The sequence below is a fragment of the Tachysurus fulvidraco genome, chromosome 3 (assembly GCF_022655615.1).
Source record: "Tachysurus fulvidraco isolate hzauxx_2018 chromosome 3, HZAU_PFXX_2.0, whole genome shotgun sequence".
NCBI lineage: Eukaryota > Metazoa > Chordata > Actinopteri > Siluriformes > Bagridae > Tachysurus > Tachysurus fulvidraco.
In genome coordinates, this window is record NC_062520.1 from 12419175 (window position 1) to 12480345 (window position 61171).

The following is a 61171-nucleotide window of genomic DNA, read 5'->3' on the forward strand; positions in this document are numbered from 1 at the left end:
TAGACCTCGCAGAGCTGAAACAAATTCACCTGTGAGCCCGGTGAGCAGCTCCGTCGAAAACAGCGAGACAGTGGCTGGATCACTTTGTGGCGAAGTCTTCTGTAATGAATCGTCATGAGACGGAGGATCCATGTGCATGCTTTAATAAGAGACTCGTGGTACAACATGCGTGGGTCAGACCCGGCAAACACAACAACGTAGGAAGCAAAATCAGAATCAGTAATACAGGGAAAAAAGGTCAGGGCAGGCAGCAGACAAACATAAATCAAAGTCAGAAACCGGAAGAACACAGGACATGAACGCTCAGACCGTTAGCAGAGGCAAATCGAGACCTCGCACTGGAGTAGAGTTCAAGTTTAAGTTTTATAGGAAATGGGTAATTGGCTGCAGGTGGCGGTGTAATCAGGACCAGAGTGGGGATTATGGGAGGTGTAGTCTGGAAGCCGTTAGTACTCAGGTGAAGGTTCCCTTTGGTGGCAATCGGGGGACGAGGCAGGTGCTTCAGTCATGACAGTATTGGTGCACCATCCTGTCTTTATTTTTGTTTTGTGATCTGATCCCCTGGTTCACAATATCGTTCTGTTATCTTCTTACTTTATTTTGGATTACCCAGATACAGTATCATTGCTCACAGATCACTTGACTTCTACCTGTTTCTTGCCATTGATAGGTTAATTCATATTTTGCATTTGTCTGGCTGCCACTTTAATAAAACCCCTGCTGAAATTGTATCTGTCTTACCCCTTCATTCAAGACAGAGTACTTTGCTTCTAACATGGATAAAGCAGTAAGACAAAAGTGCCAGGTTCCATTCCAGTGTTTGACTCAATCCATTACCCCAAATTATGTTCATGGACACCCTGGCTCATTTTGACTGCACTAAATTCACTCCAGAAGGGTTCCTGCTACGATGCAATTTTTTTTAGAAAGCATGATGGACCCCAAGCCTGAAAAGTCAGAGTGGCTCTGATTCATGTTTTCCTGGCTCACTGGAACTATGGGCTGAAATCCTGCTTGCCAAGGGACCCAAACCTAGACAAAAAACAGCTGTTCATATGAACCCTCCTGAGAATGTTTTGCCGGGAAAAGAACCGGTGTGTAAAATCAAAAGTAAAATCATTACTAAACTTTGCAGGAGACAAAGAAATAAATCTCCTTCACAGTTAAAGTGAGACAAATAGGAACCAGTTCTGCTGTATCAAAAACAGGTAAATAAAGCAGTTGAACAAAAATGTTTAAAAATGCTCAAATGAGCTCCTAGTCTAGATTATTTCTAGATAATCTTTCCAGATTATTGTTGTCAACTCTCAACCATTTATTACAAGGTTATTCTAAAAATTACCTAGATAGTAGCCTATGGGATAAGTCAAGTGTGATTGCCTCTATTCTTAATTTTATTCGAAGCTATGTCATTATTGCCCCAACAATATTTGTGGTCATAAGCCACTGCCAGTCTCAAATGCAGAAACTCCAAACAGAAGAAGCTACATTACTGTGTGTATCATGGAGATCTAGAGGGTGAGAGAGGCCACATCAGTAGTACATATGGTCCATGTAATCAGTCATATTTCGAGAATTTATATACATCAGCATCTGGGGTTTCCTGCTCTGACAAGAGTGTCAAAAACAGTTCTTGTGGAGTGTTTATACTTTGGTCTCATTTTTATTCAGGCCAAGTGTTATTTGTCAGTTTAAGTGGATACGGATTTCTATGTTTTACACAAATTTCCTCTGAAGTGAAATCAATAGAACAGCATGCGCACAGGGTTTCGAACCCCACTTATCTTCAAGCTTGTGATTGCAGCATAGTCTACAGTGTGCAATATAAGAACACTGTAGCTTGAATCTTCTAAAAGTGTTTGAGTGTTTGAAATTAAAAAAAAGAGATAACAGTAAAAGAAGGAAGAGGGGGGTCAAATAACACCCACGCCATCCCCCATCACATACCCATATTATCTTAATTGTACTAGACAGGCAGCTCCAACCTAAACGTAAATCAAAGTGATCAATGTATTTTTTTAATTAGAAACCCATGCAGATAGACAGGAATTTGTAATTACTTATGCTAATATTGTAATGATACAGCAGGCGAGTGACGCGAGGGGTGGTGTTGACAAAGGTGCTGTATGCAGTGCATGGCAGAGCTGGATGGAGAGAATGAAAGCAGTATCACTGAGGGTGCACTCTAATTAAAAGCAAAATTAATCCCAACGACATGGAGGACTAACTACACACAGCCATTCTTTTAGTGCACCCCCAGTGGAGAGCAGGAGCTGCTGAGTGGTAATTATCATTATCTGCAGCTTGTTTTATTAACATGTCCTCAGTGAATGGAGAAGTTACACTCATCTGCAACACTGGCTGATTCCCCATTTGATAGGTGTGCATGAAAAACATTTATGTTGTATGAAGTGCAAACATCCATGCAAAGTCTCCCAACATGACTGTCAACAGGATATGAATCTATTAAGCAGTATAAGATAAGGGTAGATACAGGGATATGAAGAGAGGAAGTGGGGATTTGAGAATTAGCTAAGATGATTCAGAGGCACCAGCTGAGAAAGGAAAGGTGAAAAAAAGCTCGGAAATGAAAATGGATGCACAATAGTAAATAGAAGTGAAAGGCATCATGCCCAGAAAAATGACATAGTAGGTTCAATCTGAGCCAAAAAACATGACAATAAACAGCACATTGTGAGTCCACAAAATGTAATTGTTTGTTACTTCTTGTTCTATTCATATTTTTATGCCTTGGGTCAGTAATCTGTTCATCTGTCTTTGATTAGGATTAGGATTTCTATGTACATGTCATTATTCTAGCATTACTGCCCCATCTTAACTGGGGGCAGTATTCATAAAAAGGGTAAATATGGAAACAATACTTCCTAATATAATTACAATTTAATCTTCAAATTTTACATTTAATCTTGAATCTGACAAAGCTATGTAAATACATGCAATACAGGTTTCACATTGAACAGCCTTATTGTACAAAATGGAAAAAGAAAAAAAACATGAAAAAAAATAGTTTGGTGTGAAACTATAAAGTAATCAGTTGATCAGTAATAACTATTTGCTTGAAAAATATGTAAAATCATACAGTACAGAAATTTCATGTGTATTATTATTCTTTTTTTATTTTATTCCACTTCATTTAAAGTTAGTTATTTTTAGTTATTGTACAATATCTCAGCCATTTCGCACATACTGTACAATATTTCAGTCATTTGCTGTTTTTGTTTTATGTAGCACCCTGATCCTGGAGAAACGTTGTCTCATTTCACTATGTACTGCAACAGCTATATATGGTTGAAATGACAATAAAAGCTTCTTGACTTGACTTGAATTGACTTTTAGAATGGATATTTAGCATTATCAATAATTGTGAATAAATGGAAAAAATAAATGAAATAAAATAAAATATAAAATATCAGTGAAATGTTCTTTACAGATTATTTGCAATGATACAAATGTGTTTATAATATAAAATGTTTTACTTATTGCACTTGAGAGAAATATGATGTGTATAACACTATGTATTGCTTTAACATAAACTGGAAAAAATAAAACTCGCACAAAAAATATAGAATTTGTAAAACACATTTGTAACCACTGGGATTAAAAGGATTCAGCTTGTCACGACTATCATGTATTCAGCCAGTGTGATTGTTAATTTTTTTTTTATTCAACTTTGTCTGTGACCAACTCTGTCTTATTAGAATCGAATTTCTGTTTGTATTCACTTTTACTTGGGTTCTTAGCATATACACCAAATGTTTGCTACACTGATTAGAGTCACTATGTGTTCATTCATTACCACAGAATGGAAAATGTCAGCAATACAATTTCATACCCAGTGCAGTGATGTGTCACAGGTGTAGCAACCTGAGCCCTGCTAACGCAACCCTAGGGATCACTTAAACAGGTTGGAGATTTACATCCTGAACAAACACAACTCTGGCATCTGCACTTCTACTCAACAAACCGAGCAGGTTCCTTGTAAACAGTGCATGTTTATATTATATTATGCCCCTTGCAGTGATAGCTGACAATTAATCAGGTGCAAATAACAAACTAAACTAATGAGAATGAAATTGTGGTACATGCATGTTATTTCAGATAGCTGATAATATTTCCAATTCAAACAATACACACTTCACAATTAATGAAGAACCACATCAAGCAATTGTTGTTCCTTTGTCTTTATGATTTCTGTATAGAAAGGCATCTTAGAGTTTTGTGGATTTAAACCGAGTTCTGATTTTTTTATTGAGTTTCTCATTTTCTGTTCCAAAGGCTTTGTCTCAGTACCTTCTTCATAAGGGATCATTCATCTTTTATGATCATGTTGGCAGTCACTGTTATTCACTTAAAATTTAACTCCAGCAAAAATAAAATAAAAAGTCCCAAGTAAAAGCAAGTAAAAACTCTTTATTAACTTAAATACATGACTATATAAAAGACCATGTGCTATCTGTCTTTAAACAGGTTAGCAGTTACTAATTCATTATTAATTATACTGTAAATAATTGGGGGCAGTCGTGGCCTAATGGTTAGATAGTCTGACTCGTAACCCGAAGGTTGTGGGTTCGAGTCTTGGCTGGCCACAACTGAGGTGCCCTTAAGCAAGGCACCGAATCACCCCAACTGCTCCGCACTGGCTGCGCACTGCTCCGTGTGTGTGTTCGCGGTGTGTGTGTGCACTTTGGATGGGTTATGTGCAGAGAACAAATTCCGAGTATGGGTCACCATACTTAGCTGTATGTCATGTCACTATAATTGCTTGAACAAACCTTCAAGATAGGTGAAGGATTTTCTCAGACAAATCATGAAGGCCTATATTTTCCCCAAATAGAAATCCTAGGAGCTTTACATATTTTTATATCTTTGAACATTACAGCATTTGGGAATGTGGTGTAATTTTTCAAGAGCAGGCAAAGGTTTTGAATGAATATATAATAAAGATATGCAGTTAGGCATACTTTGAGATATATTATCAATCCAGCTTCTCATTTTTTTTTTATGAAGGAAAGTGATGTTTTTGTAATGACATTAGAATAGATCATAAATAAATAAATAAACATTCAGATTTCATATAGATATTTATTTATCAAAAAAAATGGCTGACAGAACTTGCAGGAAATATATTGTCATGGTTGTGCTAAATATAGCACAGGACTATCATTCCCATTGCCGCTACACGTTTTAGCCTCAAGAGCATGAGTATTTAAGTCACGTTTGTATAGCATAGTTTGTTTAGCATCTGTATTCATTCCATGCTCATGTGCATTTCATGCTTGTCTAGTCTAGTTTGTGTTTGTTACATAGTCCTAGTCATCTGTAGTCCTAGTCAGTCTCCAACCAATCTGTGACATATTTTTCTCTCTGTCACTACATTTTATGTACTGTATATAATTTACTGGCAATGAACACAAGTCTTTAATACAACATTATAAATTCACAATCATTTAAATTCAAATAAGGCAGTAAAAATAGATATAATGGGCTAATGCAGAGAACAACATGAGAAAACATGATGAAATTGAAAGAATAAAAGAAATAACATAGTGCGAGCTGCAGCTACAAATAGAAAGTACATATTTTCCCCCTTGGCATGGCTTCTCGCTAAAAATTACAAGATTCCCATTATATTCTGCCATCTAGGCATGTACTTTTTCCCCAAAACATAATATATGCCAAATTTGCACTGTGTTTTTGTTATTGGAACTGAATGCTCATGGATCACTATATGCTAATGATGTCTAATCACACTAAAAGCAAACGTGTTGTTTATTGGATTGAAAAAATGTGATTTCTGTTACGTCTGTTTATTAACAAATCATTACATATGGCAGAAATAGCGGTCCAGTGCTGGAGAGCTTAACCTAATCTGCTTCATGCAGCTCCAACAGTGAAAAACATTTCACACGTTTACAGTTTTATATAAGTACAGTGTGTAGGAGTTGGTGCAGTTACTTGGTCTTTAGTGATGTAGAAATGATTGTTTAAGAAATAAGTATTAAAAGACAAGCCCAGCAAATATTCTGGAAGCTCTAACCTTGTGTGAAGTGAAATATTGAAAGCACTGATGTTGCTGACTGATATGTGAAATGGTTAGTTTAATACAGTAATTTTATTATGTGCCCTGTGCAAAAAAACTTGTGAGTGAAAATGCAGTATGACATTTCAATGCACATTTTATGGCACATCTCACAGCTGATGTGGATTGAAACGCTCATGTGCTAGGTGCTCCATAAAAGCTTTCAGTGCTTTAGTGAATTGTCCTTTAGTAGCCACAACTGTGATGCTGGTTCTTATTTGTTACAAATAATGGCCAAATTATTCAAGTGAGGTGACAATGGGTGAAATGGGACATGACTTCATAAGGAATTGATAAGTCAGGAAAATACAGTCTTATCCCTGTGTCTGTAGTAGGGGGGGGGGTCTTGGAAAGAGCTAACACACACACACACACACACACACACACACACACACACACACACACACACACACACACACATACACACACACACATTTCTGGAACAAAATACCACTGTGTCTGCAGATTTGTGATATCACACCCTCATCTGAAGGAATCCGCCAATACCAGTAGCACCAGAGCATGAAGGCAAATAAACTGCCTTCACCCGACCCACACAAAATAGTAATTGCCAATTTATATTTGTACTAGCACAAAACTAGAGCCCAAAGTCGTATAAGTTTTTCAGCACACAATATAAACCATCCAGAATGTGCCAAATATAATGTATTTATTTCAGGTACAATAGTTGATTAAAGCTTTACTATTTAAATCAACAATCATGTAGCATGAGATAAGAATCGTTGTTTAGTTCTACGCTCCTAACATAGTTTTATCTTAATCAGGATACTTGGGCTAGGGGTAATACACCAACCTAAAACAAGGATAAATTGTCCTCTTAAGCCAGAAGCAGAGAGCAAAGGAGACGGCGAGAGAAATAGGCAAGGCAGTTTCTCTGCCGTCAGAGTTCTGTTCACCCCTACCTCCACCCCAGCCCCCAACAACTACCACTACCCTCCCTTTTCTATTCTGCTTGTGTGAAATGAGCAAGGGTCTTATCTCTTAGAAACACACCAGCCAGAGGAGACACAGGAAGCGAGAAAGGATAGAAGGAGCGGGAAATAGACAGTGAGGGAGGAGGGACGGCAGAAAGTGAGGGAGAGGCAGTATGTTTGAGAGCATTGAGCCACGTGGACTGCACACTAATCGCAGTAGTGCTTGGTATGCTATGAGCTTCACATTTGTTTCAAGCAGCAGCAAACATTAATCTAGTTTAACACCAGAGTAAGCTTGCCATACAAGTGCTCATCTCACTGTGCACACCTCAGTGCACTCCAGCATAAACCAATGTCCTAACACATCACCAGAACAAGATTGTTGATTCTCAGTGGCTACTAAAGGACAATTCACGAAAGCACTGAAAGCTTTTATGAAGCACCTATCCCATGAGTGTTTCAATCCACATCAGCTGTGAGATGTGCCATAAAAATGTGCATCCAAATGTCATACTGCATTTTTCACTCACAGGCTTTTTTTTTTTTTTTTTTTTTGCTTGTTTGTTTCCAGGGGAAAAAAATGAAGGAAAAGTTCTGTTCATCTGTGTAATAAAAAAGTGACTAAGAATTACATGTGCTGTCTGAATTCACAGTTGCTGGTGAGAGATCACATGAAGGGCAATGCAATAAAGGTGTGTAAGTGTGAAAAGAGAATCAAGTGAGGTGTAAGGGTTTCACTGTGAAACGTGGCTTTATTACTGCAAATATTTTCTGCTTCAGTCACTGCCGTCCACTGATATCTGTCTACCATATCTGTACTGAGAAAATTGCTTCTTTTCTTTCCTGACAAACATGATTGCCTTCAGATAACAGGGCTATCAAAGGTGTGTGTTGCTAAGGGAACAAAAATGAGGAACCTAAGTGTCATTGCTAAAAGCTGAAAAATAGGACAATCAAATCACAAAATCAGTATTAGCACAACTGTTGGTACCATTATTGTGAACAACTGAGCACCTACATTGTGTGTGTGTACGTTAGAGAGATAGATAGATAGAGAGAGAGAGAGAGAGAGAGAGAGAGAGAGAGAGAGAGAGAGAGAGAGAGAGAGAGAGAGAGAGAGAGAGAGAGAGAGAGAGATTGTATGTACACATGTAGTATTAATGCTGTACTCCATTAGGAGAATACGGCAGATTGTACATCAGCTGTGTGCACAGTTTATTATGTGTAATTGTAGATCTTCATTTCAGTGATTTCTCATCCATCTTTATCCTTGTGTGAGGTGGTATATTAAAAGCATATTTGTGGGAAAGAATGTACACAATTCATTCATTATGTATTATTCTAAGCACACAAATTAGATACAACACACAGCACACAAATTAGATACAATGATCAATTATTTAGAACATAATTATATATTATTTACATTATATGATTTATTATATATTGGTTAGGTGTAAAAGATCAGTATATTTAAACCATAATGTAGTGTTGATATTTAAAAAGAAATCTGAAATAAATATGCATCACTTGACACATCAATCACAAGAATGTGACCTGGTGAACCAAAAATACATCTCCATAAAATTATTCAGATTAGAATTTGCCTTAATTTGAAATTCATAATTGCTCACACATGCCTGTAATTAAGGTTCAATTATCCTCTGCTCTTTTGAATGCAGGTACAATTGATGCAGATGTTGCCAGTCACTGCTTTAGCCAGCAGGCTTCACCCCAATTTGTTTCTACAGGTGTGCATATAAAGGTAGATCAGCTTCATCACCATCAGCATTATCCCAGTGAATCTAAGACTGATACTGGAAAGATTTACAAAATGTATTTATAAAGATGATAGATAGTACATGATTAGATTGTAACATGTCCTGTGTAAATTGTAATCCTCCGACACACTCAATTAGAAGACAATGGCAGCTTACTTACATGAATAATTCATAATAAATATACAAATAAAAATCATTTATTGTATATAGTTTGAAATATCTTATGCACTACATGAGAACAGAAAAAAAATTATCATATATGTGTGACGTGAAGGCTGTAAAGTGGAATTTTAGATTATGGTTCAACCTGATTTTTCAAGTGACAAACATCACTCATTTATCAGTGTAGTCTTAAATTAACAGTGAAACCTTGCAATCATAGAAACATGTGAATTCGTTTAGTCTATGATGAAATTGCTGACAAATACTCTCAAATAAAAGCACTAAAATCAGAAGATATAATAACAGACCTGTACTGCCCTCTAGTGGTCATGACACAGAACATTTACACAAAGTTCTGTGTCAGGTTGCAGCCAGGTTGTCATAAGTGTACTGTATCTTTCATGTTCATATTTTATGACATTTATAATCAACAATAAACAACTGAAAACAAATAACTACAAAAAAGAAATAGCATTTTAAGAGTTTTAACTAATATCAAAGGTTTTTAAGATTAGCTAAAAAGCTCCCTCACGTTTGTTAGGATACTTTTAAATTGATGATGCCTCATGTCATATAAAACTAACAATTTTTTTTCTACACATCATGTCTATGTCTTGTGTAAGACAGGAAGAGCAGCAAAGAGGATTTAAGAGGATTTTTTCCACTGCTGCATAGTCCAGTCACAGCCAGAAGGATTAAATATAATTTTCTGTTCCACTACATATTAAATTGTATGCTTAGTGAATTTTAAAATCCAGTTGGGTGGCAGAGTAGACAGTGCGGTCCGTCTTTTTAGGGTTTAGCAAAAATGACTCATTTTTCATTCCTCCTTTTATATGCCCTTCTTAAAACATATAACACCAGGTAGATGAACAGAAGGTAGAACAGAAACTCTTCTTCAGGCTTCGAGCTTTGAGTTCATATAAAAGGTTAATGGATATCACAAATGTTTGTTTTTTATGACTGCGTGTCTAAACATTAAAATATATAACTGTCATTGTAATTTCTTTAAAATTGCAATTTCTTCACTCTTATGGCTCCTTGTATGTTTTCTTCTTAGTAAAAGGCTCATAGCTTCATAAACATAATGTATACGGTTCATACTGTCATTGACTCTACATAGCACTCTCTGTTCCCAGTTGTTCATTCAGCTAACAGGCTTAACCCCAATTTGTTAAAACAGATGCAAGTATAAATTACTTTTATGGCATTTGGCAGAAAACCCTATCCAGTGAACTTACACTGAGACTTACACTTAGAGACTAAGAGTACTATCAAACTACAAACCTAAAAATTATCTAAAAACACACACAAGACAAAACATTATTTTTTATAAATAACAAAGTGCTAATTGAAGTATTTCATGAAGCGGTAGGTCTTTAATCATCGTTTGAAGGCAGCCACTGACTCGGCTGTTAGGATATTTAACCTACACACCAGAACGGAGAAGAGCATTGATGCATGCCTTCTTTGTACCCTGAGAGGTAGTGGGACCACTCAAGCAGTTCTAGAGGGCATGGTGCACTGAGTGGGTAAATGCTTGAAGGTAGGAGAGTGCTGGTCCATTTTAGATTTTGTAGGCAAGCAACAGCATTTTAAATCTGATGTAGGCAGCTACAGGAAACCAGCGGATTGTGTGAGAAGTTGGGAAGGTTAAAAGAAGTCATGCAGCTGCATTCAGGATTAGTTGCATAGGTCGAATGGTATGCAGAGGAAGATCTGCCAGGAGCAAGTAGTCTAGTCTCAAAATGACAAGAGGCTGAACAAACACTTGATAGCCCTTGTTGATAGAAATGGACAAATACTTTCTTGTAATTAAGAAATCAACATGATCATATCAGATTAGCAATGTGAGAAGAGGATAATTCATTGGTATCAGAGTATCAGTGCACCATGCCAGAAGAAGAAGAACAGAGGAAGATCTGAGTCTTGTGGAACACCAGTGAGGATGTAATTAGATGTTTTTTTTTGTCACACAAATGAAGATGGGTTTTCTTCTGGGCCCGGTTCCTCTCAAATTTTCTACCGCATATCTTCTAAGGGAGTTTTTCCTTGACACGGGCTTGCTCATTGGGGATAGATGTTAGAGATAAATAGTTTTATGCTTCTGTAAAGCTGCTTTGAGACAATGTCAATTGTTAAAAGTGCTATACAAATAATTTGATTGAATTATATTTCTTATGACCATTCATCCAATAGGAAGTCATGCTATGAAACACATTACAAGATTATGAGGACTGACAAGAGAGTTGTTGAAAGGTCCAGGAGAATGAGGACTGATGACAGTTTGGTTGATCTATCAGCATGACACGTCTCAGTAACAGCCACATGGGCAGTTTCTGTGAAATGTGTTGGATATGAACCAGACTGATTTGGATCTTGGAAGTTATTCCAGGAGAGGTGTAGGAAAGTTTATTGTAGATGGTGTGTTCAGGTATTTTAGAAAGAATACAAATATAAAAGTGATATTTGTCAGTAGTTGGTGATGTCTGAAAGAGCTGGATTGACTTTTTCAGGATGGAAATAACGCTTGCTGTCTCTAATGCAGCTTCTAAATGACCAGAGGTCATAGAGTCATTAATGAGAGTAACAATGAAGGGTAAGAAATTTTGTGAGCTGTTCTGGTGCATTGTATAATAATTTAAACAGAAGAGTGTGGTATGTGACATGATCCATTTAGAGTTGTGAATTTCTCCAATCCATAATTAATTCTATTAATCTGATTAACTCCTAGATTTACAAGATAAAGGGCACAGGAAATCCATAGATAGGGAAAGTGAAGAGAGGAAGTATCATTGGCATACTTCAGCAGAATAAAGGAAAAGGAATCAGATGATAGAATCGGATGATAGAGTATATGAAACTACAAAAGGAAGAGGAGATTGGAGAAGTTGGAGGGAGTGGGAGAGGGAGAGGTGTACTGTAGCTGATATTAGGTAGGATAGGGAGTGTGATTGTTACAGAAAAAGGCAGAAGAAAGACCAGGTCCAAAACATTTCCTCCCTTGTGTGTGGGAAGGCAGCTGTTGAATGTCAGGGAGAAGGAATGCAGAAGAAAATCTCCTAGGGAACCAGGATGGAGATAGATGTCAATCATGAGAAGGTTTAAAGAATGAGAATTCAAGATATAACAAAGAAAATGGTGTAAAGGATCATCTCCAAGACAAAACATAAAATTTATCACCACCATTGCCAGTTAATTACTGTATGGAATGTGAGAGAAACCATAGGTAGAGTGCAAAGCAGCCAGTGTAGCAGAGTTCTGTGGAAAGATCCAGGTCTCTGTTAGTGCCAAGCTTCTGGTACTGTAGTTTGGCCTTTGGAGTGTTTCTGTGTCTGTGAGAGGTTATATCACATGAAGTGTAACAAACACTCTACTAACCAAGAAGAGGTCACAACTACTATCTAAAAAGTGAATTTTACCCTATCTAAATTAATTGTGCTACTATCTGCTATCTGCTATTCTGCTGTTAAAGCCTTTTCATCTTTGATATATTTTAGAAAACCCTGCCCATAATTCGCATATTAAGAGAGACTGGAACTCCTCTCGATTAGCATACTGTAGATGGAACTAATTAGCTAGAGACTTCCATTCAATGCTACAGAATCAATAACACTAAATGCGTTAGAATAGAACCAACAGAGTCATGTAGCACACAAAAATCCTATCTTACCAGTAAAGAATAAATGCAAGATAAATATATAACAGCATCATCAGTGAGATTTTAAAATCTCATTATGTCATTATATCAGATTAAAGAAAAAAAAAGTTTATACTGCAGATAACATGTAATTAAAATAACAAAAAAAAAAAGAAAATAGTTTTCATGGCACTTTACCACAGACCTATACAATTTAATAGAATTAGGAATGATTCAGCAGATATGATAATTAAGAATAACAATGGTTGTTATTTTATTCTCCAGAGACACTCTACTAGAGGTTAAGCACCAGGTGTCATACCTTATCATCCTGAGAGTCGAGTTATCACACACGCCTCTTTTCTACAGACCAGAAGCAAGTAATCAGTGGTGACATTGTCACAAATTGGCCATTTCCCACAAGAGCTGTTTGACAGATGAGAGTGGGAATTTGCGCACACATCACCAGATTACAAAATTTGACTTTAACTAAGTTTGAGATTAATGCTGGATATAGCAGCATATGTTGGCTGGGAAATTGGCACCCGTTAAGCATCAGCATAAGAGTCTTGCTAAGTTGGTCTAACTGCAAGAGTGATCTGCTAGATATTTTTGATGATATGTCCATTTTCATGTTCTCGTCATGTCCCTGGAGAATGCTCTGATAACATCACCTGACAGCAGAAGAAACATTGGTAATTCTCTGTTCATGCTGCTAGACTTTTCTTAATTATACATTTTTGTGCCTGGTGTTTGGAACTCAGCTGCTTGTTCATTCTCTTGTCACCCCATGATTGGATTACTGCAGCTAACAGCTGGCAGGTCTTTCCTGAGCACAGTAAAGTCAATCCAGAACAAAGTTTGAAAACTTGTTTTTGAACTTGCAGGGTTCTCCTACATCACTACATTCATGTGTTCTTGCCACTGGCTTTGTGATCTCAAATTTAGGACACTGCTACCTGCTTATGAAGCCATTGTTGGACCAGGGTTAGATCCCTCAGGACACAAAGAAATCAATCACACACCCAACACTCTTCTCTTTACTGACACCATGCTAGAATGAAGTTCTTCGGGCTATCAAAACAAGTCACTGACTGTCTTCAAACAAAGTAAACATTGTAGAAAGAAACAGAAATAAATGAGTTTTATATGTCCTTGTATTTGTGTAAGCGTTCTCCATGTTCCCCAGTTTCATCCCAACTCCCAAAAACACACAGCTAAATGGACTGGCTACTCAAAATTTTCTGCAGGACTGATTGACTCCAATGGTCTCCACTCTCTGAACAGAAAAACATCACTGGTTCATGACAGTATGGAATCTAAGGGAGCAGTGGAGGAAATTCAAACACCAAAAAGAGGTATCATAGCTTTAGTTTATAGCTCCTCCAGTCCAGTGGGTGATGAGTGCGATTGGTTGCTGCATTTATTTAACCATACTGTTAGCAGCGGCTTATTATAGATTTTGGTGAGGGAGGACAACATTAAAATGTCATAACTTAAGTCAAGAGTCTGTGAAACATGGCTTATGCTAAATTAATAAAAGTGATGTAATGAAACATTAATGAACACTGAAATAAAACTGTCATAGAGCATGTTTGTGTCCCTGTTCCAGCGAGGTGCACACACAACAGAATTAATCATTAATCATTAACCAGGGTTGCCAGGTTTCATTACAATTTCCAGAACAGAATTTAACTTCTGACTTCTTTAATAAATGAACATGTTTCATTTTGGGTTTTGTTTTTCCCTCAGCCTTTCCATAGGTACAGTAACAATGCCATAACGGTGCACACACATTTCAAAAATATAATATTATCCACTGTGGTTCCTTCTTCCAATCTATGCTATACATTGTAGATACACTATTTATTATATGTAACCTTTGTTTGTAGAGATTTAATTTGGCTTATTTGCTATAAAGCAGGGTTGAGGTAGATTATCTGTTCCGTCTGCTGCTCTTCTGCCACTGGATGTTTATAGAGAGAGACCACTCTCTGGTGCTAAATGGAGCAGTGAGCATGCTTTATTAGGAAACTAATACACAGGAACTAACCAGGGAGTGGAAAATGATCAGGATTGGTAATTAGTGTTGATTTATATTAGGAGTGAAATAAGTTGTTTGATAGATTAAGAAGCTAAGAGATGTAGAGTCACATCTTTAAAATAAGTGCACTCTTTGGTGTCTGTACAGAAAGCTGCCAAATATAAGGCAGTCTGTTATTGAATGCTTTAAATCCAGACATGCATAAAATTAAGTATGTGGTGATAAGGTTTGAACAGAATACAGAATGGTCAAAATATTTAAAAAAAAAAATAATAATATATTTCTTTATCAGATTTTTCATCAAAATGTTTGTAAAATGGGTTGGAAATTGTTTTCATGTTTCCAGATAATGAATGTGGTTTAGATTTCCATAGATATTGAACACAGATGGGTTCAACGCCTGTCATGAAGCGTTGGAGTGTTGTGTAGTTTGTTGATTTAAATTTCCTCATGTTAAAGAGAAAATATCTCCTGCAACCAGAACCTAATTAAAGAAGTGAATAGATTTTTTTTTCTGTAGTTGTCTGTGGAACAGAAGAAAATGTTCAGAGATGTCTTTTGTGTTTGCTGGATATTGTATGAACTGACTTGATGGAGCATGAAATTCCCCCTTTATTTGGTGTCCCAGTATATCAAAGATTGCATCAAATCAATATAAAGCGGTGAAAACTCATATCACACTGTTGTTACAGATTATAGCAGATAAGAATGGAGAGCTGCAGTCCATATTTTCCACCCTTAGGCATCTTAGAGAGAATTCAGAGTAATGACTAGTGATGGAAAAAGATGTACATACAGATGTACATGTAAGATGTTATTTCCTCCAGGTACTCCAGTTTCCTCCCCCGGTCCAAAGACATGCATGGTAGGTTGATAAACACACTGCTTGAGTGAGTGATTGCATGAGTGAATGAGTGTGTGAATGTGTGTGTGTCCTGCTATGGGTTGGCACTCCATCCAGGGTGTATCCTGCCTTGATGCCCGATGACGCCTGAGATAGGCACAGGCTCCCCGTGACCAGAGGTAGTTCAGATAATAGTGGTAGTGGTAGAAAATGAATAATTATATAATATTATAAATGAATAATTATATAATATTATATATAATACACAGATGGGGATATATATATCCGTGTATGTTACACACACTACTACAAAAAAGCATATCGCACAATATTGTTATTTGCACTTCCCACACTTTATGGACATAACTGATCAGTCATATATTCTGTACTCATATTTAATACTCATAATGTCTATTGTATCACATCTGGATTCTATAGTCTGTATTATCTTGTATAGTATAGTGTTATTTATGTCTGTACTTTTGAGATTCACAAACAGCTGGAACCAAATTCCTTGTGTGTGTCAACACACTTGGCCAATAAACGTGATTCTGATTCTGATTCTGATATATACACTGCTCAAAAAAATAAAGAGAACACTTAAACAACACAATGTTACTCCAAGTCAATCACACTTCCCACTGAAATCAAACTGACCACTTAGGAAGCAACACTGATTGACAATCAATTCCACATTCTGTTGTGCAAATGGAATAGAGAACAAGTGGAAATTACAGTATAGGCAATTAGCAAGACACCCACAATAAAGGAGTGGTTCTGCAGGTGGTGACCACAGACCACTTTTCAGTTCCTATGCTTTCTGGCTGACGTTTTGGTCACTTTTGAATACTGGCGGTGCTTTCACACTAGTGGTAGCATGAGACGGAGTCTACAACCCACACAAGTGGCTCAGGTAGTGCAGCTCATCCAGGATGGCACATCAATGCGAGCTGTGGCAAGAAGGTTTGCTGTGTCTGTCAGCGTAGTGTCCAGAGCATGGAGGCGCTACCAGGAGACAGGCCAGTACATCAGGAGACGTGGAGGAGGCCGTAGGAGGGCAACAACCCAGCAGCAGGACCGCTGCAAGGAGGAACAGGAGGAGCACTGCCAGAGCCCTGATTCCAGCAGGCCACAAATGTGCATGTGTCTGCTTAAACGGTCAGAAACAGACTCCATGAGGGTGGTATGAGGGCCTTATATACACCGGGCATTTGCCAGAGAACACCAAGATTGGCAAATTCGCCACTGGACATTACATCAAAGTTGGATCAGCCTGTAGTGTGTTTTTCTACTTCAATTTTGAGTGTGACTCCAAATCCAGACCTCCATGGCTTAATAAATTTGATTTTCATTGATAACTTATGTGTGATTTTGTTGTCAGCACATTCACCTATGTAAAGAACAAAGTATTTATTAAGACTATTTCATTCATTCAGATCTAGGATGTGTTGCTTAAGTGTTCCCTTTATTTTTTTTGAGCAGTGTGTGTGTGTGTGTGTGTGTGTGTGTGTGTGTGTGTGTGTGTGTGTGTGTGTGTGTGTGTGTGTGTGTGTGTGTGTGTGTGTGTGTGTGTGTGTGTGTGTGTGTGTGTGTGTGTGTGTGTGTGTGTGTGTGTGTGTGTGTGTGTGTGTGTGTGTGTGTGTGTGTGTGTGTGTGTGTGTGTGTGTGTGTGTGAGCGAGTCTTTTTAATGCCCACTAGATGTCGCCATACTCTATTATTCTAGTCCCGACAATTTGTCTATACACGAAGAAAAGTAAACCGGAAGCGACGACCTCCGGAGCTGAGCATAATTTTGTGTGTTCTTATTTCGGAACCTTTTTTATTCTTAAATAAAGTACATATCTGTTTACTAAGTGATCTAAAGGCCTATTTAAACAAACAATGACCCAGCTCCTGTTCTGAAGGTACAACAGTTCTACATCCTGTAATGTAATGAAGTAAAACCAAAGGAATTTAAATAATGGCCCAAGAAACAGATGGATGTCTGGGGTCAAAGGTCACTGAGCTTCCTCTCCAGGCTACAGATTCGTGTACAAACATTTTGACAAAAGAAGAGCAGGAAAAACTGAAGAATGACCGCGTTTTGGTGTCAGAATTTAAGCAGCAGAAGTTGGAGGTTGATGCTCAAAAAAACTGGGATTTATTTTACAAAAGGAACAGCACACACTTTTATAAAGACAGACACTGGACAACGAGGGAGTTTGAGGAGCTTCAAGCTCACAGACAGGTGAGTTACTGATGCCCAAGTGTTTATATGTGCAATAATCAGTGAGAAACTGCTTCACTGCTTTGTTTTGGCTTTTCAGTTCGAGGCCCAGAAGCTGCTGATGCTGGAGGCTGGATGTGGAGTCGGTAATTGTCTTTTCCCTTTGATGGAAGAGGATCTCAACATCTTTATCTACGCTTGTGACTTTTCTCCTCGAGCCGTACGGTTTGTGAAGGTGACTGAGACTAAGAGTTAGTTATGGATCTCTTTCTTGCAGTTTCTTACAAAAAGTACTAAAAATAAATGGCTGTTTTGCTTCATATAAACCGTGACACCAGAAAAGAGTAAACACAGTAGTGAGACGCTTGTGGAAGACCCAAAGAGTTTGACTCAAGTTAAACAATCACTAACAATGTTCTAAACAGTTAAACGATGTTTTGAAATACTAACAAACTATATGTGAATGTTTGACCAACCACAAATCTGATATTGTAGTAAAAGATCAAATAAATCTGTCTCTAAGCTTAGAATTTGACCGTAATTGACTTAACACAGGAAACGTGTGTGTTTGTGTGAGAGAGAGAAATGTATTTGTAATATGCAGCAATAAGTTCATAAGAAATGCACCACACATTATAAGTAGCCCAGGGTGTCCACAGTATAGACTTTTAAAAGGATTTAACAAGTTGATGTCATTCACGGCGACTTTTGATAACACAACCTCTCTAAACACTGTATATACTTCATATAATTATCTCAGTAACATTTCCATTGGTTATTGTTTAATCCTTCATATAAATCCTGATATAACACTAAAAAAAGTGATAGGAAATTTAATAAGAAAATAGTATCTGTGTGTCCTCCTGCATGTTAACAAATCTTTAGTGAGTTTAGGTTAACACTGTTCATGCTCATATGAAATCTTGTATTTGCTTTCCAGGAAAACTCTCTGTACTGTCCAGAGCGATGTCTGGCATTTCAGTGCGATCTGACTAAAGACGACCTCCGTGCCACCATTTCAGAAAACAGTCTGGATGTTGCCACTCTGATATTTGTCCTGTCAGCTATTCACCCTGACAGAATGCAGCTAGCTGTGGAAAACATTTATCGGGTAAAGTAACCTGAAGAAGTAGATGGTGTGTGATGTTTAGAGCTATTTTCCCACCAAACCTAAAATTCATTGATTATTTTAAGGATGATTAAAAATCAGGGTGTGATTAGTTTTTAACCATGTGATTAGCAGAGGTAAAATTACTGTGAACTTTGACCTAATATAATGACATTATGCGTTGCAGTGTAAACAGTAGATATTAATGCTTACTTTATTAATTATTACTAAAATATTTTAAAGTGTACTTGAGTATGTATGAAAGTGTTATTTTTATTAATCGTGCATTTTTAGGCCGAATAGAAATATAGCACTGTGAAAGGCAAAACAAAAACATGCTGTCATTTCTGTTGGTTTGGCAGGTATTAAAACCCGGAGGAATCGTCTTGTTCAGGGACTACGGCCTCTATGATCATGCCATGCTGAGGTTTAAATCAGGGAGCAAGCTCGGGGAGAATTTCTACGTGAGACAGGATGGCACTCGTTCCTTTTTCTTCTCCAGAGGTTAGTCACTGTCAGTATTTTTTTATGTAAGTTTATTTTTTCTGTAAGTGAGTATGAACTAATGAACTCTTTGTATCTCTTGCAGAATATTTGGCCAATCTGTTTCAGCAGGCAGGATTTCACGCTCTTGTAAACGAATACGTTCTGAGAGAAACTGTGAACAAAAAGGAAGGACTGTGTGTTCCACGAGTATTTCTCCAGAGTAAATTCCGCAAGCCCGAATGACTGTGGTTTTCATTGGTGCTTTGTACATAAATCCATTTAATTCAGTGAATATTAGCCATATTTTTATGCAGTGTATGAGTCAGTCAGTTATAGTAATTGAATTGGTTCACAATGTTCATAAAGTGTCAAATAAATTAAATGTATATATGATCTGTACTTAGATTATATAAACTGTGTGTGTTTCTTTTTTGTCTCAGTTACCCATAACCCTGTCAATACTATCTTTTAACACAAGAGGGCAGCACGACGGCATAAATGAATAAATCAATTAATTAATCAGTAATTTATAAACAAATATTAAACTGTAAGCTTTACCCTTTCATGCATAAGATATTCTGCCTAGGTAGTATTTATTTTAAAGTAATTCTATTTTCCATGAATTAAAATGTCTAAAACAATGTGACTGAAATAATACAAAAATTAAGTCCTTTAAAGTCCAACACTTGTCTAATGTTGTCCACTTTGGAAACGGTCACTTATGGCCACAGTTTTGACCTGTCATATACAACAAGAATGAAAAAAATCGTCTGTCCAGAAACAATAAGTGATTACTGGATTCTGGTAACGAAACCTTTTCACTGTTCTTTTGTTGTTATTTTTTCTTTAGAGAGAGTAAGATAGACAGACAGACAGATGGTCTACACAGCATACAATCATTTAAAATGATGATCTTAAGTGATTGGGGTTTTTTCATCTCACATTTTCCTAAAATATTTGTATTTTTAATTGTGTGTGCTGTGGTGTGTTTGTGTTCTGGTGTGTGTGTAGTGTTGTGTACTATATATTAATTAGCTGGCGCACACACACACACACACTCACATTAATCTGATTCTGGTTTAAATTTACGAGTCTCTAAGCATCCGGTTTTGTCTATTGTTCGGATATTAACACCAGACATGAACCAGGCCAAAGCTACAGGACGTTTTGACAATGATGGCCTTCCACACGGTGCCACTATGGAAAGGGGCGGGTCAGTGGCGCTCTACAATGCGCTCTCAGGACCGCATACTACCGCACTATAGAGTATGTCACAATAGTGCGCTTATTGTACAAGCAGCATACTATCATACTGTGTAGTATAATAGTGCGCGTTTGTAGCCTTGCTTTTCGCCCACGGCTCCGCGTCGCAGGCGCACCGTGTGTTGTGCTCAATATTCACCGCCTCTTATAAACAGGACGGTCTGTTTAACGTTTAGTGTTCGTCACTGGTCCAGTGGAAATGAACAGACTGTAAGCTTTGGCTAGATAGTGCCGGGTTTTTAGGGTTTTTTTTTTTTTACATTTACTAGGAAAGCAGAGACCATTGTTTTTTGACCATTGTTTGAACATTAAGACCAGAAACATCATCGCTCCAGATCATGGATCACAGAGAGAACCACAGCAGGTCTGATGGAGAATGTGAGTCAGCTGAAGAGGAAGAAGTGGATCCTCGGGTCCAGGTAATAAACCCTGTTTTGTCGCAGTGTGTTTGTTTGGATATTTTATTATTAACTGAGATACTTTAGTATCCAGTTTTATGAAGGTAAACAAATACTTGAGTTCTTTGTGCACACAATGTCGTGGCTGCTCCAGTACCAAATGAATTGTGTTTGGTTTTGTTCAGCATCCTGCATGGCGTCAGTGCTTTAGACCAAAATATTCAGGATTTCATTTTAGGTTACAACCAAGTCTACAAAACCTGTAGCTAGAGATCTGTCTGCTGCTTGACATGTGTATCCAGTGCATTTGTACCTTCCATTAGTGACAGCACACAGCATCTGGAGTGAAGCAATAAAAAAGGGCAATGCTTTCAAATACTAATCATTTTATATGCTGTGAATTAGTCTGAATTTTTAATCAGATGTTTTATTTTCTGCTTGTCTGTTTCGTTTTAATTTGACTTCTCCAAATTGGCCATTTTTTTTTATACCAGGGGGAACTTGAGAAGCTGAACCAGTCCACAGATGACATCAACCGATGTGAGACTGAACTGGAGGTACAAAAGTACTGAAATATGTATTGAAATATCTGAAATATATTTTCCTAAATCAAATTGTTCAGTTTAGTTGTGAGTCTGAATATTGAAGCTTCATGAAAAGCTCAGGTAGTAACATGGCTAAAGACCATAATGTTAAGGAAAGTTATAAATCCTGTCTGGTGACACTGTTGTGCTCGTGTGATTGTGGAATCGACAGTGTGGCTTTCATTTAAGGGATCTAAAAATGCTTGATGTTCATTTTAATGTTTACTGTTACACATAATGGTATAAAATTGTTTCGAAATGAATTTTCTCAATAGAGCAGTGTTCATGTACTAGGTTACTATGATGATTGACTTCAAATCCAAAAAAAAAAAAAAATCACTATTTCGATTGGTTGTGCAGGTTAATCGGAGCTGGTAAAAGGAATACTTCAATTTAAATGCACTTGGACCTGCTCAAAACAAAGCCAGCTGCCCGGCTGCAAACATTTAATGAGCTGGTAATTCTTTGTCTGCATCTGTAATGGTTAGCAGTTGTAACCCGTCAATCTGTAATAATGTTTAGGTTTTAATATCAAGCTAAATGTTTTTAATCTCAGGGATGTGCATAGCTTAGTGGTCAAGGTGTTGGATTATTGATTGGAAGGTTGTGATCTCAGGTCCACTAAGCTGACACTGCTGGGCCCTTGAGCAAGTCCCTTAATCATCGATTTCTCAGTTGTATGAATGGAGATAAAAAGTCACTCTTGATAACGGTGTCTGCCAAATGCCATAAATCTAAACGTAAAACTTGTATTGTATTTCTTCCCTTGCATCTGGCTGTGGATCTTCTTAAGTGGTAGATATAATGAACCAAACCTGATGTAGTTATTTTTTTATTTAGAAAAGTAAACAACCAATTATTGCAAGCCATGCAGATTATTTTGTTAAACAGTCCTACCTATAGCAGTCGAAACATAGTCAAATACTGACATTTTTTTAATTATTTGTAATTCTCCAGTATTATGAAGTGGAAAGGGAGAAAGCTGCTTTTAAACATTTTATTTCACTTTCACTGAAAGCTGTCTTGTCTACCTTTATAACCTAATCTCCTTATGGATAAGCATTATTAGTGCTGAACTTTAGAGAACAATAAATTTATGGTAAACGAGTTCACACTTTGATTTTGATTTTCATCCACTTCAGACTTTATCTCATTATCTGAGGTAGAAGTCACATGGGGCATTTTAAATGTGAAACTCATCAGCATCTCTTCACTCGACTGATCTCTGTTTACTCTAACATCGCTTGGGAAATAAACCTTAACCATAACCATAAAAAAGGCACATCACAGCTTATTTAGGAGCTGGTATCTGATTACAAACAACATTCATGTGGCTTATATCTTATATTGATGCAGCATGTAGTTATCTAAAAACTTTATTAAACTGGCCCCAAACCTAACATGATGTTTGGAGGTAGAAAGCCAGGTTAGAAAGCAGCCTAAACGAATACATATTGTTTTGGTCAAACACAGACTTGAGTCACAACCAGATTTTTTTCAGCATGTTTGGGTTTCTATAATTGAACCAAAATTATATGTTAATCACTTTATTAGGAACACCTGTACTGTACATTCATGCTCTTATCTAATCAGCCAATCACGTGGCAGCAGCACAATGCAAAAAAAGTCATGCAGATACATGTCAAGAGTTTCAGTTAATGTTCACATCACCCATCAGAATGAAAAACATCCGTCACTTGCATCATGACATGGTTATTGGTACCTGATGGGCTGGTTTGTTTATTTCAGATACTGCCGATCTCCTGGAAATTTTAATAGATATTTTGCCCATCGGAGGTTTAGGTTACTTTGATATCCCTGCTGTTTGGGTCTTCCAAAAATCTTGACACGCAAGCCCTCACCACAAAATCAGTTCTCAGATCTGTTGTTAAAATAGGTACAATTCCACGTAATCTGTTTGAATTTACTAACATGGTCAAAACAAATGTTTATTTCTTGTGTATCTTTGTATTTAGTGCCAGCAAGCAGTCTTTTCCTTCACTTATTCATTGACTTATTTTATCTCATATCACTTTTTACCACATTCAGGGCAGTTTATTAATTGAAACTAGAAATGTGAATGCCTGTACAAGTGGAATATTAAATATTCCACCATTCCTGTAGTCTTGGTTCTGTTTTATGTTCATGTATGACATTTTGTGCTGTGGTTCCAAGGATGCAAGGCAGAGGTTTCGCTTGGTGCTGGTGGAGGCCACAGTCAAGTTGGATGAGCTGCTGAAGAAGATCGGCAAGGCTGTAGAGGACTCAAAACCATATTGGGAGGCACGGCGTGTGGCCAGGCAGGTGAGTGACTCTCACAATTGGCCGAGCTTAAAGCTCATCAATGCTGAACTCTCCACCTGCTTCTCCTATATAGTGTGGTTAGTGTTATGACTCTCTGAGGAGCACTTATTTGCTTTATAGCGTCTATTCCTCTCTCTCACATATATTTTAATCATTGATTTCCTCTTGTGTTTTCTGTTGTGTAGCAAAGACCTTTCTTTATTTAGTAGATGCTGTTTACTTAGTTTAGGCCAATACATCCATTGTGGAATAAGTTTCTGCAGCAAATGCTTTGTGTTCTTGTTTATATCTAAATGGGATATAAATGATCTTCATCAGTATTAGGATTTTAACCAGCATGACGCACCAAAACACAAATGTTTGTCATGAACACAATTTTGCTGAATGTTGCTAAACAGTGAGGCTGAACAAAAAACAACTTGTTATTCACATACTTAAAGTGAGTTGATGTTGCTATGTAAGGCAGTATTTTTAACCTTTTTTGAGTTAGGCGCATTTTTTACATTCAAAAAAATCCCACGACACACCAAATATTTTACAAAATGACACACAATGTATATATAATGACAATTTAATCTTTTAATTTGTTTATACTCAGTGTGAAACCTGGGCCTACTTAGATCAACACAAAGCTGATATCCTGGCAGGAATTGAAGAAAGGCACACACACAAAGCTCTTGCTCAACAGCTCTGTTTTTTATACTTTTCCCCATTTGTGTATTATTTTGCGTATTATGTATTCTTCATATTGTTTGTAAAATAGGTTGGCATATTCATCTGATTTAAAGAAAAATCTCATTCATTACAGTATACAGGCTCCATATTATACACGTTTCCTTAGTGTTTACTCAGAGAAACATACTTTCAATGCAACAATATAATTCATACATTATCTCATATAGCATGAAAAATGCTAATAATCTATAAAATATTGCAAAATATACTTGAAGCGTACACTTACAGTGTATTGTTCACGTAATTAAATGACATGTATTTTCCTTCAAGTGATCATTAATTCTGAGTGTGATTTGGACTTTGGTTTGCTCTTCCAATTATGTCAAAAACAGAGTATTGACATTTTGGGCCATTTATTTAGAGCAGAGTACACAAAGGGTTTAATAATAACCCACAGGGACAAGTGTTACCATTTGAGGGAGCTTTATTCCTGAAATTATGTTACTCAAATATAGAAAACCATTATCAATGTGCTCTTTGTCTTTTAGTGTTGGGTCACGGTCTTGGCCCGGGTATGTAGTAAAGTTAGGTTAAGAAATATGTCTACATTAGAGTAGAAATAGTGCTTGAAATCACAAGCCTTTATTCAGAATAAATATTAATGATCGTATTCAGACTGGTTTTATTGGTGTTTGGAATAGACAGGATGTCATGAAGATAGGACAAAGCTATGCAGCTGGACTATTTTATGGTAATAAAAACCAGCAGCACTGACAGACTGAGTGTTCACAGATTAGACATATTCACTAATAATGACGGGATTTGTTTGAAGAGCTGATTGCATCCAATTGGCCATTATATCTTTGCCTGAAGCCAGTATGACAGAAACCGATCCCCTTAATGCTCCAAAAATCCCAGACAGTCATAACTCTTACTGGTCTGTTATGTGCTAGACCCGATTATATATTTGGTGGAAAACACCAAGACATTAAATGGAAACCCTGCCAGCTGACTTCTCTACTCTCCTTGCTGTCTTCCCCCTCTTTTTTTGCTTGCCGTTTCTGTTTTTCTCCCACACAGACTTGTTTTTGTCAGGTTGTTAACATCATCAGGCTGAGCTGTACCCTGCTTCCCAGCCTCGCACAAATTGTTTTCCACGCTGTCTGTGTCACACACTTCTTCAGACAAGCCTTTGAGTATAACTGAACTGATCATAGATTGTGGTATAATTTTCTGCACTGAATGCTTTGCGTTCTTGTTTGTGGTCAAAAGGAAACATAGTGCTGTCTTCATCAGCATTAAGGTTTTAACCAGCATGACACACCAAGGCACACGTGATAGTCATGACCATGATTTTAATCAATGTTTTCATCATAAGGCTGAGCAAATAAAAATAATTACTGCAATTACCTTATTTGATGTTGCTGTGTAAGAAATAAACCATGGTAAACCATGCTGCTGTTGGAATATAATCAACACTGTTTGGGGTGATGTGGCCTGATATGATGTTTCATAATATTTGATTATTTTTGTTGATTTATTCATCTTATACTACTGCAGTAAGAGTGACAAGCTTATTACATTTAATCTTGTTGACCATTGATTAAACAGCTAGTTTTTGTTTCTCAGTTGTCAAGTTACTGACAAACCCCAAAAATTCTCCTCACACATAACCTGTACAAGTTCTTTCATTAGAAATAATAATGTGTATAAATGGGCATTTAATATAAACTTGCGATCTGCCTCGCTCGTAGCCTGAACTATTCCACTTTCTGACCAATCTAATACCGATATAATACTGTAAATTATAGAGACCTATTGCAATGTAGAAAAGGTGTCTATAAACATAATTCTTCAAGGTACTCTTCAGTCTCAGACCACCACCGCCCACCCACCCACCCACCCCCTCATTTTATGGACACACAATGTCCTCACCCACATCCACATTATTTTTGCTCTGTCTGTTTTGTTGAACACTGGTTACTAACTGTTCAGTTAGATAAGGTTATAGTGCTACGTGTTCACTTCTTTGCATGTCATCCTTCCATAATGTTCACAGTAGGATGTTTTTAGAGTGACACACTAGGAAACCTGTGATGATTCATCATAATATGGCATTCTCCTCAGATTATTTACTATAAAAGTGTGACAATTGGGCACTCGAGGTTCTTAAGTGAATACTTTTGTTTTTGAGCCTTCAGATGTCAAAACTGATGATTCTAGTTTAGGAATTAGCTTAATCGGTGTATATTTTCAGATGAAGGGATTTGGAACAGTATTTTTTAGATAAACTGGGTCCCAGGTTAGAAGATATTCTCTGCCAAAGATTCTGTAATCCTTGCTGGCCAGGTCGAGATTCATTCAGAGGTTGTGTGCCATGCTGCACTACATGCAAACACTTGGCATTAAATGTCAGTATCATTCTTTTCTTTCTCTTCACTGGTTCATAAACGGAGCCTTTAGGGAGAAATGATTTCATTTATGAAGTGGGTTAAATTATTAAGAGCCATCCTCAGGTATGAAAAAGTAATTATCATTTGTAATAAACTCCATTCCTAAGACTTATCTGAATGATCAAGGTTTTGTTGGCAGATTGCAGTGAAGGTTCATAGCTGAAAGTGTACAAATGTGTTTGTAATCAAAATGGTCAAAAAGATTCTTTTTTTCTGAAGGAAAGCAGAACCCCATCCTGTGATTTGAGACTAAATTGCAAGAGAAACTGGGTAAACATTACATAACATAACTAGGTACTGATTAAAACATACAATGTTATCACCAGCAATAGGGGTGAGAAAACGTTTTAAAATCAAGTGTCAGATTGAATAAATATTAAATCTTAAGAATAAGTCAAGTGAAGTGCTCTTATTGGTCCAGAATAAAACCAGTGTAGTAGCTGGTTGTTAAAAAATAAACATATTCTAGAAAATTCTATTAGAAACAGGACTAAAGCATTTAGTAGTAAGGTTAATCACCACTTTAGCTCAGCTTCACAATACATTGCCTACAGATGTTTTCAGTGTGGCTAAGATTAGAATGATAATAGAGAAGCGACGGTTCCTCAGATTGTATTAAGCTCTTTCTTGTTTCCTTTATTGTCTCAGTCTTTATCATCATGTCACAACTTCTTCTCTGTTCTTTGCTGCGATCGATGAGTCTCTCTTTTTATGTGTCTGCTGGGTAAATTTTCCAAAGTGTATGTGAGGGAAAGAGCTATTTTTGTTGTTGTTTCTGTCTCCTTTTTTTCTTGGGGAAGTCTTTTGTTTTACTTTGTGCATGTCATCATACTACAAACAGTGATAACACTTCAGCTCCAACCTCATAAGTTTTTACTTTAACCCAGTTTGACTCAAAGGGATTAAACCAAACCTTGCTAGTTTGTATCCATTGCTTTTGGCTTACACTTCTCCAAATTTTTTTTTCTCTTCCTTCTTCTCAACTGCTGACATTTTCTACCAGAAAAGTCATAATGAATTGATTTGGGGGCATGGAAGTCTTTATTATTGCCACATATACATTACAACACAGAGGAATTCTTTTCTACGCATATCCCAACTGAGGAGGTTGGGGTCGGAGCACAGGGGCAGCTATGATATAGTGTCCCTGGAGCAGGGAGGGTTAAGGGCCTTGATCAAGGGCCCTACAGTGGCAGCTTGGCAGTGCTGGGGCTTAAACCCCGATCCTTCAATCACAAAACCAGCCTTAACCACTTGAGCCTCCACTTCCCTGTTCATACAGCAAGTTCAAATAATACAACAAAAACAACTATTGTTGTATCTAAAACGGCCATAAAACGTTTATTAAACCCTGAACAATGGTCCAGTCATATGGAATTCACAATTGTAGCATATTCTCTATAATATTAATGCACAGGAATATTATTATTAAATATTATATATAATTTCTATATAATTTAAAAAAATAGAATGTAGTGTATATTTGTGGATGTTATGTATTGGTAATATTATTGCTTTTGCTGTAAATGGGTTGAATTGTTATGTTTTGCGGCACTTATTTGACCTTGAAACATTGTTTGCACACACTCCTCTGTGTCAGGCTCTGTTTCTTAGCTGCAAGGAAAGGTTTGCACATTGCAAATCACTCTGTTATATACTTGTTTCTTTTCATCCAGTCTTCTTCTTTGCGGCATCTATGCTTTAGTGAAGCCATGTTGTGTCTATGTGTAGAATGTAAGCATTGAATTGTATGGAGCTTTCTGAGGAATGAACTTTGAGAGAAGATAGATGTCATAAATGACCACATGTAGGATAGGGCCATGTGGCATGAATAAAGAGCAATAAAAAAAAAAACATAAATAAAGGCAACTGGGTCATACCATGTTCTAGGAATGCCAAAGGATGTTTGATTATAAGGAGTGTTTGGGAACATATTACACCAAATGTATCCGGATCTCTGTTTTGTTCAGTTAATTCATCAAATCCAAAAGCCATAAACAGACTTTATAAGTAAAAGAGATTTTAAAGAAGGAATTTCCTGGCTCATCATTTTGTATAATAAATAACACACTGTTTCTCAGTCCCTAATGCCAGAGATACTCTTGTCCCATTAAAGTTAATGATACACTTTACCAAGTCACAAAAGTGTCTCTGTACAGCTTATGTTTGGTGAAAATTCTTTCCTTTTTTTTTTTTTTTGTAACTTGATGCTAACTTTATTTGGCCTCATGCATCTTAACATCTTAATGTGATTCACATCTGAATAGTGATGAATAATTTAATGTCTTGTGGTTGTTTTGCACAAGAAAAATAACCTTCAAAAATGTGGGTCTGTTTAAATAAATTGCATTTTAGGATTGCATGTTTCTGAGTCATATTAACTTGAACCAGATGCACTGGAGCTAAAATATATAGTATTTACATAGTGTTCTTTACATCTGTTTTGTTGTGTTGTCTAAATTCTCCCTGGATGAATTCTACTTGCTGGATAGTTCACTATATTCTCCCCATATTGCACTGTAAATACAGCATACTACTTACGCAAGCTGCTTCTTTGCTTAATACCACAATGCATAGCAATATCTTTAGCTCAAAATGTACTACATGTCAGAACAGGTACTACAGTAATGAGAAAACAACATGGAGCATTCTGTACAGCATTAATCTTCGCAAATTTGCCACCATTAAGATTTCCCCCATTTGTGCAAACATTTCTATATCTCTGATGTAGCAATGCATCATCATCTTATTTGATTTAAAGTGTGGAAGCTCCCCATCATTATGTCTGTTTGAAGTGTGAATAGCAGACCAAAATGTTGTGTAGAATGTGTCCTTAAAGAAGTGATTCATTTTCAATTGATTTAAGGATTCTTTAGGGTTTAGTGGTTTTTAATCTCACCTTAACTTTCCATTTTTGTTTCATTCATAGTTCCTTGATTGTGTTGTTTTTACTTTCCGTGATGGATAGAATAACACTTTTTAGAATGTTTTGACAGCCAAGTTGAAGGTTCAGAGATATTTATTGATGGATGGATGGATTGATTTGATTGATTGATTGAAATTATTGGAGTCTGGTAAGTTTTGAAACTCCTCCTAATATTATCTCTTGTGGTTTGCCCTTGGCTATGTGTACATGATCACATCATCTATCACATTGATAAAATCCATTATCATTTGAGCAAAATGTGCAGAATCTCCATAGTTGTTTATTTAGGTGTTTAAGTGTATTAAGTCTTTTTCTGCAGTAGAGCATTTGAAAGGCATGTAGATGGTTAGTTTTGCATTTGTTTGGGGAAGTTGTATAGCAGTTGTGGTTTTGTGTTGAGGAACTTCGGCGAGAACTATCTTCCAGTTTCAGAGAACTGACTAACCTATTAGCATCAGATGTTAACATGCAATGCTTCTTATCAAAATGTACCATCTGTATTTTGCATAGCATATGACCCAGAGTATTAATTCTAGGTCTAATTTCAATTTTATTAAGGTTCAGGCAAAGTAATTAAATGTAGCTGTTCTGCTCAATATGTTGAATTACCAAAGGTGAAATTCTGTGTCTCCTGTATTTGAATTCAAAAGGTGGTCTAATCATACAGGAACAAGCTTTAGTGCTTATTGTCATATACAGGATATACTTTGCAAAGAAGATAGAGACTATAGAAAACACAGTCGAAGTGAAATGACTGCCAGTGAATGCCTTTGTGCAGTAGTCAAGCATAGAAATTACACAGTCTTTTATTCTTATTGAGTAGCACCCACAGGATAAACAGGCTTTGTCTGTAAAGAATTTTCTTCAGGCATTTACTTGTGTGAAGGAAGAATAGAGCCAAGCACATTAGAAATTACATCAGATTATGACAGTAAAGCTTAAATGTTCTCTCATAGGAAGCATTTTTCATTTGCAAAGTCTACACCTCCGAAGCTCCTGGTATTACCTTTGTTCTATGTGAACCATAGTGCAACCAGAACAGTTTATGTTTCAGCCCAACTAACAACAGAGTCTGAATTTACCAATAAACATAAGGCATCTATTACAGGGGAAGTGTTGTGTAGTAATGTAGTGCCAGTGTTAAATGAAAGCAGACTGGAATATGGGATAGAAAGCCTATAGGCAGACTAGTCTCTCAGCAGGAGTCATTATACTGCTGGTGGTGTCTGACTGATCATACTGCCCTTTGCCCAGGCTCAGCTTGAGGCCCAGAGGACAACACAAGATTTCCAGAGAGCTACTGAAGTGCTTCGGGCTGCCAAAGAGACCATCGCCCTGGCTGAACAGAGATTGCTGGAGGAAGACAAGCGTCACTTTGACTCAGCCTGGCAGGAGATGCTGAACCACGCCACTCAGAGGGTGAGTAACATGGTGCCTCAATGCAACTTCATTACAGATGAGCACTAGTCACTAGCATTGCTTTTTCTTATCTAACTATCTGTGGTGTATTTATATATTTTCTCTAGCTACTTATGTGCCTTTCCTCTGAAGTTGAATTGTATGTCTTTATGGTTTTATTTCGAAGTTTAAAAGCAAGCACTAGTCAGTAAAATGCCTCACGTACAGCAGAATTGACGTTTAATGATGCTGAAGGTCACTTAAAAGCTTAGGTTTTTATGTTTGTGGTATATATTTAAACACAACATCTCAAAGTTCAACCAGTGGCAAGTTAAACACAGCAGTGCAAACTGCAGTAAAGGTGATTCAAATGTGCTGCATTTATAGGTGATGGAGGCCGAACAAACGAAGAGCCGCAGTGAGCTGTTACATAAAGAGACAGCAGCCAGATACAGTGCAGCCATGAGCCACATGAAGCAGCTGGAGAAGAAACTTAAACGCACCATCAGCAAGTCCAAGTGAGCATTCTAATCCACATGTGGATTCTATTCCACATGTCAGTCTCCAAAGTGCTTTAGCAGCGAAGCGAAGGTTCATAGCGACATCATGTCATGTGACAGAATTGATTTCCCAAAATAGAACAAAGGATTATTCATCTTTGAATGCTTTCATCACCTATTTGATAGGAGTATGTGAGTAAATAAGCATGCAGCGCATCAGTAATGATTCTAGAAGGTCATTTTCTGACTAAGTCTATTTTCCAGGTATATCATCAGGTGTGTAATTTTTCCTCTGCCAAACTGTATTTCCTAATTTGCATATATACAGTTTCATAACAGTCCAGCTACAGCTTTACGGTGCAGGCAGAGTGACAGGCGGGTAATCCTCCTCAAAAGCCCTCGGCAAACCTGGCAGGCAGGGCAAATTGTTGCTATGGCATTAAGTACAGTTCTATTCATAGATGTATTTTCTCTCTGTCTCCCTGTCTCAGGCCTTATTTTGAACTGAAGGCAAAGTACTACTTGCAGCTAGAGGTAAGCTTTTAGAGGAATATGTTTCCACATTGTATATGCACAGTGTACTACTGTTGTATGCCTGCCGTTTGTAAAAGTTGCTGTCCATAACATCAAGCAAAGCAGTAGAGGGTAACTTTTGCTCCTTGTGTGACTGTGTGTGTGCACGTGTTGCTATCTGTTTCATTATAGCAACTGAAAACAAACGTGGATGACCTTCAGACCAAGTTGACATACTCTAAGGGAGAATATAAGACGGCTCTAAAAAACCTAGAGATGATCTCAGATGAGATTCATGAGCGCAGGCGCTCCATTGGAATGCGAGAGAGGGGAGTGGGGTCAGAGACTGATGGGGTCACCGGAGATGATATCACCAACTTCAAAATGGAATCTGATGGCATATCCAGTGAGTACACACTAATTTCTGAATATTTTGACAGGATCACAAAAAATAAGTCAGTGTCTCACTGCCTTATTATTAGTAGTAGTAGTGATTATTTTGAATATGAATTAATTTTTGTTATTATTTTGTTATTTTTGCTATTATTTTGAAATCGGGTTCAGTGCACTTTTATGACTATTTAGAACTGCAATTTTTAGTGAGCAAGCATTTTACAAAACTCTGAGCCCTCTGTGCTCTGGAAGCATGGCATATTTATTGAAGTGTCTATTAAACTCTACAGCATTTAATCAACAATTAATCAACAAAAACATGAATGTTTTGTTTCTTCTTCTGCATTGTGTCGCGACATATTAGAAAGTGGCAGATAGACTTGTTGCTTCAATAGCAGAATGGTTTGTAGTTCGGTAACTGACTTTGCCAAAGAGGTACATTTATTCAAATGCATAATGAAGGCCAAAGAAAGATAAAAGCCCCTGGCATGCAGTGTTTATGATTTAGGTGTCAGTTGGATGACAGTCACAAGGTTAAGCTTTTATTTGTGTCTAGTTTAATTGGCATAAACATATTGCGCATGAGTATATTTACTACTAGTGCCAAACAAAGAGCTGGCTATAAGACTTACTTTTCTTTGTCCTGTCTCACTCCAGTGACATCAGAGACATTTGAGGACGAGAACTGCAGTAACAGCGCCATGTCTGAGGAGGATTCAGAAACACAGTCCACATGTAGCATGAACTCTGGAGGCAACAGCCCGTTGCAACTGCTGTGCACCTTCTCCTCTTCCTCATCCCAATCATTTACTTCTTCGTCCTCCTCTTTTCCCTCTCCCTCAACACGCCCATGCAGCCTGGAACTGCCCAGTACTGTTTCTCTGTCAGACTTTGGCCTGATGTCACCTATCCTTGGACCTCGAAGTGAATGCAGTGGCGCCTCCTCACCCGAGTGTGACATGGAGAGAGGTGAGATGTTCACAGCTAAACCTGTTTAGTTAGGTGTGTCAGTGTTCAAAATGTCAGCACAAATTAAAAGTAAAGTATCTCCCTGTATAGGAATGTCCCTAATATCATCATACTCTTTTTCTACTAGAAAGCAAGGGAAAGTTATTAGACCATTTCATTTTTTTATTGTCATTTGTCATTATGCTTTTCTTAAAGAACTATAGGTATGTCTTCTGCAGTGCTAACATTACATTAGACTGCAAAAATATGATGTCTTGGCAAAGGAAGATGTCTTGATTATAATCAGGTATCTATGGCCATACATAGACAGTAACACAAGATTACTGTAGATGGTTCCACATTTTGCAGCAATGACTTAAGTCAGTGCCATGATAGACTTTAGTAGAGAAGTTGCCACAAACACTTTTTTTGCACTTAAGTATCCACCAGTGAACAGTTGTTAGACTGTTCATGTTGTAACTAGAATGCATTTTCTAGTTACATAATTATTTTTGATTGTATAGTAAAGTTATAGAAGGGAACTTTTGAGTCTGGTTCCTCTCATGATTCCTAGGAATTTTTCCTTGTCACCATCACCTCTGGCTAGATCAGGACGAAATTTATAAATTTAACCTTTATATCCTGAACTGATCCTGGAAAAGTTGCTTTGTGACAGTCTATTGTGGAAAATGAAAGCGCTATACAAGTACATTGTAAGTGATCTGAACTGAATCTAGTATTTATTATTAAAAGATTACAGTAATTACTCATTTTTAGACATTTAAATGCTTTTAAGTTTAAACAAGGTATTCTATGGTGGAATTTCTACATTGAATGCATTTGAGAAACTGGGTACCGTAAAGCATCATTGTGTAAAAGGTAAAGATCATTTTAAATTTCACCAAAAAAAGAGTGGCTGGGGAGGGAAAAGTTTCTCTCTCTCATCATTTTAATTACAACAGCAATAAACTTGTTTCCTTCATGTTCTACAACATTATATGTATCTATAAGTTGATAAAAGATATATAGTTATTCTTTCATATATAAAAGTTGTTAGTGTCAACTTGCTGCAGTATAAAAGGAATAAAACACTTTGGGATCATCTGTTACATTCGATCACCTTCATTGGCTTTAACAGTAACACTTATCATTATTGTTATTGCTATTCCTGACATTTTGCCCACACATTCTATGAAGATGGATTTTCTCATTTTGATTTATTATACCACATGCTATAGTCCCTCAAGAGATTCACTTTATCAATGTGACAAGTAACACTCATGCCTTTGCCAGGTACAAAAATGAGAAATGACAAAGAAGGGCCATTACTTTTCCTGTCTCTCAAAAACTTGAACAATGTTTTAAGCTCATGGTATCTTAAGTATGTAACCTAGTGAGCCAGAATTAATGTATCCGATGATAGAGATTTAAGCACTTATGTACGTCGCTCTGGATAAGGGCGTCTGTCAAATGCTGTGAATGGATATTTTCTTTCATTTGCTGAATATCAGCAGAGGCATTCAGTAATTTACAGTTGTTTGTTTTCATATGCCTTTTTGTGTGTATGCAGGTGATCGAGCAGAGGGAGCTGAGGATTTGTTGAACAACACTTTCAATAACAGCAGCAGCATTAGCAACCTTAAGAACCGCTTCCATTTCCTGTCCTTGAAACGTGGGCAGACGGACAACGGCAAAACCACAGAACATAAACCGCAGAGTATGGCCTAGAGTCACTATTACCACATCAGCGCTTAATGGGGGCTGAATTAGCTTATATTACCCCATCACTCTCACCCATGTTGGCAGCTGTTCATCTGTCTTTGACTGTACCTATGATTCAGCACAACTCATTTTGCCAGTGATGTTCTGAATCTTAATAGCAGCATTGAGCAAGATTCAGTCTCAATAAGAGTTATAGGAACATGTGCATTTTAAAAAATGTATTACAGCACATTCATTTAAAAAACTGAGAGGGGAGAAAAAACTTAGTAAAGGCCAACAGAGACAACACCAACATAGTGATAGAAGAAGCAGTCAAAAACAGCACTCGGTACCAGATACAACTGGATTTTTAATTGGCTGCTTCCGTAGTGCAATAATGGCTCATATGCCATCATGCTGGATCGCTGTTCTCCACAAGCCCTTCTGTAATTGCTTGTCCATCTACACTTTAATGTCTGCATTTCAGCAGCAGCATGGCCATTGTAGCGGAAATGTGCATGTTGCCATATTTGTGTCTTTGTGTTAATTGTGGACTGTCACCACTGTCACTGAAAAAGCAATAGATAACAATGCAATGTATTAGTTCCAGCAATTGTTTGTAGATAAAAACAGAACTGAAAGGCATATCTTAGTTTTACAATGCCGATTAAACTGTCATTTTTGCATATGGGCAGACACTAAGGTGTGTGTGTGTGTGTGTGTGTGTGTGTGTGTGTGAATACACTATTGGTGTTTTTTATGTACTTTGTGTGTGGTAGATACATTGTCATCAAGCTGTGATTTTATATCTTGGTTATTCTAATTGTTTCCTGGGTTTTAGTAGCTTGTGTAGTTGTTTTCCTGTTTAAAATAAAGTAATATTCTGACCATTGTAACCTTTTCAGGACCCCTTTCATGCATATTTTTCTTTAAATTAAGCAACATTCAGTTGTTTTCTGCACCTTAACAAACCATTCCTCTCTGTGGATTTTCCTTAGGTTTTTGAACAACCTTGTGAATGTCTGTATCCCACTGTCACCCTCAGTCTTGTTTCACTCAAGGATTTTTCATGTCACTGAGGTTTTCCTTGTTACTGTTGACTATGGCATACACATTTTTGAATCTAAATCTACATTTTTGTAAAGCTGAACAGAGTTAGGAAGATATTGGAAAATGGCTGAATGTTGCTTTTTTCAGACTGAGCAAAAATATATACTGTAGAGGATGAATTATGTAATCAGTTCAGTTATTCCTAATGCTCAAGGCTAAGTATTTCTGACACTAACACATTTTTACCATTTGACTAAATTGTCCCTGGTTTTCTGCTTTTCAGGAGGGAGACTTGTTTATAATAAGTAAATAATTTATTTTATTGATTGCATATGGGCATTAAGGAAAAAGCAGCTCTGTTGTACTACTGTTGTGATCTAAACCTTATGATTCAAACTGCAACAAAATTTTCATCTGCTGTTCCTGTTGATTCTGCATTGAATATGCATCGGGCAGCTGCTGACTGGAGCATGGCTTTAAAACATATTTACGTGCAACACATCAATCATACAAATATGTTAAAAAAAAAAAAAAGTAAGGTAATCATTACTCTATAAATATCCACGTTCATTTACATTAAGAGCACCCAACACTTACAGTAATAGAGAATGTAGATAACTATACATTTTCATTTGGCTTCAGTGTAGAAAATAAAAACAGCACCACATATAGGTAAAAAACTTCTTCCTTTCCAAAACTAAGATGTAATTTGTAAAGTACCAAAAAGAAATCAAGCTTGCATGATTTAATGTATGTCGACAGTTCTATGATGCTCACATTCACACATTTACATCCACCACACTTAATTTAACAAGACTACAGCTTTAACATACTTCACTGTCGATCTGAAAAGTTTATTGCAATCTCCTGAGTGAAATATATTAAATATGCATACACCCACATTGGCATCACAATTAAGTGCATGATTTTGTAGCATGTGTTTCTTACTGATTAACAGCTCATTCCAAGCATCGTAAAATGACAGTGAGAGCCAGGTCTAGTAGAGAGTTCCAAGTAAACAGTCTGTGAGGATCTGTTTCAACTGTACACTGTGGCAAAAGCTGAAACTGACGAAAACAGAAGGCATGTCCATACCAGTGGGAAACTGATCTGAGGGAAGGCTTTGTTCTTCAATCTTCTGTGCTATAACAGCTTATGATCTTGCCTACTGAGTCATCACTGGAGCTGGGAAACTCGAAGAGGAGTTGCACTGAAAAAATCTAGGAAGAAGGGTCCTTCTTGGCTGGGCAGGAATGTGGTAGGGATGACATTGTAGATGCCTGCAGGGACATGGTCCAGCTCCATATAGCAGAAACCGCACCTGAAGAGAGCAGACAGTGTGAATGGGTTGCATAATGGTACTTTGGCTCTTGTTCTTATTATATACATTTTGTTCATTTCTATTATACACTACTCATGATTTAAACAGCAGTGTGCTATACAACCAGCAGCAGGGTACAAAATGCATGATGTAAACCTTCAGAGGTAATTTCAGAGATCACTCATTCATCTTGCCATACTTTCCAAATTAACTGCCTAATATCATATCCACCAACAGAATAAAAAAAAAAGTAAAACATGATACACGTTTCTCAAAAACCACACACAAGTGTCAATGTGCTTTTTTCTAGTACCTGTTATAAAGGATTTCTGCATGACTGCAGCAAATGTTTTTCGGTCTGCTCTTATCTTTAATTAAAACGGTCCATATATGTGTGTACATGTTACTTTCCCATGTTTCTGTACTGACTGGTGACATAACAGTGCATAAGACTATGTAACATTACTCTATAGTATATTTTATTGTATTCTAAAAATTTCTAATTCATTAAAAATGTTTCAGCTATTTCCCCCAACCTGTGAAAAAATACAGTTTGAAAGCAGTGCATTAAGAGACGTTGACAGTTTCGGTCACAATCGGCATTAATATCTTTCTTTCAGTATTTTTCCCCCCATTCTTGATATGCTACTCTTTCTATGCTACTTTTATCACAGGGAAATGTTAGTGCTGAATCAGCCTTCTACATGTGCACTGTGTAAGAACAGAGGTGCATTACCTGTAATCTCCACTGCCCTTTTTCTGGATGCCTGAAGCCCCTGCATCTCCTACAGTCGACACGGGCAAAACTTCAAATCCCACACTGTACTGCCTGTTGAAGAAAGCCCAACATTTAAAGCACTTTGCAACACTTGAACACATACACAGCTGCAAAGCACAAAGACTCACTGAATGGTTTAATGAGTATTATTTATGTTGTAAATTATATGTTATGGAGATATATATATATATGTTTGCAGTGAGTAACTCTCAACAGAAATGTACACCTCAATATCTGATTCTTAATATCTTAAGAATTGTGTAGACTTCCAGAGACTTGCAGAATTTATGCCATGCACTCAGGCTGTTCTGGTGACGTACAACCGTTTTATTTTGTGTCACTTGTCTGTAAATCTCATGCAAACAAATATATTATTTATATAATATAATTATAAATAAAATATTTATAACTTAAATATAACAAAAAATTGATTTTGTCAATAGAAAGTTGGAGAAATGTGTCCTCCAGAGTGGAGGTAATGAGATACAATATAATCTCACCTGGAGCCTCGGAGCTCAATGAGCAGAGGACCGGATTTGTCCAGGTTGAATTGGTAGATTGGGTTATGCTTGTAGGTGTCCTTATAGTTGCTACAGCCTCCTGCACTGATCCCTTTCCACTGGCCATTTAACTTTTAGCATGACAAAATTTCATTAAAACCAGCAATAGTATACAACCACATGACTTATGATACAAACTTACCCTTTTGGTGAGGGAGAAGGGTGATATGATTTTGGAGAAATTAAACTTGCACAGTGAGTAGACCTGGTGGGGAATGGGGTAAATGAATATTAGACCAAAATGACCTAAATGATTCTAAAGAATGTATTTTAATATACTATACAATTTGCATTGTGTAGAAAATGGCATGGCAGAACTTTAAGGGTCCCTCAGGAGTTTTGATAAAGAGTATCACATAATAAGCTAGGAACACACAGCTATATCAACATATTAGAAAATACAGTATTTCATAATAAAATAAAAAAGGGCTACAAAAAAATAAGGTTCAGGCCATCATGTTGCAAATACGAATACCATTTTTCCTTCATTCATTCATTTTCCATTGATTATCCGAACTTCTCGGGTCACGAGGAGCCTGTGCCAATCTCAGGCGTAATCGGGCATCAAGGCAGGATACACCCTGGACGGAGTGCCAACCCATCGCAGGGCACACACACACGCTCATTCACTCACACACTACGGACAATTTTCCAGAGATGCCAATCAACCTACCCTGCATGTCTTTGGACCGGGGGAGGGAACCGGAGTATCTGGAGGAAACCCCTGAGGCACGGGGAGAACATGCAAACTCCACACACACAAGGCAGAGGTGGGAATCGAACCCCCAACCCTGGAGGTGTGAGGCAAATTTCCTAACCACTAAGCCACCGTGCCCCCAAACCATTTTCAATCAATGTAAAATAAATCTCCATGAAGGAGAAAAAAACGGGAAATTACCCTTAATGTGTAGTCGATGGTATTTTGTTTCTCATATTGAGACACAACCAGTGTAAATGTGTGAGTGCCTGGACTGGTCAGTTTAATCTTGGTCAGGTAATGTGGGCTGTTGATCCTGATGCCATCAATATAAGGTGGAGGGTCACCTAAAAGAAACAAACAGAAAAGATAAAGTGTTTTAAAAAGCGATGCATGCATGACAATCTATCAGGATATCCACTTTCTCACAAACATCACTAATGGTTGTAAAACAGATCATTCTAGCTCTACAACTTGACTGGCTGAGCTGTTATTTTGGCTGACTGGCTACACTCTACTAGATGCAATTGATAATAATAAATTTGATTCTAAAATGTCATTCAAGATACGTACTTGGATAATAAACCTTCTTGCCGTCGTTCTTGTAAACCACTAAAGTGATGAACTCCCGGTTCTGAGCAAAGTCATCCTTAAAAAATAGATGAAGAATAAACAGTTAAAATCACCGAATACACTGCAAATGAAAATGACAATGCTCTGTGACTAACTATACCTTGTCTGTGATGTGTCTTGTTAGAAGCACCCACACTGCAGCTCCACCTTGTGGACATTGAACCTCCAACTTGTATTGAGGGTTATTGGCCAAACTATATACATCTTTCACTGGACCTTGCTTTCCATCCCAGCTACTGCAAAAGTCACATCACTGTGCATGAGCAGTTATTACAAAAAACTGTGACCCCCAGATCACTGCACTGTATTATGTTCATAAGTATTAGAATGAGGCTATATGTCAGTCATGTTGGTACACAACTGAGAAGTCCTGCCGTAGCTTCAGAGCTTAAAGGAAGTGTATCCTTTGACATTCAGTCCTTTGCATGCTAACATTATACAGTTATTGCTATGGGTACATTTAAGTTCATTATTGGAAATTCTTCCATATGCTGTAACCTCACAATAACTCCTGAATAATTTTTCTGTAGGTACCATGCAGTCCCAGATTAAAAAAAAGACTTTTATTTAAGTACTTTTGCAGTAACAAGAAGAGTGTAACACAAGTATGTCACCACTATATACAATCCAGAAGACCAAATGTCACAAGAATGACTCTTTCAATAGCTGCACTTCACAACTCCAAGCAAGACTTGGCAAAAAGACAGTGTTTTGTTTTTTGGAAGTTTTACAAGTAATGTGTTGAAGCCTCAATTTTTATTATAGCACATTGTTTTAACCACATGAAATTATCACACTGTGAAACCTTCCTTCTGCTCTCTATGACCCATACTTATGGAATAAAAACACTGTCAATAATAATCGTACGTAATTCAAAGCATTGTGTGTAAATTTTCATTTAGTTGTGCGTAATTTAAAACTATTGTACGTAATTATGTTTTTTGTGGAGTTGGATCCCAAAATCTACGGCCACGACAGTTTACAGATATGAGATTTTGTGTGTTTGTTCAAATACAACTCCAAAATGTACGACTATGACAGTTTACACACACAACGCTTGTTTTCACAACACTTCTTTTTTTACACACGAAAACGGTCTGCGAAACAACTGTCAAAAATACATCATCACGTTCACAGGCATTACTATCCGAGGGAAGATGAATCGATTCCACTAAGTGCGCATGTGCCCCGCCCTCTTCTAAACCACTCATAGAAACCACTGGTGCCGAAATGGCGGGTTAGTTATCACTAATAACAGAGAGAATTTTGTGCTAACACTTTAAAATAATGGTCTGTTGGTAACGAGTGACTATGTGACTATCACTATGTAAACTGTCGTGGCTGTAGACTTTGGGATCCAACTCCACAAAAAACAGAATTACGTACAATAGTTTTAAATTACGCACAACTAAATTCAAATTTACACACAATGCTTTGAATTACGTACGATTATTATTGACAGTGTTTTTATTCCATAATACTCAGAATTCGTTCTCTGCATTTGACCCACCCAAAGTGCACACACACAGCAGTGAACACACACACACACCGTGAACACACCCGGAGCAGTGGGCAGCCATTTATGACAAGTCAGACTCTCTAACCATTAGGCCACGACTTGCACAGTGAAGTAATGACCTTTTGACACAGTAGATGACTGGAAAACGTCTGACCTGTGTATGCAGGTGGACTCTCTGAACAGTGCAGGATTCCAGCTCAGATAAATGACATCGTAGTATTTACACAAGTCTTCCCAAATGATCCAGAACACACCTTCAATACATCCAACAAGTTACCACATCAGTTTTGAAGGTCTTCAATTTTCACTCAGTGCTTAGATCTACATGGTATTTCCTCACCATTATCAAATTTTTGTGCAGATTTGGGGTCAAACTTGAGGAATTTTAATAGATCTGGCGTCCAGTTCTTCTCGTCCCACTCGCTGTAGCGGCCCTTCCACCGGAGATGGCTCCAAGGGTTTTTCAGCTGCAGGAAACTCTTCCCCTGAAGCCGATGACAAACAGAACCAAAGATATAAGTGCAGAAAGGAAAATCTTCTGGACAAATCTGGACAAGTATATATGGGAAATTTAACGTAACTTAAGACCATGCATAAGTCTGGATTTTTAAATAGTCAGCAAAAGAATATATTTGTACTACGTTTTTTTGTCTATTTTTGCCATTGTCCATTGTGAAAAAATGCATGCAAAAATTTTATGAGACATAGCACAGTTCCAGAGATTTGTAGAATCTATGACAGATACACTAAAGCTGTTGGATTGTGGTGTATAGCTTTCATGTACGTCATCACATACATTAGCAGTAAAAGTCAATAATAGTAATGATTATATGGTAGGAGGCCATGCAACTGACCTTGTATTCCCTGATGTCCAACACAGCATAGGCATGTGTAGGCACTAAGCCCCACTTCTCCCCTTCTTCCTCAGTCATCACACCTGTTGCTACAGTGATTAGGACATCTCCTTTGTGAAACCTGTTAATGGACATCTACTTGGTCATTGGTTGTCAAAAACACTGCCAAAATGTTCTGCCTGCTAAACTAACAGAGCCTTGTGCCAAGTGTGTGTATGTTTGCATATATGTGTGTTCACCTTTGGTAAAGCATGCGAGAGGTTTCATCCTTGCTAAAGGACTGATTGTCCGAGTGCATAGCAATGCGTTCTGGTATCCAGCCAGTCAGTGCGTGCAGGTCAATATTCTACAAGGGAAATAAAAAATATATATATAAAGTCACAAACTTTAATAGAGAAAACATGTGTATTGTGATCCCTCTAGTCTTAATTTAAAATCTTTCTTAATCTGTGTGCAATGTTATTCCTGGCCACACAGTGCAGATGTAATCTGTCATGCATTTAAAAGTCAAGTATTTTAATCAATGCCTTCTTTTACTAAGTGCATTTCTAGCAAAAATTCACATACTTGAAATGAATATGTAGTTTGTAGTCGATACTTACAGAGTTAGAGCCAGGGAAATCATATCCACCCATAACCTTCATGTAGGCTTTCTCTATGAGGGAAACCCACAGCTCATTTCGGTTACTTGAGTAGGAGCAGAGTAGCTCACCATTGCGGTCCACTGGGAGGAAATCATCAATGATCACCTTAACAGGAAAAATCAGAGAACTTTGTGAATAGAAAGTAACTGATTATTAGACATTGTTCTTTTATTTAAATCACAGGCCTGTTGAATTCTCTAATAGCTCTAAAAATGTTGATACGTTTTCTTCAACAGCAGTTTAACACATGGCAAATCAGAGGTTTATATTAATGAGCCTCATTCTAATACATTATTGTTTCTACAGTATAATAGCAGCTAGTTCACAGGTACTTGTTTGACAGATTTTCAAATAATATAAACTTTGTGCCAGACCACACTTTATCCCCAATCATGAATTATTTTCCAGTAGCCATGTCATGATTTTTTCTTTACTAAAGACAACAACATGTTTGTACCTTTCTAGGCACTCCATTGATATGCAGTTTCACCATGTATTTCCCACATGGGTTATACTCTGGCTCACCCTTTCTATTTTGTGGATAAATTATGCTGTAGATCACAAAGACACAGACATCAATTCATCAATGTATTTCAAGTTATTTAATATAATGACAAAAACAAAAGGGAATATTTGTAACTGTGGGCTCCAGTACATATGTAACACACAGCAATCACAGCAGCTAAGTTAGTATCATTGGAAAAGAAAACATACTTAATTGTATGGGTAATTACCTTGTGATTAACTTCTTGTTGAACCGCCTCTCATATGCTGCACTGATGGCCAATGAGGCAACAAAAGAACAGTCTGAAACCACAGTCTGTAGAAACAACAAACGTTAAAATCTACAAAGATTTGTAGCTGCTTTCATCCTGTTTACATTCCACAAAAAGGTTACGGTTTTGGAGATCAAGACACCACAACACCTGTTTAATGCTGAAGCTCGACACAGTGAAAATCATGGTGGGATTGTTACAAATGTCATCAGGTCGAACCCAGCGAGAGAAGATGGCCTTCTGTTTCGGGGATAGGGCTAGCTTTCCACATTTATCCCTGCACATTATTGTAAAATAAGGTTTTTACAAAAGCTTGGCAAAGAACATTTTCACAAGTAAAATAAGACATTTATAAAGTTGGGTTCAGCAAAATATAGCACATCTGGATGGATACATCAAAAGTACTCACGAAAATGGAACAGGAAAAGCAAAGCGTTCCCTTAGGTCAACATTCATGAAAGGAACATATTCAATTCCATTTATCTTGGAAGTTTTCCTTCAATAGACAAAACAGGAAATTTTACAGGAAAATTCAGCTGGGGAAAAAAAAGATGATTTAATCTGATCTAGAGTAACTATATCTCCAGATGTTACCTGAGTACTTGTATCTCCTCCTGTGTGTAGCGCTGGCCCTGTGGTTCACTAGACTGCACTGTTCGCACTGCCTGTGGCTTGTCATTGAGGGAGAAATCTGGACCCAGGGGTAGGAACTGTCGCACAGGAGCGGAAGCTTTAACATTAGATGATGTGGGCTTGTCCTGGGGTTTTGGAAGGGCATTTTTTAGTCCCTCTGCCCTAAATTACACAGTAAAAAGATTTTTTAAGAATTTAAGTTTGTGATGAAATGGAATAGAAAACACTTACAGAAATATAGAACTGTGTGAAATTGTTAGTATTCTTTAACATAGGATGTGTCATGCTTCTGAAGTAGAAGTCACTCCATCTTTGCAGTTTACCTGTCCAGTGCCTGGCGAGCTAGCTGCTTCAGTTTGACCTGCAGTACTTGATCTGTAGTCTCATTGGACTGTAGGAATGAAAGATAAGAGAAGAGTTATCTATGTAAGCAGTTTAGTTTGTGACAGGGCCAATATATGACTCAACATTCACTGACAAATTTATATTCAACAGGAGCTCAGCCCAAGTGGAGAAAGAGTACCGAGAGTGCTTTTCGCACAAGTTAATAAACTATGAAATCCTGAAGGCACAAGTAATCTCTGAAACACTCGCTATTCTATTACAACATTTGGTCTTCTTATATTATTTTCAACCGACCTGTTTGTCTGTTCTAATTTTTTTTGCCGCAGTTCAATAAACAATCTAAATAATTTCCAGCTGATGAAATGACACACAAACAAACTTCATTCATTTCAAACTGGCATTATGAACAAATAGAACAAAAATTACAGTTAACAGATTGTAATTTAAAGCTATCCATGTCAGGAGTGTCAAATAACCTATTTTAAGCATTCTTTTTTCTACCATTTTAACATAGAATTCGACTCACTCTCTAAAATGACTGCAAATACATTTGCATTACATCTAATATGAGTTTTTTTTTTATGTTTATATACAAGACAAATGCAGACAATGTGAAATCAACCCAGTTTCATAATGCAATGTTTGTAAGTCCATAGTAGCGTACAGGATAGTCTCATAGTCTCTAATACCAATAAAGTTAAAAATGAGCTGCCTCTTTTCTCAAAAATAACAGAATAAAATAATAATAACACGGTCACTATTCTATGGGGGGGGGGGTCCTTCACTTAATGCATGCAGTCAAAAAATAGTTGGACTCTCTCTTCTAGCAGACTTTCCCTTGAGCATGATCAAACTACTGAAAGTGATTCAGAATTGTTATTATTTATTTATTTTCAAACAAACTTACATTACAGTTGCTCTTTAGCCACATTCCCTCAAACTTTAAACACTAAAAGCTAACCATATAGAATCAAAAGTTAGTTATTATACCCTGTTTTGTACCACAAGCAATATGAAGAAGAAATAACAAAAGCACAACACTGAAAACCTACCTTCAATAAACAAGTCTGAATTTACATTCTCAATGTCTCTTTGTTTTAAATATTTTTTATTTCTGCATTCTAATATTATTAATAAACTATTTATCTTTGCTACCATAAAGATATGTTTTTCCTTCGACACTACAAAGTCACTCTGGCAAAGTTTTCTGCCAAATGCGTTTAAAATAAAATGTTATTAGAAATATATAGACGGTCTGCAGTACAGAACTTACTGTTTGTATGCACAGTTCCACAGCCTGAGTGTAGAGCTCAATGGCTTCATCACTGTTTCCCTTCTCATCCTCCTCAAAAGCCTGGGTTACAAGAAAGTATGAACGCTCCAGATCCAGCTGATGCTTGGTCTTTAATGGGTCACTTTTCTGAGATTGAACTGGTGAGAAAGACATGAACAAAACGTTTGAATAATTCATAAAATTACAGACAAGGCACTGAACACCAAGATTTAAAAAAAAGTGCTAAAAACATGCAATGTTTGGTTGGGATTTTATTTTCTACCAGTAACAATAATAATAAAGTTAAATGCTAATAATTCACAATATTCTGAGGTGATATGGATAAATATGAAGTTCTTAAATCCTGTGAACCTGGAGAAAAAAACACTTAATTATAACAAAAGCAATAATTAATAGCAAATTAATAACAAAATTTGTGTGTACATTACACAGATAAACAGAGTGAATTACGTATTTCTTTATTAGAAGATTCAGACAAATCTGACATAATTATAATAAATTATCATAAATTTACACTTCCATGCTGTATTATTTGAACACCAATTATTTATGAAACTTTAGTAATGGTCACATTTGTGCTTAAAGATATTATTAAGAACTAGCAATTAGGCAAGAAGAGACTATAAAATACAAAATCTATAAAGAGTGACAATTTGGTTTATATTTTATATAAATAATTTTGACACATAAAAATGCTATTTAAAAAAAAAAACAATCAGGGTTTTTTAATTTTTTAGAAGAAGAAGAAATTGTCTCCCATATGGTTTGCTGGCAATTTGTTAATAACACTGTCTAATGTTTTTATTGACTAAACAAAATAGGCAGGAGGTGAATGTTTTTTTGTAATAACAGGATGCGAGTACACTCCTACACTTTATTATGCCCATGATGACATAGTTCCATGATGACATGCACTCTCGGTCACACCCATGCTCAATCTGGTGTGGGTAATCCTTAATGGGGTATAAATAAAGTATAAGACTTTTTCTTCTTCTTAGGGAATGGATTAGCTACAGCATTGGCAGATACGCGCAAGTCTTTCAAACAGCCTTAATAAATCTTAATATTTCAGAGAACTTGCCAGCATTGAGTAGAGTCTGTACTCGGTCCAGGTACTCGTTCGCCTTTCCCTGAATGTTTTCCAGTTTAGACCCTGCCATGTCAGCATATATAAGAGCTTGGGCTGCCTCCTAATAAAGAAAAATAAAGATATTTAGTCATTATGACAAATGAAATAGTAAATCATGTAATTCTGCATGCCAGGTACAGTGTTGTTTTTGGTACGGAGATTAAAATTAATGATCAGAACAGGACTGTACAGCTTACCCTTTTTATTTAATACACCTCACCAAGCTCATTTACCAAGGCATTAGTGTTTTAAACCTTAAAGCTTGTGTGCTTAAAGAGAGAAAATTTTTAATCTATGAAGGTTTGTCTGTAACACATCAGGACTAAGGTTTGATACTCCTGAATTATGGCTACAACTTTTGAGAACATCTGAGAAGAATATAAAGACAGGTGTGAAAACAAAGGGTGGCTCAGATGGTTTTATGGTTTTAAGTCCACTTCCCTTGGAGAAAAGAGTCAAATCCTAACAAAGTTATCCTGACTGATTAGGAAGCTTTTATATTCTGATGCCATGTTCTATGATGATCTGGACCCCATCCGTATAGCACAGGGGCTCACTGTATGGTTTGATCGAGTATGAATGCAATGCAATTAGTACAATTACTTTAACAAACAAATCACCAAATTTAACACCTATTAAAAAATATATATATTAGCTTGCTGGTGAGTTAAACAATCCACTCCACACCTTGTACTGCTCTGGTGCTGTAACACTTTACTTAGACATCTTATTTCTGTGTAAATGTGTCATGTTTTATATCTGTACTGTAAGATGTTCGTTTTATTTCACCTTATATATAAGCTTAAAAGTAGAAAGTCCCATGAGGCAGTGTGTTTTTGTTCACATCAATACGCTTAACTGAATTAGCTCGATTGTTGACCTTCTTGGCATTTTGGCATTAAAACGAAAGTATGTAGCTTACCTTGTAAAAGAAGATAGCTTCATTGTATTTCCCTTTCTGGTCGTGTAACACCGCTGACTTTGCAAATTTCACAGCGTCAACTTCCAGCGCACTACAATCCATACTGAAGTGTCACTAGCTGAGCAGCTAGTGCTACAACTGCTAATAGCTACTGCTTCATGTTTGCTAGCTTACCCATTAGCACAAAATACGCTAAAGGGGCTTTCCAGACAGCGGTGAAATATCGGTTTATACGGTTTTAAGTCACGAAAATGTTTATATTATTAAAGTTTGTCGGTCAAAACAAGAACACAAGTCTTGGTACCGGTAACTTCCTCCCTCTGCTAAACAACAAATTACAAAAACATTCTATTTTGTGGGCGTTTCCCGGAGCTGTAAACGTAAGCCATTGGCTACGTCTCAAATAGAGCTTTACGTTCTATACAAGTGCACTACTTAGGGAACATAAAAGGGATTGTACACGCTTAGCTGTGCACAATAGACATAAACAGAGAGCTATTTGGGATTTAACCATAACGTGTCATTTAGTAAAATGTGCTACGTCAGGGGGAAATCCGTGCTGTTAAAGCTTGTAATTCCTACGTAAATATGTTTAAAATATCTTATTGAAATGGAAGAAATTATAACACAGACACAAACACACACCTTCCTGCTGAGGAATAAAAAGCACAGGTCTAATCCAACTAGCCAGAAACAGTTTATCTAGATTGCATTTATGTCATTTAGCAAACTTATCCAAAGTGACTTACAATTTATTTCAATGTAGACAACTGAGGGTTAAGGGCCTTGTTCAGGGGCCCAGCAGTGGCAGCTTGGTGGACCTGGGGTTCGAACTCACAACCTTCTGGTCAGTAATCCAACACCTTAACCACCTTAGGCTACCACATCCCCCATATCTAAATAATATTTTTTATAGATTATAGATTTCGATGTGGTTATAAGGAAAATAACTATCTATTGTGCATGGCCCAATGAAGATATCTAAGACCAATCAAGAAAAAAAACAAAACAATTAAAAAATTAAAAAGCTGCATTTATGAAGCATGGAAAAGGAATACTATTTTCTAGCTCAGATTTTGCCAGTCTCTAACAGTCACATACACAACAATACAGGCCACCACAGACTATAAAATAAAAATAATAATTCTAACAGATTACAGTTTTTTATGATGGCTATGGCAGTTTTTTCAATACATTTAACAAGTTTCCTAAACTCTTAACACGGTTAGCACAACATCCGTCTTTGTAGGCTATACAATTAACACATTTCTTGTTGCTTTGATACAAAATGCATACAGTTAACACAATTTTAAATGCTTGAACTTCTTTTACACACAAGCTCAACCAAGACAAAAACAATGCAATTTTACAGTCAAATTTTCAAATGCCTTCACAAAGTATGTCAGAACAGATAACATCATGTTCTAAACAGAACTTATATAGGCTAAAGTCAAAGTGAACAATCACAGCTGATTCCCATCTAGGAACCACACTCAGGTGTTCAGGTTTTTTCAATCGCATGATCATATGTTCTAAAAGAGGACTCTTTGGGCTGATCTTGTTTGGAAAAGGAACAATATAGAGCATCACAAAGAGAGAGAGAAAGAGAGAGAGAGAGAGAGAGAGAGAGAGAGAGAGAGAAAAAAGAAAGAAAGAAAGAAAGAAAGAAAGAAAGAAAGAAAGAAAGAAAGAAAATGCCTGCACGAGGGAGAGGAGTGGGGTACCAGGACAAGGGAGAGGAGTGGGGCAAGGACAAGGACAAGAGAGGAGTTAGAATGCGTGGTGGTGCTCAAAGAAGGACCAGAGCTACAGTAGGGTAACTGATCAAATAAGAGCTACTATCATTGACCATGTCATAATCCACGGGCTATCATACAGAGAGGCTGGTGAACGAGTACAGCCAAATCTCAGCTGGGACACAGTGGCATCCATTGTCCGTATTTTCAGAGAAACCAACAGGTAGAATATTGCTTCTCCTACAGCAAAGTGTAAATAATTTTACCATTTACTCTATTAGAGTGACTGTATGCCTCCGGTCTCTAATATGTAACTGTATTTTGTCCCTCAGTCTGGAGATGGGTTTTTGACCATCATCCACTTGACCAAATGTCCCTCCTGGATGCAATGGATGCTGCATGCAAAGACATCACAGCTGAACACTGCCAGGGGTGGATAAGGCATGCCAAAAGATTCTACCCACGATGCCTCACCAGAGATGAAATCGGTGTGATGCGGATGAGAATGTGTGGCCAAATGCAGAAGACCGGGCAGAATTACTTTGTTTTTTATTATAATTCCGGTGCTTTTTCTGTTTGTATATCTTGCAGTAATGTCCTTTTGCAAATAAAGTCTTTACTGCAGCAATTCTGTGTCTGTATTTTTTTTTTTACATAAACTGTACATTTTATAAAGCTACTCTGAGATGGTCATTCATTTTTTGTATTGAATTTCTGCAGCAAAAGAAACAAAATGCATGCATTTACTAAACCCAAGAAAACAAAAATGTAGACAGGCTTCAAAAAAATCTACAGTGCAAAACACAATCTATGATCAATACAATATACTGTCTATTGTAAGGGCAGACCTGACACATAAAATAATGCAGTTTCTGTCATTTCAGCTGATGATAGTGTTTTTTTTTTTTGTTTGTTTTTTTGTCATTGTGTTATGATTGACTAAATGTTCCTGTTGGAAGAGAACATGTGTTAGTGTTTTGAATAATTATTTGCTTTTGAAACATATTTGCAGTGTTTTGTTGACATAGTGTATTGTGTTAGTTTATTATTGTATTTTGAAAATTAGTTTTGGGGTTTAGTTTACAATGTGTGATTTTGAGCATGAAATTAACCGTTTTTCCAATTGCGTGTTTTAGGTGTGTTGGTGCGTTAAAAGTTTAGGAAACTTGTTAAATGTATTGAAAAAACTGTCATAGCCATTGTAAAAAACTATAAACCTATAGTCACTACATTTATGAACCATAAACTGGGAGAAGTGATACAGTAAAGAACTGAGTTTAGACCGCATTATGTAAATTCATACAGCAAGCAAGTCACAAAACGTTTGCAATCACATTCGTTTACAATTTCCTCGGTTGTGATATCCTTACGATCTTTTTCGCCCACCTTAAATAATCTTAACTTGGTTTGTTCGCCTGGTTTATATTGGGAATATAATATATGGAACATCTATACTTACCAGAATGAGGCAGACTTTACACAGATTCAATGTTTGTGTGGGAACCTAAAATGGCATGCATGGCACAATTATTTAAACTGACACACATAGAGCAAAACTTCTTCTCAAGTCTCCAAAAGTCTAAACACATTTTCTGCTTTACACACATTTTGCATTTCGAAATGGCACTTTTTAAATGCACTGAACACAGTTCTCTGCATAAGACACAACAATCTGACATAAAGTCACATGTTTGCCATTTCAAAACACTGCCATTCAAAATGACACTCCATGAGCTAATTGGCCAATTACATGTGCCACCTGGCTAAACACCTCAATGGTTAATTGTTAACACTTCAATCAGGATGTGAGCACTATGAAAAGACCACAGGTGACAGCCTTTATTTTTTTACAACAACAATGGAAGACATTGCAGAAAGAGGAACAGGAAGAGGGAGGTTGAGTATAAGAGGGGGAGGAAGAGTGAGAGGTAGAGCAGGTAGAGGAGTTCATGGTCAAAGAAGACAAACACTTTCAAATGAAATCAGAGCAACCTTAGTAGATCATGTCATCAACCATGGGCTGACAATGCGTGAGGCTGGACAGAGAGTGCAGCCAAACTTGAGCCGTTTTGCTGTCGCATCTGTCATCCGGACCTTTAGACTGGAGAACAGGTATGTAACCAAAATTTCATGTAGTACACATGTAGTATACCCCATGTCATAGTGTATCAGTTGGGTGACACCTGTTTACTTCATGAACTGTACAAGTTTCCTGTACAATGTACTCTACTGTGGGGGAATATATTTAGGCTGCATTGTCCAAGCCCTATACTGTATATATTTTTATTTTACTTTTTCTAAAGGACTGAGAGATGACACCATGGTGGAGGAAGGGGCCATTGTAAACTTGGCTTTGGAAAATAATGAAATCAGATTACGAGAAATTCAAAGCCACATCATCCAAGACAACACCTTATTCAACAACATTCAACAAGTCAGTCTGTGCACATTGGATCGCATTTTCAAGCGAAACCAAATCAGAATGAAACACTTGAGAGAAACTCTCAAAGAAACCGAGTTCAGACGAGCATATGTGGATGTAAGTACTATATTGACTGCAGTACACTACATGCAACATTGTTTCCCAGTGTACTGGATAACACCATATTGACAAATTTTTTTTCTTTCTTTGTTTTCAGGGAGTACTGGAAATGGATGCTCATGCAATTCCACAGGAGTTCATCTTTATAGATGAGGCTGGGTTCAACCTTGCAAAGTCCAGAAGAAGGGGGAGAAACGTCATTGGCCACAGAGCCATTATAGATGTTCCTGGCCAACGTGGTGGGAACATCACAATGTGCGCTGCCATCTCCAGTATGCATGGTGTCCTCCACCGTCATGCCAACCTTGGACCATACAACACAGCCCATATTCTCACATTTCTGGACAGACTTCACAACATTCTCATACCACCAGAGTGTATGAATGATGCAGACCATCAAAGAAACCGGTATGTTGTAGTATGGGACAACGTGAGCTTTCATCGTGCAGCCCCAGTAAAAAATGGTTTGCTGACCACCCAACATTTCTCGTGCAATACCTCCCACCATACTAACCATTTCTGAACCCCATAGAAGATTTATTTTCGGCATGGCGGTGGAAGGTATACGACCGGCAGCCCTTTGTGCGCATGCCTCTTGTGCAGGCCATGGAAGAGGCATGTGATGAGATTGATGTGGGTGCAATTCAGGGATGGATAAGGCACTCAAGGCGCTTCTTCCCTCGATGTCTGGCAAGGGAAGATATTGCTTGTGATGTTGACGAGGCATTGTGGCCAGACCCAGCTGTGTGGCAAGATGATGCCTAATTATTTTTCTTGCCTCTTTTATTTACTGTAATATATTTTTCAGGAAATTTTCAGTTTACTGTTTTTTGTAAGAATATTTTGTTCAGTCCCAAGTAAATATATCTGCTGTGCATACAGTATGTTGCACTGACTTGTTTACTGTAGTGAAAAAATAAATAAATGTTGCAACAGCATGTGTGTGTATCTGCAAAGCATGTGTGTGTATCTACAAAGCATACTAAAGATGGGGGTGCTTTTCATTATGCCCAACAGTGTGTAGTTGGTTAGGCAAAAATCTGGTCATATGAATGAAGTGTGTGCCATTTCATGCAAAAGTTTGATTTTGATAATGCTATATGTAATTTCGGTTGCAGTGCTTCATTTTGCAGGATATATGAGGTATTTTGCAGTTTGGGAGTGTGGTTTTGTGAATTGTTAAGTATTTTGATAAAACTAGACCAGACCACTAGAAAAATTGTTAGCAATTGGAAAAAACGGTAATAAAATAAAACAAAATTTCAGCTGATCATAAGTTCACAAACCCTCAACTGTTTGCCACACTGGCTTCTAAAGCTGTGCTTTTTGATTTTGTCCAGAATTGAACACAATTATGTAAATATTTGAATTATTTGAAAATGCAACCTTGGGCTGATTCAAAATGCCTTTTTACATACTGTAACATACATAACATCAGGATTGTTGTGCACACCTTTATACTTCTTGAAAGGTTTGTTCGGTTCCACATGATACACCCTGTTCATGTACAGTATGACTGCACCCATGTAAGTCACACATTAAGGTCATAGACAACACCTATTGTTTTGGTCTGAATTCCACCAGTGATGTGTTGAGCAAGGGAGTAGGAGTAAATCGAAAACTGTGTCATAGTAAGTCAACATACCAAATTACTTGATGTAGATATAATTCGTATGTATGCTTCCAAAGAAAATCCAGCACTGTGTGCACTTCTTGAGAAATACTAAGGAGGTAGGTCTGCTATTTGAACTCGGGATTTTGGCTAGCATCAGTAGCATGGCCACTTCCAGAGAAACTCCTCAATGTTCCCATGGAGTCTGGAACTTTCATTCCCCTATTAACTGCAAAAACATGGCAGTAGGTTGATTGCCAACTCAGAATTGAAGTGTGTGTGGTGTGTGTGTGTGTGTGTGTGGTGTGTGTGTGTGTGTGTGTGTGTGTGTGTGTGTGTGTGTGCGTGCGTGTGTGCGTGCGTGCGTGCGTGCGTGCGTGTGTGCGTGCGTGCGTGTGTGCGTGCGTGTGTGCGTGTGTGTGTGTGTGTGTGTCCAAATTCACCACAACTCTGATCAGGATAAAGACGTTTTTTTTGAATGGACTGTGAAGAAACACTACAGTCTTGCTGGGGAACTAGTCCAGAAGGTCTAGTGCATAATAAGTGAAAACAGATTTAAGTACTTTAATCTTGCAGGCATAATAAGAGCATTAAGAGAGCAGATTGCAAAACTTACTGAACAATTCTTTCACCCCCACAAACACAATGATATAATAAAAATATACCAACAAAGCTGTTCCACCAGTATATTTTAACTCTGTGATCTCAAACACAATTATTTCAGGATTTATACATTCTTTTCTACTATATAAATGCAATAATGAAGTATAAATGTTACAATTACAATATTACGTAATTAAATACTAGGGGTCCAAACCACCAAAAGTGCTGGAAAACTAATGTTAATATTTTTTGTTAAAGATTCTATTTGTCTCTTAAAAAATCCAACTACAACAAACATTATTATTATTATTATTATTATTATTATTATTATTATTATTATTATTAACAACATTGATAACCACAAAAATAAAAATGATAATGATATTTTGGATATGATTTACTTGTCAATCCTAATAATTTAGTAGGACCAGTCATAAACTGAGCTTATTCTAAGAAAAATACATACTTAGAAATTATTTAATCATAAAATCTGTTCTACTTTTAAAAGAAATGAAAATGGCATGGGAAAACATGGTATGGAAAAACTAAATAATGCTTTTTATTTCTGTAATTTCACATTACTCAGAACAGAAAAGTGATATATATATATATATATATATATATATATATATATATATATATATATATGTAAACAGCCAGTACAAACTATACATTACATCCACCTCGGGCTGATCATTCTGTAGGAACTGGAAGTGACATATTACACACAGACTTCAACTCAGAAGTATATTCTGTGAAGGGTCTTTTTCCATGAAATAAACAAATAAAACATTCATATGCTTTATTGCTTGGAACAACTGTAGCCCATCCTGTTTATATGTGGAAAACTATTTGCATGCAATTCTAGATTTCCTGTATTTAAAAGAAATGATATTAAATCATTGCCACAGTCACGACAGTCCACTGATATCCTAACACACAAAGTGTAAAAGGATGAACAGCAGACTTAAAAGCAGACAGTGTATAGACTATAAAAAACATCACTTCTAATTAACAAAAAAGTTCAACATTTCACTAGAGAGTAATCACGTGTGTACATTACTATAAGGCTGTGTATATATTGTACACTAACACAAAATTTGGTCCCCTGCCTTTTTAATCATTCTAATAAACTGTTACCATCAGGCCATTGCAGTTTGTCTAAATGCATTAGTATCTAATACACCAGTGGATGTAAAATATACAACAGCCAGTGAATCTCATCTGGAGAATAATTGGAATTTTTTTATCCGAAGTTTTATTCCATGTCCTGGAAATTTCCCCAAAATCACCCCATATAGTGCTAGACAGAACAAATTAAGCACACAAGATAGAAAGTCATTTATTGAGAAATTGTACACAATTAATGACATTTGACTTTGACACTGGACCAATTACACAATCTAATCAGTTTTCTTCTGTTACAATGATAACTCAATATAAATCCTACATTCACTTGTTTTTGAAACACTGTGTTTATTAGAATCTCAGACAGATGGACAGATTGACATATCATAGAAAATACAATGCCTCCAGCAACCAGTGGAAAAGCAATTATTTTTACAAAATGATTAACCCACCTCTTTCCAAACTAAAACAACATTATTTTATTATTTTTGAGGTCAATAAATATGAAATATGAATTTTAGAACATCTAAGCACTGTTGTTAAAAGTAGTAAATTGCTTATGAGCCATTGTAAAATAGTGAGCTACCATGATCACAGATAGTTTGTAAGCTTCTGCTCTAGCCTGTAACTAGTGCCTGATGTAATCACGCTCTCCACCCACACATCGTATTTCTCACGCAGAAAAACTTTTTGACTATTTATCCTATATTTAATAAGCCGCAGCGCCCAAAATGTATCAGTCCGCACCGCTGTCTCTAATCAAGCGCGTCTCAGTTATTAGTCGAGCTGGCACTTATCAGCCAATCAAATAAAGAGGCTACAGAACAGCCAATCAGACAATAGCACTATCTGGGTAAGATTTAGCGCAACAACCAATGGAAAAAAAAACATTCATTAGAGAGGGTATTTTCGATGGTCGGTTTGAACAAAACCTCCACACGAAACAGCTTGTCTCTGCACGGGGACATTGTCCTCAGTCATGACCCTAAAAATGTCTGGGCTTGAGCCGAACTGTTTTACATGGGAGCAACATTACAAATGATAAAGGAGTCCAAAAAGGCAACAAACACCAGTCATACTATCTCTCTCTCTCTCTCTCTCTCTCTCTCTCTCTCTCTCTCTCTCTCTCTCTCTCTCTCTCTCTCTCTCTCACACACACACACACACACACACACACACACACACACACACACACACACACACACACACACACACTTACCAAGTACTTGGTATCTTAATAATACAGGTAGAAATTATATCTGTTAATTGATTTGCAAATACTGTATATGTGTCACATTATCTTATACATTTCTGACAACCACCATTTTAAAAATCAGGCTGCATCATTTAGAGTGAACTTATTATTAAGCCTTTATAAGCTTAATAAGGATAAGTTGGTCATTTTCAGTTGGTCAGTTTCATTTACAGAGTGACCTGTAGAAATATTATGAAACATTAAACCAAGTAAGACATTTCTACACCAATGATATATTATTACAAATAATTTATAGATACAGTAACTATAACTCCACAATTGCATTTCAGCCACATCACTAGAATGCATTTCTTCAACATTGATATAAATAAGAGACTTGTTTTGAAGATTTCCCTGTTTACATCATTGAGATTCATCATTTAAGATGCTTACAAGATGTTTTCTCTGAGCTAGCAGTGTGAAAATGTGGTCAATAATATATAAACTCGTTTAACATCAAATCATGTGAGTAATTAATATAGTGATTAATTCATGGACTATAAAATCTGCAGTAATCAAAATGAAATAACTAAAATGAATTAGGTATTATTCAAATTGAGATTCATGTTAAAATTACTTTTGCAATAGGTGTAAGGGTAAAATGCATTAAACATAATAAAAACATGTCATGTGTATTGCAGAAACTTTCTGAAATTGTCTAAACCTCCTTCAATAAAATGTGGGGTTAAATCAGTCCATAAAATTTAACCACGATCATTCCTTTCCAAAATCTTGAGCAACTCAGTCATCCGTGTGAACCTAAATAGATTATGATGAATATGGCCAAACTGTAATACAGCTTGCAGTAACACCCAAGAGGGGTTTCATTGGAAATGCTGTAGTTTCTCCAATAGCCAAACATCTGTTTTCCCTGAGCAGTAAAGGCACAAAATCTGTATTCTTACCTAAGTGTTTGCACATTTCCAAATGTTATTGACAGATCCTGTACAGATACAGAATATGTACTGTTAAGGACAAAATTTATATTAGGCTACAGATATATAATCTCAGTTTTTCACAACTACAAAGTTTCACTAGTTTTTCATGTTTCATATTTTTCAACTATACGTTTCCTTTTTCAGAGTCAATTAGGGCATCTATTTTCTTCACATCAGAGGTAATTTAAATGAATGAAGCAATAAATTAGAGACAGGTTTATTACAAATATTTATATATATATATATATATATATATATATATATTATAATTTATTTATTTTATTTTATCCACAGCAGAATCCCATGCTCATACAGTATTGGTTAGGAAGCATAAGTGATTGTGAATCAGTTCAGCTGCTTTGGTGCAAATGAATGTGACAACAGGTGCATTGGAGAGACAACATCAAAAAAGAGAGAATGGTTTTGCAGGTGGACACCACAGACCATTGCTCTTTCCTTAGCTTTCTTGACTGATTTGTAATTACTGATGTGTTTTGTTGGGGTTTTTGTTACTACTTGTTTTTGTTATTACCTCTCCTGGTTCCTCCTTGGGAGCAACTGGTACAGCTGGGAAAATAATATTTCATGCAAATATAAAATTCATGGGAATAGAAACACTCAGGAAACAAGTGGTCATGAACTCCCAGGAATGAACCTTAGTTAGTTAAATCTGAAGACCACCATGGCAGCTATGAAGCCTGTGAAAGGCAGCAGCATGTCTTTTTTTTTTTTTTTTTTTTTTTTGCTTTTGCTTTTTTGCTGGAAAAGAGACTGGAGCACTTCAGAAAACAGATTGTATCATGAGGAAGAAATATTAGGAGAAATACTGAAGCAAAAACTAGGGACATCAGCAAGAAAGATAAATCTTGAACTCCGTCTTCCAGCAGAGTCATGGTCAACAGTAAGCCATGACCTGAATCCCAAAGACAAGGAACTGAAAAATCATGCCTGAGCAAGGAGGCCCAATAAATGTGAATGAGTTACACCAGCTGTGTTAGGAGGAATGAGGAGGAAGGTCTGGCAGTGTTTTGAGAAGCGTGTGGGGGGCTAAACATAGAGGATGGTTCAACTTCATGCAATTAAAAGGCAATGAAATGCAACAAAATGCAAAGTGTATAGTTGCCAGCCAAAATCTACTATAGTAAATGAAAGTTTAAATAAATCTGTCACCTTTATCCCCTCTGAGACAAAACATATAGTAGATGTGTGGAATTGTGAAATTCAAATTGACTTTGAAAGCCTTTTGATTAAATATATGTAAAATTTTGGCCTCAACTGTAATTCTACCATGAAATATTTTCTTTCAGGAAATTAAGCTTTGCAAGACATTATTTTCACTGTATCTCATTGAATGTGACAGGATGAGTTCCATTGACATTTACAGGAAATGAAAGTCAGCATATTCTACTGAGGCTTTCCACCACACTTGCCTGGAGTATTTCCAAGTATTTCCTGGAAATAATTATGTTTTATTAATAATGGGTGTACTTCATTGTCTTTCTCCCTGTTGTTAAAATATTGGAATAATAACCTAAAACATATCTGCATGCCTTATTATTTCACCCAGAGTTGTATAAAGTACTAGAAAGCAACACTTGAGTAAAAGTACAAGTAAAAGTACAAGTAAAATATTACTCAAGTAAAAGTCTTAAAGTATCTGATATATACTGTACTTAAGTATCAAAAGTAATTTTCTGATATTTAATGTACTTAAGTATTTGAAGTAAAAGTAAAAAGTAAAATTTTAGTGATTTTCGGTAGGCATAAGAGCAGGGGCGGTTTTAGGATTTCATATTTAGGGGGTTTAGCCCTCAGTGAGAATTTAAAACAAGAAGAGTTTTATATTATACATTATACATCGTAAGCCAAAAGTTATGGTAGTATTAAATGGCAAAAGTGGACACCAAAATTTTATGCATGATGTAATGATGCCAGTCTTGAATCAAATTAGTTCATGTATGTGTGCATTCTCTACAAACACTGTGTCCAATGAACGCAGTCATTAATAAAAAATAAATATTCACAAGACAAAGACCAAATAAATGTTATTTTTATTTAGTGTTGAATGGATTGTTTGCATTAATATTTTGTTTGTGCTATCAACTCTGGTAATAAGAATAATGAAATTTCACTGCTTTTGTTTGCCGTCTTTGCGGCTTTCCGCCGATTAACGTTATACAGTAGATAAATGCCTCCAGCTCTGACTGCGCGTGCACGCTGCGCGTGCCCGTGCTTCTCCGTAGAGCGTGCCGAGCGTAATGCAATCTAGGAGCAGTGATTCGCCAAACCTCCCTTTACTGCAGTCGCACACATTTCTTCTGATTTTATTTTGTAGTAACGAGTAACGAATATGCTTAGTGGAAATATATCGGAGTAAAAGTATACATTTTATCTAGGAAATGTAGTGGAGTAAAACTGAAAGTTGACGTAAATTTAAATAGCGAAGTAAAGTACAGATACATGAAATTTCTACCTAAGTACAGTAACGAAGTATTTGTACTTCGTTACATTACAACACTGATTTCACCTACAGTTTATGCCTACTGTTAAGAATTATAATAATAACTGGTCATTCCATATTAACTAGAATGTCAAGACTATTTGAGATACAAAAAAAACAAAACAAAAAATAGTTATCCAAAGTTGGAGGAGTTTAAGTTTTCTCTGCATTTTTATTTCTCTCCCATAGCTCCAAATAGTTTTCCTTGGAACCTTGGCTCGCTTGCTGGCAGTGTAGCTAATAATGCCTGTTCTTTTCAAGTGCTGAAGCATAGTACATGGCAAACATATGTGTATAATAAACAAAAACTTACACCAGATCCACTGATGAATTCTGACC

At 36.8% G+C, this 61171-nt stretch overlaps 4 protein-coding genes across 5 annotated transcripts; 3 read left to right on the forward strand and 1 right to left on the reverse strand.

Moving 5' to 3' along the window:
- Positions 1-17222: 17222 nt before the first annotated feature.
- Positions 17223-19717, forward strand: mettl6 (methyltransferase 6, methylcytidine). Its single transcript, XM_027148883.2, has 5 exons — positions 17223-17734; positions 17814-17948; positions 18654-18824; positions 19184-19325; positions 19411-19717. The coding sequence occupies exons 1-5, from the start codon at positions 17468-17470 to the stop codon at positions 19548-19550; spliced, it is 855 nt and encodes a 284-aa protein (XP_027004684.1). The 5' UTR covers positions 17223-17467; the 3' UTR covers positions 19551-19717.
- Positions 19718-20525: 808 nt separating this feature from the next.
- On the forward strand, positions 20526-36256 carry sh3bp5b (SH3-domain binding protein 5b (BTK-associated)). The gene is made up of 9 exons (XM_027149155.2): positions 20526-20989; positions 21463-21525; positions 23728-23856; positions 31165-31329; positions 31696-31826; positions 32300-32342; positions 32514-32727; positions 33372-33683; positions 35233-36256. The coding sequence occupies exons 1-9, from the start codon at positions 20909-20911 to the stop codon at positions 35388-35390; spliced, it is 1296 nt and encodes a 431-aa protein (XP_027004956.1). The 5' UTR covers positions 20526-20908; the 3' UTR covers positions 35391-36256.
- Positions 36257-37143: 887 nt separating this feature from the next.
- capn7 (calpain 7) lies at positions 37144-51951 on the reverse strand. Of its 2 annotated transcripts, XM_047811089.1 has the most exons (22): positions 51860-51951; positions 51714-51758; positions 47549-47657; positions 46447-46604; positions 45152-45219; positions 44790-44990; positions 44605-44691; positions 44346-44472; positions 44154-44239; positions 43877-43970; positions 43378-43524; positions 43015-43121; positions 42776-42896; positions 42262-42406; positions 42076-42175; positions 40503-40638; positions 40343-40418; positions 39971-40116; positions 39215-39277; positions 39013-39143; positions 38471-38563; positions 37144-37734 (listed from the first exon to the last, which is right to left on the reverse strand). In XM_047811089.1, exons 1-22 carry the CDS (start codon positions 51911-51913, stop codon positions 37590-37592), a joined length of 2439 nt encoding a protein of 812 aa, XP_047667045.1. In that variant the 5' UTR covers positions 51914-51951; the 3' UTR covers positions 37144-37589. The 2 variants fall into 2 exon arrangements, with proteins under 2 accessions (XP_047667045.1, XP_027004955.1); XM_027149154.2 differs by lacking the exons at positions 51714-51758; positions 51860-51951 and adding an exon at positions 48519-48899.
- Positions 51952-52107: 156 nt separating this feature from the next.
- On the forward strand, positions 52108-53344 carry LOC113644372. The gene is made up of 3 exons (XM_027149156.2): positions 52108-52366; positions 52558-52793; positions 52894-53344. The coding sequence occupies exons 2-3, from the start codon at positions 52575-52577 to the stop codon at positions 53317-53319; spliced, it is 645 nt and encodes a 214-aa protein (XP_027004957.1). The 5' UTR covers positions 52108-52366; positions 52558-52574; the 3' UTR covers positions 53320-53344.
- The last annotated feature ends 7827 nt before the right edge of the window (positions 53345-61171 follow it).

Bases quoted from the DNA above. Each gene is read 5' to 3' on its own strand.
- LOC113644372 (XM_027149156.2), top strand. From the start codon at position 52,575: ATGGTGGAGGAAGGGGCCATTGTAAACTTGGCTTTGGAAAATAATGAA. The intron at 52,794-52,893 runs GTAAGTACTATA...CTTTGTTTTCAG, and splicing joins TCAGACGAGCATATGTGGAT to GGAGTACTGGAAATGGATGC.
- sh3bp5b (XM_027149155.2), top strand. From the start codon at position 20,909: ATGGATCACAGAGAGAACCACAGCAGGTCTGATGGAGAATGTGAGTCA. The intron at 23,857-31,164 runs GTGAGTGACTCT...CCCTTTGCCCAG, and splicing joins CACGGCGTGTGGCCAGGCAG to GCTCAGCTTGAGGCCCAGAG. The intron at 31,827-32,299 runs GTGAGCATTCTA...TCCCTGTCTCAG, and splicing joins CGCACCATCAGCAAGTCCAA to GCCTTATTTTGAACTGAAGG.
- capn7 (XM_027149154.2), bottom strand. From the start codon at position 48,620: ATGGATTGTAGTGCGCTGGAAGTTGACGCTGTGAAATTTGCAAAGTCA. The intron at 44,692-44,789 runs GTAACATCTGGA...TGTCTATTGAAG, and splicing joins GAGGAGATACAAGTACTCAG to GAAAACTTCCAAGATAAATG. The intron at 43,525-43,876 runs GTACAAACATGT...TTTCCTGTTAAG, and splicing joins TCAATGGAGTGCCTAGAAAG to GTGATCATTGATGATTTCCT.
- mettl6 (XM_027148883.2), top strand. From the start codon at position 17,468: ATGGCCCAAGAAACAGATGGATGTCTGGGGTCAAAGGTCACTGAGCTT. The intron at 17,735-17,813 runs GTGAGTTACTGA...TTGGCTTTTCAG, and splicing joins AGCTTCAAGCTCACAGACAG to TTCGAGGCCCAGAAGCTGCT. The intron at 18,825-19,183 runs GTAAAGTAACCT...TTGGTTTGGCAG, and splicing joins CTGTGGAAAACATTTATCGG to GTATTAAAACCCGGAGGAAT.